Genomic DNA, 72,089 nt, shown 5'->3' on the forward strand with positions numbered 1-72,089 from the left:
ACGAGATTGTGAATTACATCTACAGAGTCCTCAACAAGCCCCCTAATTCTGTAGCTAGTACATGATAAAGTGGAGTTTCTAGAACATCTTGAAAACGATATCTCTTATATCTTGTGGACTAAGGCTGCTTATGCTGAGGGGCAGAGAGAAGTGATCAGCCATGGTTTAAGAAGGTTCAGGTCATAGTCGTTAGTTGGGTGGCATTAAGCAAGTTACTTACGAATAGTATGTTTTGGAAGACTCTGTGTGCAGTGAGTGAAAGTGTTTTCCTGCATCGTCTAGTTTATTTGATCTCTCTGGGTCTCTGCTTTCTTGTAGGTAAAATGGGGACAGTAGAACCTACCTCAGAGGGTATTTGCAAGGATAAAATGAGAAAATGACCCTAGCAGGGCATCATAACCTATACAGTATAGACCAAATACAAGGCATTATTTTCATAATTATGAATGTATTACAGAAGCACCAAGGTTAGTATTTAGCATACATTTTTACTTTCTGTTTCTTCTGCTGGAACAATGCCATTTAAAATGAACACTATAGAAAAAAGATAGACATGACTCATGAATCATATGCTCTTTGGAACCTTAATCTGTTGCTTTCTTCATTTATCTCACGAAGGAAATGAACCAAAGAAGGAAAAAGTCAAGGTAAGAGTGAGAGGAGACAAAAAGTTACTCTAAGAAGTGACCAGCTAATTTCTAGAAAGCTTCTTATCAGCAAATAGCATGGTCAAATCGTTCGGTGTGTTTTAAAGTGTCTGTGTGATGATCGGAGTATGATTCATAATCTTTCTCTGGATTTTCCTCCCCTGAATTTCTACGCTCTCAAGGAGTAAGAAGTACTTTGTAAAAACCTGGAAGCTTTGTTCTGGGCAGGAGAAAATGGGTCTACTGAAAAACAAGCCAACCTCATTCTGGGCCTTGGAGCTCGACAGTGTCATTTACAGAGTGACACAGTCACGCTGTAAATGACCAGAGACATTCCAGAGTTCATGGCTGTTGTGTAACAACAACACTTCAAGGGTGGCTACAGGGCAGGAGGCCCACAGGCGGGGCCCTCTCGGTGGTGCGTGCGGCGGTGGATGTGCGGGAACCACTCCCCCTGGAATGTGGCCTTGCTCAAAGGCCGGCCTTCCTCCCCATCCCCACCACCAAGCGCTGGGGGCAGGAACTGGACCGACTGGAGGGACGACTCTATTTTCAGGGAATGACAAATTGATTGTGCTGATTGGGTGAGAGTTCTTACCGGCCTCCTCCTGCCCCATTTCCAAGCACAACTTGCAGGGAGGATTTGTTTAGAAGCAAACTTGTAAGAGGAAGTGTCTCGGAGCCATGAGAACCCAAACAACCTGCTACCGAAGATGACTGCAACCCAGGTTCCATTAGAAAATTGGAGGCAAAGGGCCTTCTCCTCCTCGTGTTCCGACAGCCACCACATTGCTGGAGAGGACATTCCATTCCACTGAGAGAGAGAGAGAAGGAGACAAGATGGCGGCTCTAAATTACATGTGCAATAGCCCAGGAGGCTTGTAAACATTTAAGGAGTTGATTGTTATTTTCATTCCTCACTGGTTTGGTGGTGCCAATAACAACTCCATAAACTGCTGAAGCCCCACTGGAGTGCTGAGGACATGCATTTGTGAACGTGACCCGCAGCGAGTGATGAATATTCATGGCAGAGTGAATCTGAACTGCTCCCCAAACGGGTTGGCTGGTGCATGAACTCCAGACAGGTCTTGGTATGGAAATCAAGCTTACAGATTTAACCAAAGAAGAGCACTCATAATTTAGCAGTGTGATCAAGAAATGTCACTACTCAGGGGCCGAGGGGGAGCCAGGAAAGGGGAGTTGTTCCGAGGGCATAGTCTCACCTTTGCGAGATGAGAAAGTTCTAGGGATTGGCGGTACCACAAAGTGCATATGTAGTTAATACTGCCCAACTGTGTGCTTAAAAATGGTTAAACTGATCAATTTTATGTTTTTTTTTTTTTTTTTACCACAATTAAAAAGGAAAAGAAAAGAACTGTCACCACAGACACTTCCCTAAAACAACTCAAAGCAAATATAGAGCTGTGCCCTAACCTCTCCCCTTATCCTTCCGGTCCATCAGGACAAGTACTAAGGAGACAGGTACAAGCTAGTCTCAGGCTACATGGAGGTCCCTGTGGCCACTCTTCGGGCTTCCCAAAACCACGGAGTTCTCGAAGTGAATACCCTTTCCTGTGTCTAACGATCTCTTCCTCCACTGCCCCAAGATGATCAGGGGCATTAAAGATAGGCTTTGCTGCTAAGGCTTGGAGAGCCCGGCCGGGGTGGGTACCTTGTGCAGGCCAGAGAGGAAACCTTAACAATCTCCCCTGTCTCCCCCCTCCCCACCACCCTCCTGCCTGGCCCCCAACACCTTCTACCCCTACATGCACCATCAAAAGGGACTTTCCCTCTCTAACCACCAGGGTCTCCAGTGGTGAGCAAAGAAGATGACAAAAGACGTGATGTGGTTTCTACTCAGTTAGAAGCACAGGAAAAACTTTCAAACACCCCTTAGAAGGGAGAAAAACCCAAGTACGGAAGGAAGTCTGTGCACCTCGGGCACAGGCTTTACCCTGCCACTGCCGGTGCGGCCTCTTTGTCCTTCAGAGCTAGATGCCTCTCTCGTGCAGCAAACCCCCACGAGCCCCGTGGGCCTCAGCAGGACCCCCAGAGAGCCGGGGCTGCAGGTCGCTCCCTGCAGATGCCCGTCTCCACTCTACCCCTTTCAAACTCTCGTTTCTCTGATGTGAACAAGAGTTGGACCTGAGTTTGAGAGATGCTTCTCTCATTTGTAAGGTACATAGCTAGTTTTAAAAGATGCCTTCCTTCCTTCCTTCCTTCCTTTTCTTTCTTTCTTTTTTTTTTTCAGTCAATCCTCTTAAGAGCATATAATTCTTCAGGCTATAGAGGAACCATAATATATTACGCTCCTACACTGAAGCTGGAGGGAGGGCTGAGACAGCTGTGAGCCATCGAAGCCAGGCTGAACGCTTTGCCTCAGATAATGCAATTTTCAGTCTGGAATCCACGTGTAGGTCAGAGCGAGAGAAGACAAGAACTACCGATTTGAAGCAATGTGACTATAAATCTTGTAGGGTTTCTGTTGGTTGCAAAAGCTGCGCAACAGGTGGGCCTACTGCAGCTCTTCAGAGAGTTCCTGGAGGGATTGCGCCTTCTGGGATGACATCGCCTGGGAACATCAAGGGGGAGCAGGCTGCTCTTTTCAACTTTCCTCTCTGCCTTTGGGAACGTTGGTTAACTATGTATGGGCGATATTTAAAACACAGAACATACCTTTGTAAACTCAGAAGCAACAAGGTTGTTCTTGTTTTTTTTTAATGTGCACTTGAAGCAGAAAATATGTTCATTTGTATGTTTCCTCTCTTGTAGAAAACACATTCTCCGTATTTGGAAGTGGGATGAGCTTAAAGGCACTTTATCCCAAAGAGCATCTGAATTTTTGCAATTGCCCGATGTCTTCTATCCGAGGATCACTGTGCCCTTCCGCTGCACTCGCCACGTCTCTCTGAGGTATGCTCCGATAGAGAGTGGGGTCAGCTCAGTGCCTCAGTTTCCTCTTTGCAACACTGGTGACCTGAGGCTGACACAGAACTGTTGAAGTCTGACACCTACCCTTCTGGGAACACACAAGGAAATGCCAACTCCATCTGGCACTTTGCAGGGGAAATAGCCACCCCCAGGGTGATGAGGACCATCCAGTGAGGGGGCACCTGGAAGGAGCTTGGTTTCAGAGACTGAGTGGTTGTATGGAGTTCGAAGTGGGGTGGATGCAGCGGAACAGTGGGCCGTTGTCGGCACAGGTTCCTAAAGCCCCTCTCCCCTCCTTTCTTTCCTCAAATGTCTGCAGAACTTGTTAAGAGTCAAGCTCCGGACAAGGCAGAAGACGGTAATTCAATGCTACCAAGCTCTGCTGTTTGGGCAAGCCGGCCCTGAGTCCAAGCACCGTGAGGGAGTCCTGTGGGCCCTGCCCAGCTTGCAGTAGCAGCACTGACTCATCTGCTAACGTAGGCAGCAGAGTCAGGAAGCTGGGATTTGGTTTCCAGGTCCAGTAGGAACCTGTCAGGCAGCTTGGGTGTCTCTGCTGACCTTCCATGCTTTGACATTCCCATTTCCAGGACGGAGAGACTTAAAGGCCAACCCTACCTACCGCCTTCGTGGAAAAAACTCGAACGAGGAAAGAAGGTTGCCTTCAAGCCTCTGCTAGCATGAGGCCAGTTGCCTTTTGCAGCAACAGCAGGAGCGAACACCAAGATCTATGTGGGGCTTTGAGGAAAACCTCAGCCCCATTGGCCAGATGCACAGAATTGCTGTCTTACTTTGGTTATTAAAAATGAAACAGATTCATTAAGGTTGGACCTCATTCTCTGATTGTGCAGCCGGCTGTGTGCATGGGCTAGAGGCTCCACGGGTCACTTGGGTCAAACGTTCCCCCGGGCTGGCTTCCCTCAGCCCCCAGAACACCGGCAGGCCACCTGCCTCCCCGGAGTCCGCCAGACACGAGGGTGTGCTCAGGTGGGGCGAGCGCCCCCCATACAGCACCCCCACTCAGATCATCTTGGAATTGGTGACCGCGCCCCCATTCCCCACCTCCTTCCTGTTGGAGCAGAGCATCAAAGGTTGGCTGCATGCAGGTGGCTCTGACGTAGAAGCGTGTTCTACACTCGGAATGAGATGGAGGGGTGTCCGTGCAGCTTTGGAAATGGCTTGTACCAACTGTACCAGCCATTCCTCATGCTGCTGGATCTGTCTTCTGGTGGGGGCCCCATCCCTGCCCTTCTTGGGCTCTCTTCCAGGAAGGAGGCTCCGAGGGTGGGGTCGCACTGGGACAACTGGTGATGAGGACATCCTTCCTCAAGGATGCAGAGGGAGGAGGCAGCGCTGTTCTGATGGCCCTTCATTTGCTAGCCTTGAGCCCACGTGTGTTGCCGAGAAGGGTGTTCTGTCCGATCTTGACGCACACAGAAGACACTTGTGGGAGGGCCACCGTGTCCCTGTGGGAACACACCACCAGGAATGACAAGGCACCAAGAACGAAATCACGTTCTGATTTTCAGAAAAGGGCAGCGGCAGACTGAGGCCTCGGGCCTCACGAGCATCCTGGCTTCTCCTTCCCTCAGAAGAGGTGCTCACCTGCCCCAGCCCCCCCCCCTCCGCCCCCCCTCGGCTCGCCTGCGTCCTAGATGTCCTCTGGAGGATACCGCCTGCCCGGGAGCATCAGCAGGTTGGGGAGATGACCACGTTGCGTTTTCTGGGTTCAGGGCGGTGAGGTGGCCCACGGGCGCCTGTGAAGAGGGTAATCACAACGAAACTGACACTCAAGTAGAAAGCGGGGTCCACCCACAGGAGCTGCCCTGCCCCAACTGCTGCATCGGGGCTCAGCTCCCGGGCGCCGCTTAGGTCAGCCGCTGCCTTCCACGAGCTCGTGATTCAGTAATAACTGGAAGCACAAGTGCTTTTTCACTCACTCGTTTTTAACGGTTTATTCATAAAGCAATTTTTCACTTTTCACTTATTTTCAGCCCCTTTCACATCTATCTACTCATGGTTTCTGTCTTGGTGTAACCTTTCCCTCTCTCCTCCTCCTTCTCTCTGCTTCATTTTTCTTTATTCCCTTTTTTAAACCTGAACCGTTATAACAGTCTTGAGGCCTCCATGGCTCTGCTAACCAAAAGGTTTCCTTTTCAACGTCTTCCTGGGTTCTCTTTATTGGGTTCTTATTCTCTTTTTTAGCTACCAGTGTTTTTGTCCCCCTTGCCTTCTCATGGCAACAAATTTAAATCTTTCCCAGTCTTCTTAGAACACGTATGCCTTTGGTTTAAAAAAAAAAAAAAAAGGATGAAAACGAAAAAACAAAACCCCACTAAACTAAACATCCTAGAATTCATGGTACTTTACTCTAGCAGAGGTTTGCTCTAAGCACAACCCATTATTTCCATTAAAAGAATCTTGATTCCTTTCAGATGAGCATATTAATTCCTGGGGAAAGTTCATGGTTCTCACAAATTAGCAGGACCTTTGTGAGCCCAATCTTTTTGCCAAAAGAAGCCACAATAGTGGTTTCCATACAAGCCTGCCCCTCATTTCCATTTCCTAGGACATCTGCTCTCTAAATTACAAATATCTGCCTATAGCAACAATCAGAGTTCCAAGGAAAACAAACCAAAAGGAAATAAGAGAAAACGATGGAATCTTAGCATACAAAGAGATATAATATTTCCGAAAGAGGGGAAGATGCCCCGGGACCGACTCCTTCATTTTGTGGGTCAGTAAACTGAGGCCCAGGGAAGTCAGGAGTCTGTTGAGAGCACACAGTCAACCAGGCGCTGACCCTGGGCTAGAACTCAGTGTCTCCGGCCCCAGTTCTGTCCACCAGAGTGGGCACTCATAATCTCAGTGTGGGTCTATTTTTAAATTCTGGCCTGGGGAACCATGGAAGGAGGAGTTAAATCATCCCATTAATGATTCTTTGTTGGTTGGTCTCACAGCGAGTCACTACCAGGTTATTTGTACTAACCTGGGGGGCAAGAAGGGGTTACATGGAAGGGGGGGAAGGGTGTGCCCACCCTCCTTTGCCTGCCTGGGTGAAAAATAGTACTCAAGTGGAGCCGAACTGTGCTGATGGGAGGAGTGGGGAGAGGCTGGTCCCTGCTCTTCCCAAGGAGTCACTGCACTGCAGGGCTGCTGGCCTGGAGGTTGCTTTGCAGAGTGCCAGGTGCCAGATGACAATGGGACTGCTTCTCATTCTCCCTCCCCTTTTAGAATCCCTGAGAAGAACTCAACTGTGGAATGTATTTTCAAGTATTTTACAAAATAGACAGCACTTTTCCTTTCACGGTATCATGGACTCATTCTCCGGATTAGACAAGCTCTTCAGATCTGCCTTCTATAGATCTCTATATAGTTATATATGTATAGTAACGTGTGTGTGTGTGTGTGTGTGTGTGTATACAGTTTCCTAGGAGGCCTCAAGGACGTTAAGGCAACTCAAGTTTTCTACCAAAACCTTGTATCCATCTTGTCCCCAGTCGTTCAATCATTTCTAAGGTCAATAGAAATCTTTGAATTATAGAGCTAGGAAGGGCTTGCGAGAGCAACTTGCACATCCTGCACTTCCAAACAAGCTGACTTCTCTCTGAGTCCTCCCAGGAAGAAGATTCTACTCCCTCCCTCCCATGGAAAGGAAGCTTTGTGATACCAACCCTAATGGAAAGCGTTAGTCTCTGATTTAAACCCAAGTCCCCTCTGCTGTGGTTTAATAGATTTCCTTTGCTCTGCTCCTCACCTGCAATGGAGAACTGCTGGTTGCTTTCATCCACAGGTGAGTTCTTCACATACCTCAAGATGGGAAGGTTTGCCACAATTCCATGAAAACAACCACCTTTCATTAATACACTGAAGAATTTCTTATGAAAATTAACCATTGGGGCGCCTGGGTGGCTCAGTTGGTTAAGCAACTGCCTTTGGCTCAGGTCATAATCCCGGAGTCCTGGGATCGAGTCCCGCATCAGGCTCCCTGCTTGGTAGGGAGTCTGCTTCTCCCTCTCACCCTACCGCCTCTTGTGTTCTCTCTCTCTCTCTGTCTCAAAAAAAAAAAGAAAATTAACCATTGGCACTTACCTGTTGTGTCCACTTTCTTAATGGGGGCAGGAGAAAACTACAAGGTGACTACATTCACATTTATACTAAATAAAAGTTTCTATCTTAAATTTGGAGAGAGGGAAACGTACATGTGGACGACTCCGGTTCATTACTTGTCAAACCTGGAAGGGAGAGCAAACTGGGAGAGAGCTTGTTAGTTTACGGTATTTTGTGAAACTGGGCATGGAGAATATTTGCATAAATCAGGTTAAAAATAACTTTCTGGAATCTTGCTGTGGTTTTTTTCTGCCTACATGCCTAAATTACATAATTAAGGCTGTATTGAGATTAAAATCACTTCTCATTTAAGGAGCCGCTGTCAGCAGCGCTTTGAGCAAATGGACCGGGGGGCTCTGAGGACTTGAAGTTTGGAAAAGGAAGTGATGGGAGAATTATCTGTGAGTCCTGAAATGTTTCTTGCAGCTGCTGCACACCCAGAAGTGGACTCCAGAGAGGTGGCCAGTGCTCAGAATGATCTGATTTCTTCTGGCCCGAAGTTGATAATGAAATGGACATGTTATGGACAAAGTTCTCATGGTCTCCTGAAGGAAGTGGAAGTGTCTTCCGGATTGGTTCAAGGATCACGTTCTATGTAACTTCTCTCCTGTTCATTCATTTTTTTTTTAAGCTGCCATTCTCTGTGGTACACCCTTCCTTTCTAGACCAGATTATCCTTGAGGCCTGGTTTTACATCAGAAATCCTCCACCATGTGCCTCTAATTACTTTCATTTCTCTGCTCTGGCCTTTGCTCATTATCTCCTTTTAGAGAAGGCTTCACACACACACACAGAGGAATGAGCTCACTTATACAAACTTACAGGTCCTAAATGGATTTGCTGTCCCCCAAGGGAAGAAATAATCTAGAAATGTGCCCATAAACTCCCATAGCACCACACATTCTGTATATTCCCTTATGGTGGGGAATTGAATGTATTATTTCAGAACAGAGCTTTTATTTTAAGGTTAAGACTCAGATGACTTCTTCAGTCTTGCCTTGCCCTGAAAACAGCTGCATGAAGCCTTGATCCAACTGTGTGGATGTCAGCTGGGTGGACTTGAGCTCCTAGTGAATATTATCTTTTCATGTAATGTTTCATTAAACAGCTAAGTCCACAAGAGTTCCCAAGATACATAACTCTCAAGAAAAAAAAGGCATGCTTTGCCAAGTAAAGAACTATGATTTATGGTAGTAACTGTTACACTTTGAATCTTATTGGGCTTTGTTTTGAAAAATTATTACCACAATGGTTCTGTAGAATTTAGTAGTGAAACCAGCACCATTTGGCACGTTTATGACAATAGGGTTCTGGTTTTCTTAACTCCACAGTTACATGTTGGCAGCATTTCAAATTCTTGGCACAGATGTTTAAGTGAATATAAAGAAGAAACATGAAAAAAAAAAAAAACATCGGGCAGTTTCGAGTATCCAAATGTAAGAAGGAGCAGTATTCCTAACATGCGGCTAGCATGGACATGGAACCATGAACTTGGTAATAGATGACATGGCAAGCATGAACACTATTTGCAAGGGACTTCTGGATTTTTTCACTGAGGACACTAACAGTTTTCTAAAAGCATCTCCTATTCATATCTACCAAATGAGACTCAAATTTATTTGTGCCTGGAGACAGGTTAGTTTCTGGAGCCTCCATGGACAAATAGACCCTTTCCCACCACATGACAGTTGGGACTGCATGGCCATACCAACATGTCTCTGGGTTTCATCCTAACAATGCCCAGATTCTGGTAAAACAACAGCTGTCTTGAAATTCATTTTAAATGAACAAGTGGCAGATCTACTTTCTGAGCTAAGATGTAAAGGGAAAAAAATACCGTGGGATGTAGGGCAAGAAGACTATGCAGAGGCACAAAAAGAACTTATTCCCTGTGGCATGCTCAGTGCTAGCTACTGAGGCAAAAACGTTGTCCTCACTGGGCAAAGTGTTGTTCCTCAACCCAGTTTTCCTCCGGGCCCCTTACCCGAGTCAGTTGTGTCTACACACACACACACACATGCAAAACACGTACACGCTGTCATGAGGCTAGGAAGGCTAGGGATCCAAGTCTTCCTTACCTCCTCACCACCCCATCCCCATCAACAAAGTAAAACAGACAATCAAAATTCATTACTAATGTTTGAAATGCTTTTCTCACTATAGCTCATAATTGAAAAATCTTAAACTGTTCGCTTATGAGAGAAAACAGATCAACACTTCAGATCACTCACAAGTGTGGTCCCCGATGGAGGTGGGGGATGAGGGGCGCATGGCTGCTGGGGAGGGTGGGCGGAGCAGGAGAGAGGCAAACACTGTCATGTTCAAAAGTGTTCCCTAACGGCACGGTGAAGATGTCGCTTCACTGGCCCTTCACTGAAGACATCAGACAAGCATTGGTAAAGCATGAACATTTATATTTAATTTACATTTTGACAATTTGCACATAAATAACAATGTAAACCAGTACGTAAACATAAGATAGTTTGTTGTTCTAGCAAAGTAAAAAGCCAATAACTTTGGTCAGTTTTAACTTTGATTAGAGGAAAAAAATAAAACCACTGTTGATTGTGGGCTCAACATTCACATGTAAGAGGCCTATGAGGGAAAGTCAAATGGTAAAGAGAATCAAGAAGTCTCAAGCCACGCGGGTCTTGGTAAAAATTCCCACAAATAAGAAAGCACAAAAGGGAAAAGAGAACAAATGAGCAGAACCGAAAGTATTTGGTGTCAATGTCAGTGTGCGATGCTTTGGTTTACCTACAATTAAGGACTGTGTTGGTCCAGCACTGATCCATAAAAAATTGTCAGTTTTGCCACTTAGAGGAACAGATCAGTAAGGCTCTGAGGTTTCCCTGGATTCTCCTAAGTTCGTCCTTTGCTGTTGGTTGACAGTAGTTGCCATCAGTAAAAGGCTGAATATAGAAACCAGACTGATTAGTGATGCATCAGTTAGTGAGGAAGGAAGGAGAGGAAGAGAGAGAAAAGTTAACAGTGGTAAAGGGAGTAATGGGACTTTATTTCCGTGACTTGGGTGTGACCACATAATCATAATGTGGCAAAACAAAAATAAAGCCATCTTAGACTGCCCTTACTGGTGAAAGACGGTGAGTATCTCTCCCCCTGGTTGTTATGCAGTCCCCATCTTTGCACCAAGGTTTTGGGGTCCCTTTCAATAGCAAGGAAGTGCCCAAGCTCACCAATGTCTATGATAGTGAGGTCATCAAGTGTTAAGCAAAGCCTCAGAAAGGATTTGTTTTCTCTTTTTGCCCTTAGGAAAAGTAGGTTCTTTTACATGGTTTGGCTCACAATTTAAGTGGTTATAAATATATTATATATACACATGGTATAGTGGTATAAATAGATTTATAAATATACATCATTCTTTGCTACACCTTGAATGCTGACATGTAATCTTTGGGCTTAGCGGAGTGAAAGACAGAACGGCACACATTCTGTCTCTCTGGAGCGCACTTGGTTTCTCCTCTAGAGTAGCAAATCATTAGATAAGACATCACTTCCTGTACTACTGGACACACTCAATGAGGTAATTGTTGTTGAACAGCTTTGCAATGCCCTTTCATCTTTAATTAAATTAACCATAAAATGTAAAAACACAAATACTGAGGAAAATCTGAGTTTTACAGAACAAAATACAATTGATGTGTTGGGGATAAGAATGTGCATTGCCTGCTTTTACCCTAAGACAACAAGAATACCCGTTTTTCGGTTTTTTTGTTTTTAAAGTGTGGCCTGAGCCTATCTACCTCAAATCCTTCCCGGTAGAGCACCATGTTTGTGCAATCTTGACATAACAACAAAAAAACCCCCCAATAACAAAAACAACACCCAGACTCAAGCCCCCAAACCTCACACATACTAAAACCACCTGTGCTTTGGGAACATTTCGCGGTGGTTTTAAACATGGCATTTTTGTCTTATTCACATTTTCAGATAATACATTGGGATGCAAAGGTCACGTGACCACTCTGAATGGTCATGTGACTTTGGGGGTGGGGTAACCCTGCTCTTTGGAGAGGAAGACAGGTTGGCAAAGCCTTCTTGTCTCCTTTCTGGTAAATCCATGGCTAGGGGGAAAAGAATCTGAACTATCTACACAAACATACAAGATTCCCTTTCTTATTTCTTCTACTGAAGTTATTATTGGGTAATTCTGCACACATTCCCCAGCAAGTTATACAATGCTGTTCAAATGACAGATCTTATGAGTTAACACATCAACTGTCTAACTTTGGCAATACCAAACCTCATTTTCAAACCATTATTGTAGAGGGAGGTCAACTGAAGTAATGTATTTGTTTACTAAATCGTAGGGACTCAAACAGATGTGCAGAAATTATCTACAAAGAATGGCCACAAGACAAAAATATAACATTTATAACTCAAATTACAAGGAATTTTTCCAGTCATTGTAAACTTTTTTAATTATTGCTTTTTGAATGATAAATTGTATAATAAATTATGAAGGATTATCACTGAAAAAATAATTATGGCTAGGCAATAGTCTTAGCAATGGGAAGGCTATGCAAACATATCCACACAAATATTCAAAATACACAGGTTCAAATATATAGATGGGGGTGTAAATAAGTATATATAATATGTATATATATTGTCTTTGCTTCATTTATGCCCTGAGATTTCAGTAACTTTGGAGTTCCTTCTTTAATTCCAGAGAGGTGAGGGGAAACCATCTGCTGTCAGGAGAGCTTTGCAGAACTGGAATTATGTACAAGCATTTGCTATAGGCACCCTGACTTGCCAAGTCATAAGTTAAGAAACAAAACAAAACACTTTTTGTTTTCTGAAAATCTTAAGGATCCATTGGTTCAACTGTTTCCTGTTTGACCTTTACAGGCCCCAGAGGTAGTGGGTTGCTGTGAGCCAACTTCATGAGGGATGGGTCTGATGACTCGTAAAGGCTACACCCTGAGAGGAGTCCATTCCCCATGTTTCTATGCAAAGACACTTTCAGGCCAGTTTCTTCCTTCTCTTTTCTGACCACAGCCAGAATTTCTTTCTCCACCACAGAGGTCACATCAATGTTGTCCTCCATGTCCTCGAGCCGGTCGGCGTTGTCGCTGATGTCAAACTTCTCGATTTCTTCGTTGATCCGGGTCAGATCCTCCAAAGGCATCCCCGTGGCTGGGGCCACGGGACAGTTCCCCTTTAGGTGGACCTTGAGGCTGCAGAGATGGATGTAGCTCTTGTGGCAATGGGCACACTTGTGGGGCCGCTCCCGGGTGTGTAGGCGCTTGTGGAGTTTCAGGTGCACAAACTGGGTGAACTTGGCAGGGCACACCTTGCACTGGTAAGGTTTCTCTCCAGAGTGGAGTCGCAGGTGGGTCTTGAGATTGCTGGTGCTGCTAAATCGCTTGTGGCAAACCTACAGGTGGGGAAGCGGGCAGAGACGGGAGGCGGGAAGACCAGAAGATTAAGAGTTGCCAGTGGGAAGGGCAAGCTTACATACCGACGCCCAGCAACCTGTGAGGCGAGAAGCCTCCCCGTGGCACCTCTGGTGTGGCATTAAGCAAACAGGCAAATGTGGGCACGGCCCGCGCGGAGGTGTTTACTACCCCCTGCCATTTTCCACCCACTGGAAGCCGGCCGTGTCATCATCTGGGCTCATCAGCAGATACAGGCTTATCAGCCCGTGGCCGGGCAGAATTCTTGTGTCGGTTTAATCTATGGGCTACAGGACACAGGGAGACCGCCCCTGAGACATTCTCTACAAAGGTTAAAATTTCTACCGGAAAACACTGCCCACCTGGCATTCATGTGGCTTCTCTCCCGTGTGTACCAGGTAGTGTTTCTGCAGGTGGGCGAGCTGAGTGAAGCCCTTGTTGCAAGTCTGGCATTTGAAAGGCCGTTCTCCGCTGTGCACTCTGAGGTGGACCTGGAAAGAAGCCACGTGCGTTAGCCCTGCTCTCGGTCGGTGGGGAGACCTCACATTTCTGCTCAAGGACTCAGGCATTTACGATGCGGACATCTTAAGAAAACCATCAAGTTAAATCTTAAACCGAACAAACGGAGCCCCAATATTTTCAGAACGCTTCGTTTCGTCTGCGCCAAAGGAACAGAAGTCACAGGCCCGCAGGACTTTAAACTGATCTTCTAGCCCAAACCCCACATTTTCATTATTCTGAAGAAACTCAGCAGAGAAGTAATGAGTCCGAAGTCACAGAGCCAGAAATGCAAAAGCAAAGGAACCCCGCCACCCCCAATCCACTACTCCCGGCCCGAGTCTCACACTGTCGCAAAAGCGCCTCGTGAGCTGCGCAGAGCGAGCGACACGCAGGCGCGCACGCGCACAGCGCGGCGGTGGCCGGGCCCGCCGGGAGGCCTACCTTCAGATTTGAGAGCTGGCCGAACGTCTTGGCGCAAACGTTGCATTCATACTTAATCTTGCCATTCTGCTTCTTCAGAGGGTAGGGCAGTGTCTTGTAGCCGGTCATATTTCTTTTGTTTTTAATGAGATTCATGGCTTCGTCACTGCCGGGGGCCGCCAGCGCCGCTGAGGTAGCTTTGGGCTGCACCACGTGCTCCGCCGAGGCGGCCGTGCCGGCCGTGGGCGACCCGCTGGTGGGGCTGCTCGCCCTGTCCTTCATGCTGGCGGCCGCCCCGGGGAGGGAGAAGGCACTGTGCGGCGCCGGGACGAGCACCTCGCGCGCGTGGTCGGGCTGCAGCGGCCTGCGGGCCCCGTCCGAGGGCAGCGAGCTGGGCAGGGAGGCCGGGCTGAGCAGGGGGTGCGGCAAGCCGCCGCCGCCCAGGAGGCTGCCGTAGACGGGGTACAGCCTGGGGAAGAGGCTCAAGTTGCCCACGCCGCCCATGTTGCCCACGGCGCCCAGGCCGTTGCAATTCACGCCGTAGGGGGGCAGAAGGAACTTGGGGTAGTGGGCGTTGTAGGAGGGGATGAAGGCCGGGGGCAGGTGCGGGGCCGGCGCGTAGCCCGGGTAGGAGCCCAAGCCTTCCGGGCCGTAGGGGGCGTTCAAGTAGGCGTACGAGTCCCGGTGGTCTGGAGGGCAGGACGCCAGGGGCGACACCGTGTTCCCAGGGCTGCTGTGCGGGCTGCAGCTTTTGAGGCTTTGGTCGGGGCTGCTTCTCGCCGAGGGGCTCGGGGTCGTGGAGGACGGGATGGGGGAATGAGTGATGTAGGTCGGCCTCTCCATCCCATAGGCTTTCAAAAAGTCCTCCGGCAGAGGGGCCCGGATGGGGTAAACAACCCGAGGGTAGAAGGGCATTTCGGGGCTCCCGTTTTTTCGGAAGTCGTCTGCCTCCTTTTCTGACGCGAAGGGTGAAATGTTGGAACGGTAGCAGTCCTTTCCTTTGGAGGGGTTGGAGTCCAATTTCAGGATTTCTTTCACGCTGTACTCTCTCTTTGGGACGTTCTTGGGGCACAGTTCATTTTTCTCAGTGCTGGGCTGCTTTGGATGGCCCTGGGTTTGTGCTGAAATAAAGAAAGGACGGTTACTCAAAGGGTTATAGAGAACTGAAGTGAAATTGCCAAAGCTGCTCTCTCCTTGAGAAAACCTGAGCGCCAGCTGGCCACAAGCGAGACACACCTGGCTTCTCAACGCCCTCTCCTTCTAGAAGGCTCGGGGCCACTCGCTCAAACGCACCGCTCCATTTCCTTCTGGGCAAAACAGGAACGGTGACAACATCTCGAATCAAGAGCACCGTCTGGATTATTTTGTTTCTACCAGTAAAAATCGTATGATGGAAAAGTGCTGTTCAAGCCACAACGGAAGAGCTTCCATTAAAATGGGGTGGAAATAATCCTGGGGTGGGGGTGTCAGAGGTTAATAAAAGTCATTCTGATGTTCACAGTGTACGGAAAGGAAATCAGCACACCCTGAGAACTAGATGTGAAAGATTAAGTCTCATTTCAAGTAACAAACAGTCATCAGTTTTCGCCTCGATTCTTGTTTAATACGAATTTGATAAAACCCTGTTCAAACTGCCTATGCAAAGTAGATTAGCAACATGGATGCCACCCCTTCCCCTTGAGTTGCTGACAACACAAGAATGGCACCAAGGCTCTGTCTGGTCTAACCAGGCTCCCAGCAATGCTGTCCCCTGGAATCACAAGGCGTGACATACTCATCTCTGCCAAACCACAACAGGCACTTCCCAAGCCAGTTCAATTACTTAGAGCACCAAAGAAAACAGGCAGCTAAGATGAAAGCATTTATTCTATATTATTACTCCGTAAATACACTATTTAGGAAGAGCAGCAATGAGGACAGTTCCAGGCTCTCCAGGCCATCAGCAGCCCTGCCCCTCCAAACACACGGGACAAACGACGCCTTTGGGAAAACACCAGTCAGAGCAGGGAACACCAAAAAGTCCCCGCTCAGCCTTCCCTGGAAATCAAAAGTAAAACATAACGCTGCTTCGCTGGAGCTCTGGTTATCAGAGGGCAATCATTCCAACTGAACAGCTGCCCCACAAGGAGGAGTAGGTTGAAGGCATGAGCCAGCCATGTGTGCAGATGCCTTGGGAGGCAGGGGAGCTCTTGGCCTCCGCATCGGAAGGGGACAGGTTTGCGGGACCATGCTGAAGCCTCTGTAAAAGTATCATTTGTCATCTCAACAAAAAAAAAGTTTCCATTTGATTTCACTGAGAAAGCACTCCAGGCTTGATACCTGATAGGTCTAGAAATGAACTCTGTGGAAGTCCAGATTCTGAACCCTTCAAATCCATTCTCTGGACTGACAGGCTTGAGGGATTCGATTCCAGTTTGAGAGGCCCTCGGAGAATGTTATCTCCTGCTAGCTGTTATCAGTTACTCCCGGGTGAGCCAGCAGCCCCAGAATAAACACAGCCAAGACACTATCAGGGAAGATGCTGATGGGGGCAGTGATGGAAAGCTTGTTGAGGGAGAGGGATTTCTGAAGCCACTAAACCAAAATAAATAAGCCCTTATCGGGCCAATATCAGTCTTTCAGTGAGGCCCAGCAGGCAGGAAGTTCAAATTGTCACTTTTGTTTTTTAAAGCTGAAATGGTAAAGGAAGAGAGACAACTAAGTTGGGAAACTGATAGGCAAGGCATCTCACAGCCACAGGAAGGAATTTTATGGAGGTGAAAAAGAACAATCTGGAGGCACCCGTGTAGGCCCACATTTAAAAAAAGATGGCACCCTCATAAAACGTACAGAAACTTCACCATTTTCATGTGGCCAGTTACACCTCAGTCTCAGAATTTTTCCAGTGGCTTCAATACTCTCTTGGTTCTAAAGTTCAACAGATTAAGCCCATAAACAAGAAGTGCACGTCCATCAGTAGCACTGTCCCTCCTGTTTAGTCAGGTGTTCTCACTAGGTACCTTAATAATTCGGTTATTAAACTGAAAACAAAGCTAATGACTGGGCCAACAAACAGGAAAGTCAGAATCTGTAATTTTCCATGCAAAAGACTTAGCACAGGGCCCAGCATATAGTAAATACACAATCAACGTTTGGTATCTCTTATGCCTCCATAGAAATAAATTTCTATCTTCCTCCAAAACAATATCCAGAGGGAAACGTTAGCTCCCTAAGATGTTCAAAGGTGGAAGTCATGGAATCTATGTGAAGGTACATTTTAAAAAATCATCCTTCAGCAGCTGAGTAATCAGTAGAGCTGGTGTCATTTCTGACTCTCCCACTCAGCAGCAGCTTGAGTTAACATGAAGAAGAAAATCAAGATCTGTTTTTGTTCTTAAATCTTAAATGGCTGTAGGCGGACGGAGTCATTTCAAGAGTGAACTGCTTCTGAAGGCTCTGAATGGCTTAATTATGCCGACTCACATTTTCGATCTATAATAAGAACCCCCAAGACTACAAGAAAGAACCTAGAAGTTCTGCAGTAGGCAAAACAAAGTCTGTTTTCAACTGAAACTGAGAAAGCAGATTAACATTTAGAAGTCTATAATTTGGTCAACTGTTTTCTAGATGGGTTGGTTAGATACATAGGAAAAAAATACCAAAAACCTGGGAGGGGTAAGAGTTAAATTTAATAGTTTCTACTCCTTTTCTTTTGTTTCTTAAAAAAACACCAATTTGTGATTTCTGGCTACTTATTATTTTTTAACCTCGGTTTAATTCGAATCTCTTCTCAAAATTCTACCAGTTGAACCATCACTGCCATTTAACGTCCTCACGGAGATTCTGGCACAAACCTCTGTTGTGCTCGAAGCATGGAAACCCAACACAACTCATTTGAAGACACAATCTACCTATTAGGCCTGATGAAAGAGTGGAAATTTTCCTGATCAGAGGCTCAATCATCAGTTACCACACCTAAGACAACTGGTTTCACAATCGGCAGCAGGAGTGTTGGCTTAATGTGACTGGTTATTTGTTCACTCTCCTTCTTTACTATGAATACTGGAGAAGGAAAGGGTCCCTGAAAATGTTAAGCCACCATTTAGAAAAAATTCTGCATAAATAAAAAGGGATATTTGTGGGAACAAAAGTGTCATTTCACAGTATACATGGAAGTTGCTCTGAACACAGAGAATAAGCACTTGACTCTTAAATATTGTGCAAAGCCTTCGGGGAATAAAAATGTAGGGCCTTTGAAACCACACCAGGTGAAGGATGTAGGTGAAAAAGCTTCTTCGGGGTTGGTGCAAAGTCACTGGGGTGGGTCACTCCAAATGGAGTTACTGTTTGGAAAAAAAACCCAAAAAACAAAACAACCAAGGTCTTTCTCTGAATCCACGAATGATGAAGCTCAAGGAATGTAAGGAGACCTTGCCATGCTGAGAAAGTCAAGAGGAAGCAGCACATCTTCCTGTGAGAGGCTCTGCTAGAATATAAGCTGTTTTTTACCACTCGGCCCTGCGCGGTGGGCCTGGCACGTGCAGATGCCGAAACAGCTGGAGGGCTCCTGGGATGCTCAGCGCATACCACAGACTCTTGGGAGCTCAGAAGAGATATGAGGGAAAAGAACTGACACCTTTGGTCAGGACCTGATTCACCCCTCATGCTCATGTTGGAAGCCAGCTTGTTTCCAATTATTCCAAGACCTCTTCCTAAAGCTCACGGGTGCACTAAGAGCCTGTGTGTGTGTGTGAGAGAGAGAGGACCACGAATGCAAACTTGAAAGGTGATCCTGAGAGGGAGATTCATAAGCTTTTATAGTCCCAGCTTTTCAGAAAACTGCAAATATAGTATCGAGATCGTAGGGAGATCAAGTAAACTAGACAGTGTGGGATAAGCACCAACTAGCTACGGAGTTGGCTTATCCTGACCAGGACAGGTAATGGGTTTGTTAATTGGTCCTAAAGTTGAAGTCAAAATTCTAATTTATGTTAAAATTAACATTCATTCCAAATGTTTCAAAGGTGGAAATGTGAACTAAAACAATTGAGCCTTCAGATAAAGCAAAGAGGACTGCATTATCAACAATTGGTAAATCTGGGTAAAAGGTATCTGGGAATTCTTTGTACTATTTTTGCAACTCTTCCTTAAGTTTAAATCATATCAAAACAAAAAGTTACAAAAATTTCAGAATTTAGGGGCGTCTGGGTGGCTCAGTCGTTAAGCGTCTGCCTTCGGCTCAGGTCATGGTCCCAGGGTCCTGGGATGGAGCCCCGCATCGGGCTCCCTGCTCTGCGGGAAGCCTGCTTCTCCCTCTCCCACTCCCCCTGCTTGTGTCCCCTCTCTCACTGTGTCTCTCTCTGTCAAATAAATAAAATCTTTAAAAAAAAAAAAAAAAAAATTTCAGAATTTAGACGCCAAGACCTTTACACCACAAGGATCTAATGTTAAAAACTTCCTTAAAACATAGTAGTCTAACTGAGAACACACAACCATAATTACAACAGATTGGAGTTTTATGGTCATTCTTAAATTGATCATAGAGATCACTTGAGAACAACTAAAATGAGGTAGCCCTTTGCAGAGGGGTTATGACAATAATTTCAACCAAATAAAAAAGTATAAGCTATTTAAGGAACTGAGAATTTGTTACAATAAAGTGATACATAGCTACTGTAATAGTGGTCAGGAGGTTAGATAATTAGGTTTTTGCCTTAAGGAAGCTAGGATATAAAATCTTTAGTTATCCACTTAAAATAATATTTTAAAAATTATAGCTGTGAGTTTTTCTAAAAACAATCTGATAAGTTTCACATCAGACCATATGTTGACAACCAAATATGCATCTCCACAATATTCCAACACACATTGTAAGCACCAACAAATCACCACAAACAAGGGCTATACCTTGCATACTAGGCATGTCAGGACCAATCCCTTTTATACTCTCTACCTGCCCCCTTTTGGAAAGATTAGAATTGGACATATATTTCTTCCAGTAACTTTCTGAATTAAACATTCAAAATAGCTTTTAATATTTTACATGATCAAGTTTCATAATGGGCAACAGGGACTAAAATAATTTTTTTTCCCTTTTCCTCGTCCCTTGTTTAAAGTCACCTACTTGGCCCAAGAAATGAAGCCATATAATTAAACAACATGTTATTAGCTCTTAGGGGCAGAACTGACATTACTGGCATTTTTTATTGATTTATTTATTTTGTTCTATAATCCACTTACTGAGATTCATCATTGTCAGCTCTCCAGGATAAGGGTAGTGAAGCCTCTCTGCAAAGTCCCGACAATACCACACAAGAAGCTCCTGGTTGTCAGGGATGGGCTTAATGGTGTAGAAGTAGATGTTCATCCCGTTCTGACACGCAGCCAGGTTTTGCTCCCGGGCAGAGTGCGCCGGATTCACATAGCGCATCCAGTTGCTTTTCTCCTCATTAAAGCCATCGATGAAGTGGAGAAGCTCCCCTCTGGAATAGATCTGTCCAAATGAAAAGACAGACGTGTAAAAGAAAGTCAGCCCCAAAGCAATGGAAAGCTACCCCAGCACCTCTAAGAATAAACACGGCAAGGACCGTGTGTGATTTCTCATTCCCTGTTGCCCACTTCGAAAAAGAAAGAAATCGGTTTAGCCAGAGTAGTCTTGAATCAGCAGAAAATCAGGACAGAAACAGGTTAAGGCGCACTTTGTCAGTTACCTTTTCCATTTCAGTTTTATCATCTTTTCGTGTTTGGGGGAAAATGACAGAAGAATGAAACACCACATTTCATTTAAGGAGCTGCCTCGGACGGATCAAACCACCAGAGAGTATTACTTTTGCTACAGCCGTGAACGGCAAATGGGCGAAGCTACTAACTTTAGTTCCGATTATGCTGACTTTGAATGCTTTGAGTCACTGGGTAGAAGACCAAGCCAACCGAATACGTCAAACTGAGTCTCAACTTTTTCTATGGCCTCTGTACTTGCCGTTTCCTACACCCCCGCCCAAGGCTTAAACTATGCAAACATCCTCCACCCCCAAGCCTCCAAGTCCAGAAGTAACACTTGTTCATATGAATACTTGGAACCCTGCCTTTTTGTGGAAACACTGGGTGGGGCAAAGGTGAACTTCACCTGCCATAACAAAGTGAATACCGGGACAGAAGCCAGGATTTGACAGTCGACTAAGAAGTCACTTTTCCTCTTGATAAACATGTTCAGCCTTGCACTTCTCTTTCAAGCCGAAGGAGGGGAGAGGGAACCCTCTTATCTGCAAGGTGGTTGGCTAAAACACCAACTGACAGAGCCATAGGCATGTGTTTTTCGAAAAAGAACAGGAAGAAACTGTGCTCTTCTTTAAAGGCAACGCATAATCCTCACAGTAATACTACTTCTGGTTAACAGATGCACTCAGGCTATGTTCCGTAAAAAGGCAGAGGTAAGAATAGGAAAAATTAAAACATACATTCTTGCTGAAACTACTTTATAACACTCCTCATCCTTCCACAGAAAGTTTCTCTCTCTCCCTCTTTTTAAGGTGTACCACTTTTTCTTCAGACTTAAGAAATTTCTTTATCCCTCTATAATCAATACCTGGTTATCTGCAACTCGTAGTCTTCAAGTAGGAAGGCACTGGTCATAGCAGAAATTTTGCTCTAACCGGACAGGAGCTTATGGCTTTGTTCCTAGTCACATACTGACTATGATAGTCTATAAATCGTGTCTGTATTTCACTCACACGTTATCAGAAACAAAAAGGAACTCTGTCCCTTTAACACGGGCAGTAAACACCAGAATCACTTTCTTTTAAGAGTAACTTCCTGTAAATTGTGGAGGGGGAAATACATGTGGCTTCATCAAAGCAGCTTGTGAGAGCTTTTGCGGTGTGTTTTGTTAAGAGAAAATGGAACAAGGCTGGGTGAATTCTGCTATCAAGAGGGGTTTTCAAGTTTGTTTACTCTGATGTGCAAACTTCCAGGAACATGGGGTTCCATCGTTCTGCACTCTTCGCTGGGCGGAGACTGCTTTCTAAAGCTACGGGTGTGGGATTCCAGTCAGCCTTCCATGGACTACAATTTACTGTACGCTCATTTAAAAACAGAAACGTCTGTGCCATGAAGTCATTTGTACACACACACGAAAATAAAATAATGCGTACGTCAAATGAACACTGCTCCTTCTCACCTCACTACACTGCCATATATTATCAGGAAGATTAAAAAATGTGCTGACTCATAGTACAGTTACAAGAAATGTCACTGGTTTCTCAACTTGAACATCCCTACTCTTCTTTGACTGTGTAATTTGCATGAAACTTTTTCTTTCCTTACAACAGATGTTCATATTCCTGCCAGCAAAATCAGGATACTTTTAACAACATGTGGGGAGTTTTCTCCTACAATATCCTTTGTATGTGAAAGACTGATTCAAATAAATCCTCCCAAGGAAAGCATTTCAGTTACTTGGGGTGAATCTTTAATGAACCAGGGAACTGGGACAGAGATAGGAGGTTCTTAAGTATTTCTTGCCTTTTTAAAAAATGAGCATGCATTAATAAGTCTCATGCTGGATCGTGTTAATTCAGACTTTTGACTCCAAGAATGACACACTTCTGTGGCTCACTTCTGAGAAGACTTTATTGGCAATAAAGGCAAAAATGCACTTACTGACATTTTGCCCATTATAAGTCACAAAGTAAATATATCTTAAGTATGTGTAATTATTAAATAAAAATTGTGAGCCTACAATTCTTAGTGAACAATTCTTAGTGCACTCTCTTGATTGGAAAATAGTAAAATAAAGTTCTAAAAACACAAAACTCCCTGGATTAAAAAAAAAAAATATCCTGTTTCTATGGAACAGCTTCTGAACGATCCCCAAATAGAAGTCTTTTATAAAGATACTTCTCCAAAAGATATAAGCATGATGGGTAAAAACTGGCCAAAATAAGTATAATCCAGTTTTTGTTGTTACCATGCAGCTGTTTCTTAAAAGAATTCAAATAATGGTTCCCCGGTAGTCATGTACATTTTATGCAAGTATGTATAAAAAAATTACTTTTAAATTTAGTAAGCATGTCCTTATTTCCTAATTGAGAAAAGTGAATATCCCAGAGAGATCTGTGGGAAGATGGAAAGCAGTCTAATTTTTGTCTCTGTTCCCTTCTAATTCGGGGTCTTTTACTCAAAAGCTCCGTCTAAGTAGTTCATCTTTGCAGCCCTTCCTAATCCTAATATTCCAAAGGAAATTGTATGGGCCAGACTTTTATGCTCTCACGATTGTAAGCACTTCCCTTATGCTACGGGAGTAAAGTACAAACTGTCAAAGCCGACAGTTTTATGATGCAGACGTAAGACCAGTCCCAGTCATCTCCATTACCCCAGTGTCATCTTCTACCCATCCTTCCTTAACGGCATTTATTTTCACACTAATTCATTTACGATTACTCTTCCATTCAATTAAAGTTAACTCAGCAAGAAATCAAGAAGGGGTGAAATCTAAGGCTTGGTGACTCATTACTACTTCCTTGCAGAGAAATGCAAATGAACCTACCCTTGAAGCAAGCAGCAAACTGCTTCCTTTCATCACAAAGCTCTAATGAATTGCAAAAATTAAGATTCACATACAGTCCATATCTCCATCCCTAATCACCTACAGGCTGTATTTCTAGAGCCAAACAATTAACCAGTTTCAATCACACTTGCTTAACAACTCCCTGTATCCACAGGGGCCCTGAAGAGTTGTGGTAAGCCCCAGTACAGGTTGAAAAAGGAAGTGACCCAGCAATTGTGGCTCCATTTTTTTCCTTAATTCTTAAGGAGTCTGAAAAATTTTTCCCTACTTACCCGCCAGAAATATTTCCTGTTGGCGTTCTTGGGAACAGTATCATTGGTGTAGATTTCACCTATTAGAGGTCCAAAACGTGTTCCCTTTGGTATGTATTCTTTACTCACCACTCCAATAACCTAAAGGGGATAAAACATGAAATAATTACTTCAACTGTAAAATATTAACCGATGATTTTATTGAATCGAATTGTCAAGTGGTAATACAACCAACAATGACAAAACTATGATACGGAGAGCAGATATCAATGGTGCCAACATAATTTTAACAACAAAGTTCATCTTAGGGGGAAATCATCTTTTAAGCTCCCAGATCATAAGCAAATACCCAACCAAGCATTAAAACAGTCTAAAGGATTATTCTCTGGTGACTTTTTCATTTTTATTATTACTTTTCATACTAGAAGAACAGAGAGGGTAACCATTCTGTTTTATCTGATTTTAGAATCAGATACTGCAGAATTAGACGGTCAAGATTAAACTATTTCAGCCTGCTCCTAGTTTCTTGTTTCTCCTTCTCCATCAAACCATAAACATAGCATGCTTGAGGGGAATAAAATAGTTTTAACCTCAAAAACCAAAATAGTGCTCTTTGGTTGTTCCACAAAGACCTAAGGAACCAGAAGCAAAACACACTATATTTTTTTTCATTCCAGATGAGGTTTTTTTTTTTTTTTCATAGCTTGTAAGTTCTCTTTAATAGAAGAAAGATCTTTCAAGTAACTTTGTTCTGCCCTAGCATCTTCTATTCAACAGTGGTCAAAAGTTGTCCTTTGAAATGGAATTTATACTGAGGAGAGCTGTGGGTTCTAAGATCTGAGGAAATGACCTTCTCAGACTGGATGTATCACACTAGGGCCTTGCTGAAGAAACATGTTAACTATGCCAGTTCCTCCTTGATCGTAAATTTCTTTAAGGGAGTGAAAAAAAATCACCAACCAGGAATCAGGAAGCAATTCATCACTATTCAAAAGAACTCCTCTGTAAGTAGTCCTCTGCAACATTTCCCAGTTAGTTTTGTGTTGCTTTTTATTCACTTTCCCATTTTTTTTTTTTTTTGTCCAAAACCGCCTACAAATTACTTATTGAATACCTTACTGAAATGGACCAAGAGGGGAGGTAAAAGAGATATTTACTTCCAGGTTTTACTAAGCCGGATGGCTCCTGAGTAATTGTGTACCTGCCGTGGTAGGTCCAAATATATGTATCAGTCAATATGTACAGTGGAATCTCAGATTTTGGTTGTGATATACATTGATATGTCAATAAATCTCATCAAGAACTTAAAACCTGTTTAAATGGATATGGAATAAGCACATCTCCATGGTTGTAACAGCCTAATCTTTCTTATGTACATTTCTTATCAGCCAATTATTTTTTTTTTAACAATTTAGTATTCAATATACAAGCCACTGGAGCATACCCAGACTGGAAAGACAGGAAAAAAAAAAGGAAGGAAGGAAGGAAGGAAAGAAAGAAAAAAAAAGAAAGAAGGAAAAGAAAAGAAAGAAAATTTCCTACACCTAACACAAGTTGAAACAAGGTTGTGAGCTAAAGTGTTATTTTTGGTACTTTATGAATTTCTGGCAGAGAGCTGAAAAAAGCAGATGTTCATCTCATCCTCCTCCTCTGCCTTCATTTACATCTATGTGCCCTTTCAATACAGTTCATCGTTACTGGTATTTGTTGGCAATAAAGCTACTGGGGACAGGAGTAGCTCAGAGCAGTCTTGAGATAAAACTGCGTACTAAAGCTTAAGTAGACTTACTTATGCAGAGACTCATTATTTACGATGCATTATTGAACCTAATTAATTTGAAAAATTCATGGAATTGACTTCTATGACACGCAAATCATTTGGCATTCACATTCGAGTGATTATTCCATAATATTAAAATGACAAACAGGAAAAACAAATAATGTCATTTGTTGGTGAGCCAATAATTAGCAGTTGATATTTTCAACATATCCACTTTAAAGCAGTAATTTAAAGAAAGGTACTCAACTGGTTCATCAACTTTGTTTTAAATTATAGTCTCTTGCAGACAGTGTCTTGGGAGTCAGAGCCTGATTACCAACCAGTAGCATTACATTGAGGTTGGGTTTTCTTTTCCTTCCAAATTGCTCTTTTTTTAAACCAGTGGGCCTCTTGGTTCTCATCTATCAATCTTACACTAAGAAAACACAAAATTTCTTATGGCCAAAAAGAAATCAACTGGAATCTTATTTCTACAAAAGAATTTGCAGAAGACATAACCATCCAGCACCTATTTGAGAACAACTATAAGCAAGTCACCGAGGAAGCTATAGGACAGTACTTGCCATCTATAACCTTACAAATGCAATTAAGCAAGCAAGACAGGAGAACAATTAAAAAGAGGAGGGTCTGTGGTGGAAGAGAAGTCTATGAAAATCCTCAAGCCCCAAACAAATGTAAGAACCTACACTTACTGTGGTGAGCATTTTGTAATTAAAAAAAAAAAAAAAAAAACCAATATTAGATTATCTTTACGAGTGGGACAGAACCCTATTATTTAAGTTCCATTATACACAGAGCTATCGGGAACACATAAACTCACACAAGTGGATACACAGAGACACAAAATAATAGAATTTCAAGGTTGGAAGGAATTGTATAGCTTAAATACCATCACTATCCATTCCCAGCCTAGCACTTTAGTACAGGATAAGTACCTTCATCTCAAACCCATGTCTGAGACATTATTCAAAGAGGACATACAAGCTGCAATTCTAAGATTACAGCACTCGGCTAGGTAACTGTGGAAGGGGAACAGGAACCAAGGTTGTTTTTAATGGGAAGTGGAAGACCAAGTCCTATTCTCCCTCTTGCCCCAGAAAGATCCAGATGTGAACCTTAGCCAACAACAGTCTATCCCTGGAGCAAACACATGAGACAGAGGAATCTGGTGTGTGCCTCGGATTTCACAGTGCTAAAAAAACTAATTAAGAATGTGTTCACCTAAGCTCAAGAAGGAAACTTCACAGGAACTGACCAGGGTCCTAAAGAATTATTACTAGGGGCAGACTGCTGTCTGTGTGCCTCCCATAATCCTATCTGGGAGAAGACCCTGGTCTCCACACTTGCTTGCCTCCTCTCCCGCTGCCCCACAAGCTCTTCCACGCAGTGCCTTCTGTTGGGAGCGAGCCCTTCCACCACTTGGGCAGATCTGTCTCTGTCAGTGGCCTCAGTTACAGCACACACCCTGATGCCTAAGGCTTCTAGACAAAAAAAGGGCTTGTTTTTCACTGTATAAAAATGGGAGATTTCACAACTTAGGATGGGGGGGTTGCTGAATTTAAGTCTGATATCAAGGAGAATATGAACTTGGGTTTTTTTTTTTAAAACAATTCCTCCTTTAGGGAATCTACAAACACACACACATAGCTGTGGGCTTTAAGCAGAAACATTATTCAGATTTAAATGTGGTATGAGCATCCTCACCCCAAATTACATTAAGATGACTTTAATTACTAGCTATCTCTTCCCCTCCCCGAATCCACCCCCCCATAAAAATGACTTATTCGATTAAAATTCTATTTTGAATACAAGGATATTTGCATTGAAATGACTAGAACTCTGTAGTGGACTAAGACTTCAGCTTGTAATTCACTTCATTTTTTAAAAAAGGGAGTGGGATGGATGGAGATGTTTTTGGAAGATTTCCTCCTTAATTATCTTTATATTAAAGGAAACATGGTAATGCCTTGGTACATTGTCTCACAAATAAAAGGTAGTAGGAAGAAGAAGAAATTGCATGTTATGGAGAGATACTTTTTACAGATGGCTTGAGTTAATAATGGACTTCAATCAAAATAGACATTTGGTGAGTCCCCATCATCGGTCTGATGTTTATCACCACATGACTCTCGGAGGTCAGACTTAGAGCCACCATGCCTCTTGAATATAAGCAAACTTGGTACAGGCTACTGCTTCTAAAATATAACTGTTTAAATTGATCTGTCTGTATTCATGTATTCACAAAAGATTATTTCAGGAAGACAAGGGGAAAATCCCCCCTAAAAGAATAACCCATCAGTTAAAAAAAGTTTTAAAAGTTTTGAATAGTATGTCTATATTTGGTTTGAGTTCTGGAAATAGGAAGTAAGAACAGGCTCATTAAAGGTGCAGAATGATTCTAAACCAAATCTAAAAATGAGGGTCAAGAACAGAAATTTGGTTCGTATGTTTTGTTTTTAAACCAAAAGAAAAAAAAAGGTGCTGACACATAGCACAAATTCATAATGAAAAATGGTCTTGTTAAAAAAAAAAATCCCCAAGTATGTCAGCACAACAGTACACCATGGAACATCTTCTGTTACTTAAATGAAAACATATAAAGAAGGGCAAGATCAACCAGTGAGATAAAAACCCCTTATAGAAAGGCTTTTTTCCCCTCTTTCCATGGCCGGTGGGACTGAAAGAACTAACTGAATAATGTCAATGTAAACATTTCATCCATCCTGAAGGTTTCCATTCGAGAACTGGCTTTCAGGTATCACATCCTCAATGGCTCAATTCCATGCGCCTCTTTCATCCCCGTAAGGGAGCTGTCCTTTCCCAAAGTGCAGAAAGGAAGGAGAAAGAAACAGAAAAATAGGTACAAATTCCAGAGTCAGTGTAAGACAGCATTACATTCGAGTTGGCTTCCTGGTTGCTTTTACGATTAGGAACTGGAGATGTGTTATTCAAGTGTTTCAGTTAAATAAAATATGGGAAAATAGAACAGGAGGACCCTGATCTCTTATTAGGTTAGTTTTGAAGGACCCTCTTTAGGGTTACAAGAACATACTGAAATAGGAAGTTCTACGTTCAGAGGGAAAAAAAAAAAAAACCAAACAAGCTTAATAAAGGATGGGTCTGCAAGATGTAAAGACGATAAATAAAACCACAGTGACACCAAGAGGGGCCAGTGTAGCATAATCAAGAAGCACTGGCTGGGGAAGTCAGAAGAACTTTGCTCCTAGTCCTGGCTCAGGCTTCTCACTACACATCTTGGGTAAGTGACTATCTTTCTAAACCTTGGACTAATGATCTGAGAGCATTCCTTTATTTAGGTATGATTTTAAGTAGAATGATGGAAATTGAAAAACAAGCTAAGAGCTGAACAGAGAATAAGAACATTATAGAATGAAAAGGCAAAGATGACCCACAGAATAGAGGTCTTTATTTCAGTCCACTGGGCAGGACAGTGCAACACGCACAAATGAACCCTGGGAACAGACCACTATTTTGGTCAAATATGATATGGAAAAAAACACACGACACCTTCTAAAGCCACAGCTAGAACCTTAAATAGCCAAACAAATCCTACATTGATTCCACAGGCCACGTATCATGAAGCTTTCTATTGGAAAGAGTATTACTCTCAGAAAGAGGTATAATTAAGGCCGACCTCTGGGGTTAAATTTTTGGTTAACGTTCATGTACAACTACAATTTAAATTTTGGTTTTTATAAAATCTGCCTCTATTCTTCCAGCAGGGGGAAAAAAAGGGGGTAAGCTTAATGAAACTCAAAGCAGAGCTGCTCTATTTAATTTTAGACAGCTGTGTCTCCCCCTCACCAAAAACACTGAACTCAGACACACAAATAGAAAAGAGACAAAGTATTTCCCAACAACAGGCTCCCCCGACTCCTTCAAATACTGTTCCTTAGGGAAGGAGGAAAAGTGATCTGACATGGCTCTAATAAATAGTCCCAGCATCAAGTCATGGATTCCTACAGCAAGGAATCACTTCTTTCTGAAGGCAGCGACAGAAAGGATGGTGACCTGTGGTAGTCCTGGTGGTGGGAAGTCTGTTGAGGGGTCAGTTCCCTCAACTCAGCTCCGCTGCAGAGACCAGTAGGAACCACTGCAGTAGCTGAATTCTCAAAACAAGAGGTGGTTCTGCAAGTTATTTCACAGCTAAACATCACGCCTAGCTATAATCATTATATAAAAGGGTAAACACAAGTCCTTTGCTCATTCCAAGTTTGGGTTTCCAGCCCCTTTGAAACAACAAAGAGTGTACCCACTTCAGAGGCCAATAAGGAATCAGCCTGCCAGCCTAGCCAGAGCAAAGGAGCTGCGGCAGATAAACAGTGGTTAGCTCTGAAGTCATCCGGACGGAGGACACTTTTACACGAACCTCTTCTTGGTTTATACCATCACTTCAGTTCATAAACATGCCAAGGTTTTGAGAACAATCTTAGAAACCCAGCTAATAAAGCTGGCTCATTAAAAGAATAAAGCCATCTAATGACCAAAAGGAGACAAAGGAAACATGAAAAACTTTTTTTCTAAGAAAGTTTTCTCCCTCAAAAGCTATGGTACACCTGGAGGACCAGGGTCAGCAAGTCCAGGGTGGACAGTGGCTTTCTCGAAGGTTGTTGACAATTTCGCCCACCTTGTGCTGCCGTTGCGCTTTGCCAAGATGTGTCAACTTGCCAAAAGATTTAACTGTTTGCTAATTAGTATGGAACAGTGGAGGGCTGGAGGAAATGAGAAGGACAGACTTAGGAAAAGAGAAAGCAATGAAAGAAGTGAATTAAGTAAATCAATTATTTACTGATACTTACAGATTCTCACAGAAATACGAGGCCGCAAGGGCAAGTGGTAGGGAGATTGGGCGTCAGGTGCCAATCTTCTTCAGCAAGAAACCAGAGGCTTACCTCTTTGCTGTTTGTGGCATATTTGAAAAGCAGATTCCTTGGTAGGGATGCCTCTGCCTGAACTGAAGTCCCTCCATCGGCGCTGCAATCCCAGGGGTGGTCGTTCACAATATATGTACACTTCTCTTCGAACTCAGCCTCTGTCCACAGAGTCATATCTGCGTCCTCCATGTCCATTTTCATGGTCCCGTCAGTCAACCCTTGAAACCTCACAGCGCTGGAGCTACACTTCGGGGCAGCCTGGAAGGGAAGGGAAAAGGCCTTGAATCCCCATTGTCCTGTGGCTCGTCCGAGAGGCTATGACTAATACAGTAGTCTCAGGACTTTAAAAGCAGATGCAGAGTGCTTGGTACAGTTGAGTAAGAGCCAAAAAGCTGTATAAAGAAGACTGCCTTGAAGAAGCAAGGTTTTAAAATGCTACTCTTACTTAGTTCTTAAAAAAGGAAGACAGACAAGACTGTGGCAAACTCACTGGGGGGGAAAGGGAAGAAAAAGAAAGAAAGAAAGAAAAGAAGCACCTCCGAACAATCCCTGGCTTTACCTCTCACAGCAGAAGAATGCTGTGGGCGCTCAGTCCTATGTCCCAGAACTCCTGGGGTCATGGCCGCCAGACCCTCAGCGCTGTGGAAAAGCTGCCTCAGAAAAGTGTCACAAACAAGGAGAGGAAGAGGAAGGAGCTCTGTCTGCCTCTGAATGAAGCTAAAAATGGAAAGCGCGTGTGGGGCAGGAGCGGAACCCAGCCGGCCTTTTCCAAATGGGGAAGACTGAACTTTCCCACCAGCTCCCAACGCAAAACAACTTTCAAAACAACTCGCCGCCCCCCCCACCCCCCCACCCCCCGCTCTGCTGCGCGCTCCCTTTCATCCTCTCCCATGGAAGACTGAAAGGGTTGCATCCTGCCAGCATCACTGAGCTGCAGCTTTTCAGAAATGGTCTGGGAGCACAGGAAAAAGTGGAGGAAAAATGGGCGAAGGGGGAAAACTCCTGGCAGTTTCCTTTGACTGGTGGGCATCTCACACCAAATTGAAAAAGCAAAAACAAAGCATAAAACTGTTCAATAGCATTCCCTGGAGAGAATTCCTTTAGGAGCCCTCAGCTACAAATAGCACTTTCCATTTAAATCTGAAAGTGTACGAATTCCCAGAAGTCACTGATGTGCTTCAGTTTACTGTAACTAAAGTTATAACAAATATAGAAGACTCAGAGGACAGGCTCTTGCTTCCACTTGTAAACTGATAAGGATATTCCCGCAAATCCCCCCCCCCCACTCAGAAAAGTGCTTTCCAAAGAGAAAAAAGGGTAAACAACTTCTGCAATGCTTTTCCCTGCAATGTTTGATCAAAAGTAGGAACATGGGTAGCATTTCCATGTAAGAACGTGTCCTCCGTAGAATGTAAACACAACTCTCCGTGGAAAGTCCTTCAAAGTGGCTTTCACATTCTTCTCTTTCTTCCCTAAATACGATGCTCTTTTAAAAAGAAGTCAGATGCAAAGTTGTCTTTCCTGAGTGACGATTTAGACAAACTTGCTTGTTTTTATTTAGTTCCAACATGTACAGTCATGATGCCAAATAAATGTTAAAATAAAGCAAAATTTACAAAATTAAGCCAACCCGGAGAAGTCACTTTGACGGGGGTGGGCAGGAGCCACTACCGAAATTTCAATGAATCGACAATTACGCCTCGAACTGAAAGGGTTAATGATTCATAAGGAAAAAGTCTTACAAATGTTTGACAGTTCTAAGAGCGCTAAAGCAGAAGCTGTTCTGGTTTCTACTGCGACTACGCCAACAACAACAACAACAATTTCTGATCAATTTCAGAATTAAAAACAAGATCAAGTTCCTTACCAAGGTCGTACCCACACGCTTTTCCAAGCAAATATCCAACATTTGAGATAAGTGTCGCTCATCTCTATCTACACAGTCCACATTTCCTCCGCGTCCCCTCGCGGGCTGAGGACTGACGCGCACCTCGGCCGTCCCTCCTGTTCTACGGCCGCCCCGGCGCCCGCGTCCCGGCTCTCCGCGGCGGACAGGTGCTGCGCGCTGCTCTGCCTCTCCGCAGCACTGGAGGGCTGAGTGTCACCGCAGCACTTTCAGTCTGTGTTAACCAGACCGGAGGCTCCTTTCCCCTCCCTGCTGCAGATTTCCCATTCGTCTGATTCACTCCCACCAGCTGCTGAAGGGGGCGTGGCCACACCTGGACTCGCCGGAGCCGCGCAGAGAGCTCAGCCCAGGGCTTTCCCCCAGATCGCGAGCCGCCCAGAGCTTCATCTCTTCGCATGTGAATTTCAACATCTATTTGGAATCTTCTTACTTCCCTTTGAAAACACTTAACCTCAACGTTTACTCGGGCTGTATTGTATTCTAAATACTCAGCCCGCCCTCCTTCCCGCCGAGGCTTTCGAAGGGGGCGCACATTCCTTAAATTAAGGGAAACCTAAAAATTACCTAAAAATCTTGTAGTTCCTCGGCTCAATCCACACTTTAAAGAATATACAAAATGTACCTGAAAAGAGCGTGCGAAATTATTTTTGCACTTCATGTAATAAAATGTAGCTGTCTAATCTTCCAGCTATAGCCCGTGAAATGCACATCCCCCTACCCCCCAAACTTGTCTGCTTCCATGTCTCCTGCTAACTGAAATACATTCAGATTTGGTAGAACTAGCTTCCCTCTTTCAACCATTTAATAAATAGGGAAATAGGGAAAAGTTATAATCCTACAGATTAAAAGTCTTTGCCTTTGCTCCCCTCCCCAAACCCACAGCCAGACTTCCGAGGAGGAGCGTGTAAGCAAAGTGTAGAACATTCATCGTTTCACAGTTAAAGAGAATGTTGAACTGATCACTGCAAGTGGAGGGCAGACGGAGGCAGTAATTAGTGGGGCTCGTTCTACGCCCTGTCCGGCTTTTCCTCCAGCCCCAGTCAGTCCTCTGTTGAAGGAAGGACATCCTGTGATGATGGCATACAATGTCCTGTTTGTTTATTATTAAGAGAGTGGACCTTGCATTCCTGCTTCTCATTACAAAACAAACCAGATGCTTTACTTCCTTCAATGGTCTTGTGCCTTCAGCAAGGAATCCTCTAATTCAGAGAAACAATGATGCAAAGGGTCCATTTATAGCAGGCACCCCATTACAATTACTGTTTAGATCACTGAAACAAAGTCTCCCACTTTTCCTGCTTGCCTCATAGAGGTGGTTGTTTTTGAAATCGTCTCTCCTTCAACCTTAGGCTGCAATGTCTTTTCTAACATTTTAAATACACGTGTGCATACACACCCACGTCCCAACACACACACACCCACATACACACACCCAGTCCCGACCTAAACCTAATGATACCAACTTAGTCATACAATGAAGTGGACATTTGAGTATTTGTTTACAGGAAGAAACAAAACAAAGCAAAACAAAAGCCCAACTCGATCATAGAAATAGGTCTGTTTATCTTTAGCATTTCTTTTCTCTCTTTTAGGAAACTTGTCTAGAATTTTTTTTCTCTCTTTTAGGAAACCTTTCTAGAATTTTTTGGGGTGGGTGGGAGGCAAAGACTATTTGCCAGGAAGTGGTTTTTGCGTATAAAGTCCTTCCACAATCTCTGTAGTACAGAACAATTACATTCCCACTAGGGGACATAAGTAACACACACTCCCCCCGCTTGGCTGCGGGGCGGCTGTTATTCCATGTTACGCCAGAGGGGACGCTAGCAGCAAGAGGAAACAGGACTTTGAATCGGCAGATGTGCTAAGATGTGCTAAACGGAATGAACAATTCCTAAGAGTTCTCAGAAAGCTCCAAAATGATAATTAAACAGGAGAAATCCAGCCTTCTCGAGAGGGTTTATTAACTGATGCTGAGTCAGCGCCACGATGGACAGACAAACAATGTAGTCATACTGAAGGCCGGCCTGCTGTTGCAGCGGTCTCGCCTGCAGAGGTTAACGAGTATTTCACTTCCCTTTTAGAATCAAACTCTGTTCTTGGGCCACATACACCATGCAAGTGCTGGTGAGTCAACCATGGTGGAGTAAGGGAATAGGCAAGAAGTTGGATATTTGAGGTGGGAAGAGGCTATTTTAAGCCAAATATTTACTTTAATGACTGGAAGATGCCAGTGAATCAACTCGCTGTTAATTAATATCAGCCTGCACTCACCTTCAGAGGTGGTGAAATGGGCTTGAGTCTAGGGGAGGAGGCAAACTTCAAATACCAGTGTGGGGCTTAGCTAGGCAACCCTAAAATTAGTTCCAGGTGTTCCAGCTGAGCTGGAGAAGGCCACGAGTGGAACTTTAAGGAAAGTCAGTTTTGAAACACAGTGTTAGACTAGAAAATCCTTCAAATGTTTCCTTCTTGTCTAAAATAGTACCCCAACGTCCCCCCATCAAACCATTTCTATTGCAATGATCACAGTCAAGGATAGGCAATAATATAATTAAAACTCAAAGATGCAAAAAAAAATAAAATAAAATAAGAAGGAATACAGGAAGCATGTCCCATCAGAACAAGCATGCTCCTATAGTCATATTTAGATATGGTCCAGCACAAAAATGTTAAGTGGGGAGGAGAGGGGTGATCCCTGAGCTTCATCTACCCCTTCTAGAAGTCCAAGTACCACATTTGGAATACTGACTAAGGCAGGGAGATGTTGGTATTGGTACAGCTGTGCAGACAGAGCTATCTAAGGCTGCCACGGGCTGGAATCTTAAGTCTTAAAATGTTTGTTTATAAATAATAATTTGATGCATTTCCCTCCCTGTTAGAACACCAAAACAAAACAAAACAACCTCAGTTACTTTTATTAATCAACATTTGTTGTCAGGCAGATTTCTCTCATTAAGAGTGTTCACATGGACACCTGGGTGGCTCAGTCGGTTAAGCATCTGCCTTTGGCTCAGGTTATGATCCCAGGGTCCTGGGATGGAGCCCCAGTTGGGCTGCTTGCTCAGCGGGAAGCCTGCTTCTCCCTCTCCCTCTGCCCCTCCCCCCTGCTCTTGTGCGTGCTCTCTCTCTCTCTCAAATAAATGAATAAAATCTGAAAAAAAAAAAAAAAATGTTCACAGTGGCAGCCAATCATAAATGATCCAGATAGCTCTGCTCCCAGAAACCCCCATCTATTCCCTTTGATGGTGTCATCACAAGGGCTCAACAAGCCTGTGTTATTCACTCTGAGCTACTGGGCTTGGCCTAGTCCTGGGGGGGTGGGGGCGGTTTAGGAATTACAATGTAGGTGGCTAGAGGACTGTATGGGGAAGAAGATATGGTAGAATGAAGGGAAACTGAGTACCAAATATGGAGATTTGACTCCACTTGGCGGGTTGGGGGGGGTGGGTTTCTTCCTAAAGAAAGTAAAAAAATGGGATGAAATGTGCCCAAGATGAAACATGTTTTCATTTTCTAATTCAACTCCTGCTATACCCAAACAAGGTCAATGACAGACTAACCACATCAAGAGAACACCCCCCCACCCTCTTCTCCCCACTCCCTACCCACCCACCCACCCTCACCCCCCACACCCATTTCCCACTTCCTGTAAGTTAGGCATCTTCATGCTGGTAAACATTTGGGGACCAACTGCAAGCCTGAGCTCTAAAAGAGGGGCGCCACGGCTTTGAAGCCCTCCCACATGTCTCAAAGCCACGCTGAGAACTAGAGGGACACTTGGTTTTTAAACTCTAACAGCCTTTTCAACTCAGTTCACTGGGCTCAGCTTTCTGGCTGCCTTCCCTTTGTAAAGCCGGACAAGAAGAGCTAGTGTGTGTATGAGTGAGAGAGAATGTGTGTATGACACATGCTATGTTACAGTGCCGCGTGTGTGTGTGTCATGGGTACGATATGTGTGTGATATGTTTCAATGATGTGTTGCATCAATTTAAAAATAGCACAAGCCTTCCTTCTTATGACAGGGCTCGCCGCCCCAGCTCTTTGGACAAACATACTCAAGGCCTAAACCTTGGGCCGGGGATCCTGGGAGGCTGTGGATGTTTTGAAATGAGGTCAGTGTTTTGACTGCCTAAATAAGGGAAACAAAAATTAAGTAAATTAAAGAACCAAAGTCAAGCTCCTGGCCCTCAGTAGAAATAAAAATCTGGTAAGTGCCATCTAGAGGACCTTATAAAACCCACATAATGTCTGAGGTCTCAGTATTTACAAAACCACCTGTGTATCATCACACCCAAGTGTCTCTTTCGCACTGCTTTCAGACAGACGGTTGTGTTCTTATCACATCATTCATCTATTTTTAAATTATTCATTGAGTTTGACATCCACCAACTTAATAAATAAGCAATTATAATCTTTTCCATATGATGTGTGGAAACCAATGTAGGTTTCTAACATTAGTTTTTATTCCTAATTATGTTTTTATTTTAGGGAATATTCAGACAAGAAAGGGACTTAAACTTCTGGAAAGGCTGCAAGGAAGGTCATTGGAAAAGGAAGATCCTCTCTGAACCCAGAAAACATTTCAAAATCTTATATTTGGTGGGGAAAGGGAATAAAATGAAGCTAACGGAAGGCAAAAGATGAAGTGTAAAGTAAGGGAGGGTGTACAATCTGCAACTCAGCTTTCTCTAACCTCTTCTCTTTGCTTAGGGAAAAGGAAGAGTAGCTTCCACACAAGAGAAGGAAGACCACAGACCACTGTTTGCTTCTCTCACCTTACTGTGGGTGGAGGTGCCACACTGAAAGGGAGGGCCCACGGTGGAAATAAAAAGAAAAGTTGTAGATAGGAATGGTTTTCTAGAGGAAGAGGAAGGCGGGGGGAGTGAGGTGAAGGGACCGCAGGGGCGAGGCCGGGAGCGCCAGCGTGGGCACGGCAGTCCCCAGGGAAGAAGAAAAGTGTCCCCTGCTTAGGCCTGCCACAGTGTGCTTCCCTGAAGCCACGCAATGTTAAACCAAGGGTCGAGGCAGAATGACTTCTTCTTAAAAATGGGACTGACAATTTCTGCTCATCCTTTCTAAGGAAACATTCAAGATTGGAGAGGCTTGATTTTTATGTTCCAGGATGAGGTGTGAGAGAAGAGAGAGAATTATAAAGGTTAATAGTGGAATCATTTGAACTCCCAACCGCAGAGAGAAAAGGGGGAGGGGGGAAGGTAGGAAGGACCCTTGTAATTCGTTTATAGAAAGAGGCCCCCCCCCCCCACTCCAGTTCTGCTCCAAAGGGAATTTAGTATGCGGCCTGAGTTGAGGACCACAGATCCAGCCGACACCTCATTTCCTGCTGAGGAAACCGAGGGCCAGAGGTCAGGAAGCAGAAAAGGCCACCTCTCCTAGCCCTCCTTCTGATGCTTGGATCTTACGTCTAACTGTGAGCCTGGTAGATGCCAGCCCACGGACATGGCCCACTGCTCAGGAGGGGGGCAAAACCAGACTTGGCTCTCTGGATTCCCAGCCAGGTGGCCAGAGTTCTATAGTGAATCCTCAAATATTATTGGGCACCTCCTGGGCCCAAGGTACAGTTGGCCAAGAAAGTGGGGGTGGGGGTGGGAGGAAGGGATGCACCTACTGTAGAAACTTTTCAGTGTTTAACTGGTGGTGACATTAATACAATTAAACCAACCTCATTCTGTGTGTGGGTTTGGAGGATGGTTGGCTTGATCCCATAAATGCCTTTTTCTCCATCTTTAATAGGCACTTTATCTTTTGAAAAACTCTCTAATGTTGACTCAGAATAAGCCAGGAAACCTCTAGTAACCAGAAGATAGTACGGAGATTCTAAAGCTACCATCCCTGGTTTATCTGGTCTCCACTTACGGCCTATTGTTTCCTGTAAGCACACACAGGAAGCTGGAGCAGAGGGGTTTAAGGTTCAATAGGTATCTTCCCCCTTAAGGTGTGCCCCTGGGGACAGAAGGGCAACACTGCATTACCCTAGAATAGGACCAATCACAGAGAAAGCAACAGCTCGGGTGTTTTTCAGGCTGGCTTTCCTACAGTTCCTTTTAAAAGAACAGGCACTGTCTTTAGGAGAGATAATCCCACAATGGAGGTCCATTAAAAGTATTAGGATGTAGACGGCCACCATGATCCTCGGGAGGAGAGCTCTGTCCCGACAATAGACAATTAAAGCTGATAAATCCAAGCTACTTGTTGCTGTTCTAATTCCTCCTAATTGTATGCTACTTGTCCCCGGCTCCTGCATTCAGGGATGAAGCACGCTACTCTAATCTCCAAAATACCTGACCTACTTCCTACAGGATCTTTTCAGCACTCTTTTCTTCCCATCTGGACCCCTTTTCCTCTTCTATTTTCCTCCCCCCCTCTTCCTTAGAGCCTGAGGGGAGGAGAAGGAAGGGTGTTGGCAGGGAGGGGGAGTGGAACAGAAGGCTGCATCCAACGCATTAACTAACTCTGGGGCCTCAGACAGTTTACTAATCGGTAACAGCTAATCATGCTCACGGGCACACCAGTGACGAAACCGCACTTGGCATTAGGCTCAACAAGTGGCAAGGGGCACACTTTGGATCCAACTGTTGTTAGATCACTGTTAGCTGCCAAATCTGCGTGTGCTTATGCGTGCGGAGTGTATGCCTCAGTGATTCTATTTGTAGCCGCCTCACTAATTATGCTGCCACCACCAGCTACTCAGAGCAAGGCATTCATTCTCCCAAAGCATATAATTCTATCTAAACAACAGAGCTCTAAATGCCAGTTTGGTGCCTGCCTGCATGTGTGTGCTCTCCTTGCAGAATCTTTCCAGAATCTAAAAAAGGAGGAAAATTGTCTTTGCAAGTCAATTTTGGCCTCCGGGGTATACTTTTTAATGTTCAAAAATCTTTATAGAGCCACCTCTCCAAACCCTTCCCCGCTCAGTAGCCTAAAGGGTCTGTAGCAATCTATCCTTAAAAACAATACGGCTTTGGAATTAACAGTATTTCCAACAATCAACAATAAGGTGTTGTTGGTTGTTTTTAAAAGAAATCCTTATATTGCAGATACACATCCTGAAATATTTATGGATGAAATTACACGTTTTCTGGGATTTGCTTCAAAATCATGAGGGGTGAAGTTGCGGTAGAAATGAAAACCCATTGCTTTGATAATTGAGTTGATAATTGTTGAACTGGGTCATAAGGGTGCATTATACGACTGTCTTTAGTATTAAAAATTTTTTTTTGTAATAAAAAGGTTAAAAAATAAAATTCTAAGTTCTGCCTGACCCACTCAAGTTTCTCATGCTGTTTAACTCAAGTTTACCACCTTTCATTAGTGTGAATAAGTGTTAAATTGAGAAGCACGCGTATATAACGAAGAAGGCACCGAGCTCCTGTTCTGCCCCTGTCAAAAGAAGCAAACTCCAGGATCACAATCATTTTGGGGGACATGGTTTTTCAGTGCTGGGCAGATATAGGGCGTCCCCAGTACCGTACCTTCAGCGTCAGAGGTATGACAACAGCCACCACATAGGTTTGATTTTGCCCCAGTCTCATAAAATTGAAAACTGTCTCATCTGTTGCAATTTTACAGTGACTGTACCAGGCAATGGGCTGAAACCATATGTGTCACAGGAGGTACACCTCCTCACAGACATCTGAATCGGTCCCTGAATAAAGCACCCTCCGCTAGACAGAGGGAGTAGGAAGGGAATATTGCAGAGAGCTCGCTTTTTCTCCGCAGTAGTCAGAGCCAGCTGCCGGCAGCACCCAGCAGGGCTGCTCAGCTGATTAACTGTGTCAAACCCAAACCATTTGTCAGCTCCAAAGAGAGGGGGAAAGGCTGAAAGATGGACTCAGGAAGCAGATTTATCTGGCACAATACATTAACTAGTATAAATACCAGTGGAAAAAAGTAAACACATTTACCCGCAAGAAAGGACCAATCACAGGTCCCTCACTGCTTAACTCAATGTTCAAAACCCAAGGCTTTTCACTCATCAGACAAGTGACACTGATTCATCTTGGTGTTCTGCCCTGGATATATTTAAACAAATCAAAAGTTTTATTTCTCTACTGACTTCTATTTCATTAACGACTAGTTTACACTAACATAAAAACTTTCTGTGGGACGAAAGAAAAATTTTCAAGAGATGCTGTTCTTCCGTTTCTTAGGAGAGAAGGTTTTCCAAAATGCCATTAGGAATGAAAACACAGTGTGAGAAATTCTTCTTCGAATCGTTATGCGTATGAAGCTTACACATTCATTCATATGATTTTGGACCTTCTTTGAAACATTTTTAATTTCCGAAGTCCCAACCAGCAAAGACCAGCATGATGGTCAATATACAATACTGGGTAATTGAAGTTCATGCTTTGCTAAGAGATGCTGGAAGATGGTCACAGTGCTAGGCATGGCCGCGGGCACCTGGCTTCCAGTCCAGGCTGGGTCTCCAGGCTCTATTTCCTGGTGTGTCCCCCTTTCCTCTCATGTTCTACTAGAGAACCCGTGCACCCCAGTGAGGATCTGTCTCTGCAGTCTGCTACTTAGTGGAACTGTGAACAATTCCAGGCATCTTTGAAAACTCAGCACTCAGTGCAGTGCCTGGCTTGTATTAGATGGTTGATTAATGTGCGATGAAAGAACAGATTAAAAATAGTTCTTCGGTCCCACCTGTGAATGAGGCATTACGTAGGCTCTGGAGATACTTTCTCTTTTCTTAGAGAAAATGTATACTACTGCTCAACACTTGTTCAGAGAACTTAAAAAAAAAAATGTTCCCAGGTAGAAGCCACAGTCCTAAAAACGTGCATATTTATGTGGGAAGGGAGGAACCTACCTCTAACAATTGCACTTGAAAATCAGTTCACGCACAAAAACAAACATAACAGTTTTCCGAGTGGAAGTGATTTACATAGTTCTTGTGGAGTCTGCTTTTGTCCACTCTCCTCGATGTGCACATCCCAGTACTGGACCTCTTCCTAAAATTTTCCCTTGCCGGTCTTTGGGCCTTCCTCCCCTACACAGCCACTCCACCCCACAGTAATTAAATTTAACAAGAGCAATTAACAAAACAAACTCCATGCTGCTTAGTGGGCTGATAATTCTGATTGCAAAATTGTTTTAGGATGTGCAAAGCAGTTGAAAACAAAGATAAATAAGTTATGCAACCATTTGCATATAATCCATGTGTGGATAGGAGACACAGTTCCACGTCTTAAGTAATGCCGTCTAAAATTACCATTACATTTCAGCTACATTTTACTAAGCAGGAGGCCTTCTTCATATGATATTGATTTAGATCTAAAGAATCTAATTTGGATTATTTTCCCAGTGTTAGAGTTTTAAATGATTGAGACAAATGCCTCATTTTTTCTACTAATAAATAAATAGAATTTCAGTGTTTTTCAAATGGAAGATCGATGTAAATGTAATACCAACCAATTTCCTGAATACCTTTTACAAAAATACTATGATTTCAAGTCTAATTTTGACATAGGCACTATTACCGTAGATTTTTTTCTGTACGCTAAAAAAATGTAGCACAATTCCAAGGCTTTGCTTATTCTTCTGCCACATAAAATTTCAAGCATATATTTGGAATTTTATATACTTTAATTTTACCTGTAGTGATTTTTATGACAGTCTTATACCAACTCCCTGGACTTGGGGAATAAGAACATGGTGATGAAGGAAAAATAAGTTTCCTGCAACTATACCTGAAAAGGAAAAGCCTACATGCAATAAAAAAAGTATGATCTCCTTTCCATTTCTGATGAGCATCTGACAGTAGTAAGATTCTCAGTGTGTTAAAACTGCAATAATACCACAGGAAAACAAACATTTCTGAGAGAAAAGACTTAGAGCCAGGGACATGCAGTGGTTAATAAAGGCTATATATAAGCTTGCCACTGTTACTTAGTATTATGTCTTTATTCTGAATGACATTGATCACTGGAAATAAAAATCCAATTGTCTCAAAATGTATAGAGCTGGGTGAAGAGCCAGAGTGAAAACCATGGCTAGAATATTATTTTAGCTTCTAGAAATCTAATATAGTCTAGGAAATGAGAAGTTCTGAAAATTGTTTGCTTTAGAAATGAGCCACTGAGGGATTCCTTTAAATAGCAAACTGTCTTTGCTTTAAAAAATATGGCTCAGGGGCGCCTGGGTGGCTCAGTCATTAGGTGTCTGCCTTCGGCTCGGGTCATGATCCCAGGGTCCTGGGATCGAACCCCGCATCGGGCTCCCTGCTCAGCGGGAGGCCTGCTTCTCTCTCTCCCATTTACCCTGCTTGTGTTCTCTCTCTGGCTGTCTCTCCCTGTCAAATAAATAAATAAAATCTTTAAAAAAAAAAAAAAAATATGGCTCAATTTATAAAAATTTGATTTTGGAAGAAATTTCTTTGTTGATATATTAAGAGATATTGATACAAACCAAGTTCTGTTCTGATCAAAATTAGCTTGTTAAGGTCAAAATTACCTTTCTTTTGTTTGTTAGTTTTTCTTTCCAATTTGGTCAATAGTACAGTTGATGCTTTCTTTTTTTTTTTAATTTTTTAAGGATTTTATTTATTTATTTGAGAAAAAGAGAAAGAGAGTGAGAGCACGAGTTGGAGGGATGAGTACAAGGAGAGGGAGAAGCAGGCTCCCCACCGAGCAGGCAGCCAGATGTGGGGCTCCATCCCAGGACCCTGAGATCATGACCTGAGCTGAAGGCAGGTGCTTAACCGACTGAGCCACCCAGGTACCCCCAGTTGATGCTTTCTTAGTCAATGCAACTGGGACTAAATTTAACAAATTATACAAACAGGTAAATAAGACTTATAAAAATGGTAAATACTAATCTGAAATATTGTATTTGAAACTTACTATATATCAATGCATGTCAACTTCTCTGTCTTTGACGCAGGGCCAAGGCCTCTGAGAATGAACCTCTTCCTTCTTCAATGTCCAGTGTCTTTTCTACATAAACCCTCCCATAATAGATTGCCTTACTTAGTCCAAGTAACCTGAGTGTAAAATTCTCCTAGATTTATTTATTTCCCACCCCTCCAATATTTTATCATTTGCTCACCCACATCTATTTCAATTACAGAATTTTTCAAATACTATTTATCATCTTTCCAAAGAATTCTGCTTGGTTTTAAAGGAGTCAACTCTTAATATTTATAGTTCATTGGTTTACATAATATTTAATTACATTACATAATTACAACTAGCATCATCAAGTTCGGGAACAAACACAAACAACTTTTGCTAAGTATACAAATCAGAAAATATAAAGCAGAAATGTTCAGAAATATTAGAGAGAAACCAGCTAGAGAGACTTGGGGATATAAAGTCAGTGTGTAATACAGAGGACAAGAAGAATATAAAAACATACAGCAAGTTGGTTTAATGAGGTTAGTTAAGCATTTCTAGGTGGTCAGCTAATAACTGAATTCTTCTAATTACCCTACTTGGGTTAATAAATTGCTTTGAAGCAGCTGATAATGTAAGAACCAAGATGAGCTGTGATATTAAAATATTCAATTTTTTCTTTTTGTCCACATTTCTTCTGAACTACGAAAAATGATTTTTAATAGCTAGTAAACTTGAAATATTGACTCCATAAAATAAACATTCTGATCTAAATCGTAAAAGGATGTACTATAAAGCTATAAAACCTATTTTAATTAAGATGGTATCGTACAAAAATACGTACTTTCTTCATATGTAGAGTTACCTGAGATGTTTATTAAATTTAACAACAAATAGTTACTAAAAGAGCTCAAATCAGAAGCAAGATGTCTCTTAAGGTTCTACCTGGGAATTGAATCAATAGTGATGCCAATAAAGAAAATATTCAGCTGGTAGTTAGAAGTTCTAAAAAAACCTACATTTAAAAATAAATTTTACTGTTTTATTTTAATTCATAAGAAATCAGTGTTCATGGTAAAATTTCTATAAATAAAAAAGAAATGAATATTTCTTAAAATATCACAGCAGCTTTATTGCATTTGCTTTTAGATGCCCCCAGGAGATGATCTGATGTGCCTTGTTCATAAATCCTTAGCAGAAGGCTTTTTACCTGAGATGGTTTAAGTGGGTTTATTATTCCTTGCTACCAAGTGAACCCCAAGAAAGCAATCATTGTTAACCTTTTGGCATAGAGTCTTACTTATCATTTTTTGAGATGGAATCATATTATAAACAATGTCTTATAACCTACTTTTCCACTTACTACTGTGAACATCTTCCCATGTCTGCATCATTTTTGATTGCCATAGAGTATTCCAAAGTGCATATAGTTTACCATGTTTTATTTAATCAGTGATCAAACACACATTATTACTGTATTTTTAAGCTATTATGCAGAATGTTGTGAGCAGCCGGCAATTTGAGTATGAAATTCAGGAGCTTCAGTCCATGGAAAGTTAAACAAGCCCTAGAAATCTTACCTAATTTCTTAATCTTCTAAGGGAAGAAACTGACTCCCAGACAGAAAAAGTAATTTTCTTTTGGTCATCTAGTTACTAGTATAGGCTCAGGACACCTTATCTGTAATCCCCAAATCCAAAAAGCCCTGAAAAGTAAGTTATTTCACTTTTTATTCCCACTACCAAGCAACAACCCTCAGCACTAAGATGCTACAATAGCCTTCTAATTGCTCTGTTTCCAGTTCCACTCCTTTGCAATTTTCATCAACACCACTGCCACCAGAACTATAACTCTGGGTCACGGCCTTCCCATAGTCCTTCCCTCCCCCCAGAACCTTGCATGGCTCCCATTGCTGCCCACCAGAGACTGTCTACGTCTTTGCCTCAATGAGTGTCCTTTGTGCTGTGTTTTGCTGCAGACACAATAATGTTTGAGGAAGAACACCTCACTGAGTGTATTATGCATCAGTATTACCTCCCTAAAATTCGAAAAATTCTGAATTCCAAGTCACATGGGGCCCTGAAGGACGTAGACAAGGGAGTGGGGTGTGCATCAGGGTCAATCCTAGAGCCAAGGCTCTTTCCTCAGATGGCCACTGCACCTGCGATCCCATGGACATGACTGATTATGGCCCAAACACGTATCTTCATTGAAGTCAGTTACTCAGTTTTAGTACTTTCTCTTCTTACACAAACTTCAAAATGACAAATAATTTTTAAACAATCATGATACTAAGCCACTTATGATCTAGGCAAAACAAGAAGTTAAAATAATAGTTCCTGGGGCGCCTGGGTGGCTCAGTCGTTAAGCGTGTGCCTTCGGCTCAGGTCATGATCCCAGAGTCCTGGGATCGAGCCCGCATCGGGCACCCTGCTCCGCGGGAAGCCTGCTTCTCCCTCTCCCACTCCCCCTGCTTGTGTTCCTTCTCTCACTTTGTCTCTCTCTGTCAAATAAATAAATAAAATTGATTTTATTTATTTATTTGATAGAGCGAGAGAGCACAAGCAGGGGGAACAGTAGAGGGAGAGGGAGAAGCAGGCTCCCTGCCGAGCAGGAGCCCGATGCGGGGCTCGATCCCAGGACCCTGGGATCATGACCTGAGCCGAAGGCACACGCTTAATGACTGAGCCACCCAGGTGCCCCAATAAATAAAATCTTTAAAAAATAATAATAATAGTTCCTTATCACGGTTCAGCTGACGAAAATACAAGGACAATAGAACAGCTTAATCACTGTTGAGACTGAAGAAATGACATGATATGCTATGATATTAGATTGCCCTTCACACACGCAGTCAAAAGAAAACGGGAAGACCTGGTGGGTTCAGAACGGATACGTGCACACAGGCACACAAATTCATTTATCACTGCTATTTTAGATGTCTGCTCCTCTTGGCTGGCTCCTGGTGAGGACAACAGCCAGCAGCCCGTTCTCATCTTCTCTACCACACACTTTAGCATCCCCGGCCCACCAGAGTCAAATCTGTACACGAAACAGGCCACGTCTTCCGGGGAAGCTCAAAGGCCTGCTGGCAGAAGGTTCCCTTCAAAGCATCCCCTGGAAGTCTGTGTGGGTTGAGGAGTATTGAAACCATCCCTCTTCCAGGGAAGAGCTAAACCCACCCCACCATGTTTCTGTTCTCATTCACCCAGGGCTCGCGACATAAATGGTTAGAAGGTTGTCCTGCCGCTCCCCCACGCAAACCACACCACAGACACAGAAGAAGCCCCACACACATCTGCGCAGAGGCTCCCAGATGGGACACACTGAACTTTGATTATCTGGTCTTGACTTTTATGAGGGCTGAGTTGCAGAGAAAAGACTGACGGTGTGACTAACTAATTGCGGGAAAGAAGAAGGAAGCGATGTCTCCCTCTCCTTCTCCTTCCCCCTTCTCTTCCTGCCTGCACTGAACCAACATGCAAATTCCAGACACAGGGGAGGAGAGTTGTGTTTGGGGAATGTGAAATCCCTGAATTGCAGATGAGACATACCCAACTGTGTGAGGTGCTTCAGTGCAGAGAAGACATAGAAGGCCACAATTCCCAGAACTACCTCATTTATAATTTGAAATCCCATATGTTACTCCCCAAAGTATACCTGCAGAGTAAGTTCCAGGTTAAATTAGTTGTAGCTACCTTTTGGAACGTGAATTTACTCCTCATTTGTCTCCTCTCTTCCTATCCCCAAAGAAGTAGCTAAGAAGTATGAAGGAGAGCTTCCCCTCACAGGGGGTAAAGATCAATGCCTAGGACTTAGTGTGCACATAATGCAAAAGCCCAGGCAGGGCACTGGCAAATGGAACATGATCCCCCAAAGCCTTCAGTGGTCCCCAAACATTTCTGTATACTAGAATGGTTGGGGGAGTTTTAAAATATTTTGATGCCCAGGTAGCACCTAATACCAATTAAAGCAGAATGCTGGTGTGGGAGCGGGCATGCTAATTTTTAAAAGATCCTTGGGTGATTCCAGTTGTACTGCCAAGTTTGGAACCAGCTGCTTTACTTAATCAGAGGCCTGCCCATCTTTTAGATTATATCTATACTTACAGTACTGTGTTCCCCAATCCTCTCCTGGCAAAGAAAATGTACTATGGTTGGTTGTGGAACATTCACAGGAACATCATCTTAACGTACGGCTTGGGTTGATCACTGGGTAATAGACAATCTGTCTCTAAGAGTAGCCAAGAACTGGGTCAGTGAGGTCAAGGACATGAGTTCTGTACTCACAGGGGTCACTTAGGCTGGCTTGGGTCTATGACCACAGATTGTGTCCCTAATTCCAGTTGTGGATGAATATGGTGGCTGGGAAAGGAAACTACCACCAAGAGTGTTGATGGGTAGAAAATCAATTCAGAATTCTACATCCTACTGAAAGTGGGTCAGGACTATCATCTTTGTGTATTAATTTTCTGTTGGCTCTTTATATTATTGCTCTTATCAGACTGGATTCTGATCATTCTCTGAATTAGAACATGAATGAATGGTCATATCAAGATGCATTCTTAATGTAGACAGATCAAACCTATCATTATAAATCGTGATTATTTAAAGAAATGGTCTGGAGATTGTTGGAAGAATAAATATTTGAAAACAGCAAAAGCTACTCTTTGGGGTATCACATGGTGCTTAGCACATAGCCAGGTCCCAAATATGTTTATGAAATGAACTAAGGATAGAAGCACTATGCCATGGGGCAATTTTTCAAATATTAGTGATGCCACCAATATTTACATAGAGGAAAATATTAAAATATGGAAACTCTTGAAATTTTAAGCTAAATCTAAATGTCCAGATATTTACAAACTATACTGTGTTGCTATATCTTTTCTGGAAAGAACTTTATCAATATATACCAAGAGACTTAAAGATTCATAACTTTTGATCAGATTATTACACTTGTGGGAATACATTGACAAAAAAATCATTTGAGCAAGGTTACATAAACATATGAATTGTAGTATTATGTACAATTTATGACAAAATAAAAAATATTCTGAATATTCAAATTGACTCAAATTGCTGAATAGACTATTATATGGCCACATGATATGAGTATTTAGGGGCCAATACAAGTTTTTAAATAAGTGTGATAGGAGAGAATGCCCGTGATATACCACTGGATGAAAACAGCAGGATGCAAAACTGCTATGACATGATTTCATTTGTGTTCTTTTTACAACTACTAAAAATGCCCTGTCTTTAATATAAAAGAAAAACTCTAAAACAATTAGAAGGGATATCTGAATGTTGATTCCCAATTATATTCCTCTAATTAGTCTTAATGAAGTCAACAGTTTGGTCATAAATTACAATTAATTATAATCCTCATCTGACACACACCCACTGGTCCATATGTTGGGCCTCTTAGTCAACCAAATGTGACAGCCTTTGAAAATTGATTTAGCTAAAAAACATGCAATAGACACAAAATGACAGACACCCAGGAAATCTGAAAAGATAATCGTTAAAAACAAATTGAGGGGAGGTGAGATGGAAGAATTGCATTAAATCTGTTTTCCCATTTTTCTCCTTCCTTCAAGCATAAATTAATCCAATCACAGCCCATAAATAGCTTAGAGAAAATTTTAAGGTGAAAAAACATACACAGGGCTTTAGAAGCCAATTCCTTCTTTCCCGTTCTGCTCGCTAAGGCAACCCTTTCCACTGAAGTCAGACAACCCGTTAAGAGTGCAGCACACAAGAGTGCATTTTTTTTATCCAGCAGAAATATTTAGCTTGGCTGTCTGCCAGGGAATGCTGGAAGAACGGACTGAATTAGGGGATTTACCTTCCACGTGTTTGGCACGCGTCATTTAGAGTATCTGAGAAGCTGGTCTCTCTTTCCTCCAGGGTACCAGAGCAGTGGAGAGGGGCTGCCAGACTAAGGAAGAGTAATGTCACTGTGTACATCATTAAGAGACATGTGATCTGAATTTACAAATTGGGCATTTTACTCAGGTTCCAGTTTGCTTTCTTTCCATGAGTGATACAGTTACAAAAGGGCACTCTAGCTATCTATCACTACCAGAAGAAAAACCCTATAATATTTTCCCTAAATTCTAAAGATGATTCCATTTTTCCCCCCTCTTAACACCACTTTGGAGCTGCCTAAGTCTATATGCAATTTCAGATAACCTTGATTAAAAAGAAACTCTGCATCATAAGGCAGTTTTAGCATCTTCTTTTATGCATTAGGAAGAGCTGTTATTTTGTTTATTTTAAACATACGCTATTGAAAGTTTTATATAATCGAGTCCCTGGATTTGTGTATGTTTTAAGTTTTTTCATTGGTTGAACCCTATGCTAAGCTACTAACCACCTCGTAGACTCTAGATGCTGGAAGAGCCCCTATAGATCATCTTCTCCTCCATTTTATGAGAGAGGCTAAGAGACCCACCAGAGGTGGCAGCTGGTGGAGGCAAAACTGGTGCCAGGTCTGAAGTCTTTACCTCCACGTGCCTGTGGGATTTCTGCAACCCCACCTGCCAGCCCATCAGGCACCAAGATCAGTAAGTGATGGAAAGTCACTTGCTGTTGAGGAAGGCACTGTCTATGCTGACAAAACCATGGCCAAAGATGGGGATATACTACAGCCTCCAAATGGAGAAAGTTCATCAAGAACAAATTCCTAAAGAAACTGCCTATTTTCACCCGAACACAAACTAGAGAAGATAATGTCAGTTTCTTTTTGAGGGAAAAGAACATGCCTGTTTGTCTTCTCTTTGCAGGTGGTGACATGAGGCTGTCATCATATCTAGCTAGAGTTGGAAAGGTTACCCCAAGACTGCACTATGTTTCCAGGCCAGGATATCCATCTCTTGGCCCAAACCCCCAGCTTGGTACAGCGTGTTCAATAACAGCATTCAATTATATGACTATGGATGGGAGAGAAAAACTTCAGTCATGCTTTAAAGCAATGCATGAGTTGAAGTGGGAGAGGATTCTATAAACGCAAACTTAAATGACTTTGCATTTAGGGGCGCCTGGGTGGCACAGGTAAGCAGCTGACTCTTGATTTTGGCTCAGGTCATGATCTCAGGGTCATGAGATCAAGCTCCGCACTGGGCTCCGCATTTGGCATGGAGCCAACTTAAGATTCTCTCTCTCTCCCTCTCCCTGTCTCCCACTGCCCCCCCCCGCCCCGTCCGGCGCTCTCCCCATCACTTATTCAACCCATCCCTCGCCCACCTCCCCTCTGGTAACCATCAGTTTGTTCTCTATAGTTAAGAGAAATTTGCCATTTTAACCATTTTTAACTAAACAGTTCAGTGGCATTAATTGCATTCACCCTGTTGTACGACCATCACCAGTATCTAGTTCCACAATGTTTTCATCACTTGAGACAAACTCTGTACATTCTAAACAGTAACTTCCCATTCTCCTCTCTACTGCCCTCCCCCAGCCTCTGATAACCTCTATTCTACTTTCTGTCTTTATGAATTTTCCCATTCTAGGTTCCTATATGAGTGGATAACACAAAATTTATCCTCCTGTGTCTGGCTTATTTCATTTACCATAATGTCTTCAGGGCTCATCCACATGTAATATGTGTCAGAACTTCATTCTTTTCATGGCTAATATTCCATTGTACAGATGGACCACATTTTGTTTACTCATCTGCCATACCCATCTATCCATATACCATCTGTATATGACATTTTGTTTATTCATCTGTTGATGGACACTTGAGTTGTTTCTACCTTTGGACCGTGGTGAGTAACGCTGCTCTGAACATTGACATACAAGGATCTGTTTTGAGTCCTTGTTTGCAATTCTTGTGGGTATATATCTAGGAATAGAATTGCTGAGTTATACGGTAATTCTCTGTCTAGCTTTTTGAGGAAGAAAACTCACATACATTTTAATACAGAAATTACACTTGTAGGAGTTTATTCTAAGGAGGTAATTGTGGATACCCCCAGAGAACTATCTACTAGGTTATTGATCATAAGCACTGTTTCTAATATTGAAAAATTGGAAACAAACCAAATGATTAGTGATATAGAATAGGTTAAATGTATAATTTATACAAACAAGTTGTATGAGGTTGTTCATGTTAGTGGTTAAAAGAATTGGCTCCAAAGTCATCCTGTCTCTACTATTTACATGCTGTCTGACTTTAGGCAACTTAACTACCTTCTCTACTTCTCAAATTCTTCATCAGCAAAATGGAGATAATAATTGCACTAAATTCATTGGGAGATTATAAGACTAAGTCAGTTAATACACATGAAACATCAAAAAAGGGCCTGGCACATAGAATGTGCTTTAAAAATGTCCACATGTATGGTTAGAATACTTTACAATAAGCATGTCCTTATTTTATAATAAATAAGAGTGTTGCAGAAGATATGTTAAAATGGAGAAAATATCTGGATTTATAGCTGACATTACTATAATGATTTTTAGTGAAAATGTGTGTGTGTATCTCCAGAAAAAAAAAGATTAGAAATATATACGCAAAATATTAATAATCAATTGTAACTAGGGGGTAGAAATATTATGCACTTTTTTCTTTTCTGCATTTTTCAAATATTTAAGAATCAATATTACTTTTATAATCAGAAAAGAAGTTAAAAATTAGATAGGAGAGGAGCAGAAAAATGCTATTTTTTTGAACACCTATCACATTTTTAATTTGGATTCCTAAAATCAGAGCTATTCTGTTGTTGTCATCAGAAATTCTGGATTCTAAAATGCAACCTGCTTTGAGGGACAATGATGAAGCAGAAAATTCTCCTTCATAAAACTGCCTATTTGGTTAAAATTTTATTTAAAATCTTTTTTAAAATCTGGTAATCATCTTTGATGGTAAAGTTCTAAGACTACTTAACTAAGCCCTCCTCCCAGTTCCCTCCCACCTTCGACATGATCAGCTAGCTCCTGTCCAACAGTGTGATGAATTAAATGTATGACAGATATGACAGGTGAGGAGTGCATGGAGGGGCTTAACCAGCAGGGATAAGATAAAGCCCCCATTTACGAACAAAGCCCCCACCAAAGCTTGCCCATTAACGACCATGAACAGAATCTCTTCATTTGTCCCATTTGGAAGGAGCAAGTGGAAACCACAGACAATGTGTGGTTACACAGGGTGGCGTTTCTCCAAGGGTCTCTCAGCTAACTAATTGAAAATCCTTGATTTTCTGCTAAATACGCCTGAAAGACAGAGTCAGCTTTCCACGGGTATGAGCAAGGCTGCCTTTCAATGCTATAGTAATACAATAGACTTAAATTTACAGCTGGACTAAGTGGAATTACTGTATATAAACCATAATATCTATCCGCAGGGATCCAGCTAAGCCCTAGAGAGACAAGTCCAGCAGGGCAAATCCAAGGAATTTTGGAAGTCAATCCATTAGGATTATCAAGCGGCCCCTGATTTTGGAAGTCATGGGCTCAATCTATGGAAGCAATGAAGTCTCAATCTTCTTTTATCCTAACCTCTTATCTGAAGGTCTATTGACCCGGTTTTTATTTAAAATAAACTGATAAACTACAGATGACATTATAATTATATTCTACAATATTGACATGGCATTACTGGGCAGGCAGCCTAATCACATATGAACTTCAGTGTAGTCATTAAAAACATACTTTTGAAAACTATTTGCATAGCAAAAGTGTAGCCCTCTTAACACATAACCACAATAACCTGAACATGCTGCTGATGATACATGATGCTCACAATGCACATGAGAAAAACTGGACTGCTGGTTATGATCTCCTCCCTCAAGGCTTTCAGCCACCTTTCATTTCAGCATAACAACACAAGGCTTTGTAAAAGGAGCGAAATTATAGGACGCTCTTCGAAAACGTACTGTCTTTGCGGTCTAGCTCTTGTAGATTGCTTTGTGTGGGGACAGGTCTATACACAGTAGATACTCAAAAACTACTCATTGAATAAATGACATATAAGTTTAACAAAAAAATTTCTAAAGCTATAGACATCCTCGTGGCACTCTGGAGATAAGAATAAACTGGATGGGAGTCCTTGACAATTCCTGCAGTCTGGGCAAGTTTAGTCACATTAACAGCAGCTATGGCTGGCAGAGGTCCTGCTAAAGATGAGTTTAAAAAAAAAAAAAATAGCAGGGAGTGTCTTCTCTCTTCTACAGGTGAGGAAACAGCAATTCAGTGAAGCAACTGCCCCAAGAGCAGTTCAGTGACTGGGCTGAGAACCTACCCAAACCTGGGAGGCACCGAAGGCTCTTTCCCTCTGCTGTCCCTCTCACTGCACCCCAGTGGACAGTTTCTGGACCAGTGCAAGCTTTTATTTTGAATCTGTGAGAACTCTGGCTAAGTGAGCATTCTTTCCTCCTCACTAAGGAGAACCAGCTCTGGGGACATCTGAAATAGCAGGCCCCAACTTACGCGTACACTGCCAGGAAAACTGGACAGAGGGTTTTCCTGCACACAGAGGTCAGGGTCCCCTGGTGCCACCTGCCCGTGCTCAGACGACAAGGGCTCGCTCTTGCACCGCTTTCTTCTTCCAGTTTCACACAGGAGGACAGTGACTCAGATGTTCCTCAAAACAGCAGATTCAAATCATTTGTTAAGTACTCCTCAGCTCTCTGTACTTGGACCCATTGTAAAACCATCCGCCTGTATTTCAACAGCCAGTGACACCTTCCCTGCTAGTGAAGCATCTCACCAGCAACCGGGGGGAGTGATCGCGAGCGGAGTCCTGTGAATTGGCCTGGGTTTCGTCCGTCTACGGCTCAACACCTCCAGAGGACACTGTGCAGAAGAGCCAGAGACACTGAGGCAAGCCTCCTTTGGGCCTTATCTGCATGACAATACTTAACTTTCACCACCCTGGCTGGCCTTGCAGAAGAAATAGTCACACTCAATTACCGTCTCTTTCTCCTAGACAACTACTGTTTAATCCTACCCCCAGCTGATGTTAACTGCTGGAAAACACAGTGCTATTTTTAGACAGGACAGTGATTTCTCCCTTTCATCTGAGAGAAATGTACTTCCTCCTCTTGCAGTCGGGTCCATCCCTGCTGGATTTGGGGTAAAATTTTAAAATGAGGGCATTACTACCCTTTGCCAAGTGAGTTCTCTGAGACAGTTTTAAATACAAAGCCCCCTCTACACCGTGCTCTGTTAAAATGTAGAAGTAAACATAGTATACACTAAATCCCCACCAGCCACACTCTTGACACAAGGACAGAAGATAATTCACTTTAAATAAGACTAGCCCACGAGAGGGAAATTAACCAAAATAACAAAAAAGCTTTTTGATACATTTCTGTTTCCCACTCTCCTCTTCTCAGCTTATCCTCACTCCATCTTTTAAATCTCAGACTAACAAACGATTTGATCAAGAGCTTGATTCAGCATGTAGAAAACTTAAAATGGAATTTCCAGAATTGACTAATAAATATTTCTCGGTTGATCATAATGCCTTTCTTTTGTATTTTTTCTAACTTTTAGAAAATATTTTTCAAGGAACCAGGAATTGCTAAATTGATTCATTATCTTTATACATGAAATCATGTCTTAGAGAAAAAAATGTATCACACAGAGCAGGTAAACACACCTGATTCCTGAAAATGTATAGAAAACTCACGCCTGACATGTTAGTAATTCCTGTCCTTCCTTTAAAATGTGTCTGTTCATTTCTTGGATGTGGGGTGGGAGACATGTAGAGGCAGAATATAGATTAAGATCAGAAAAACTCTCCCAACTTTAGATCAGACTAGTTGGTGTCAAGACTACCTGCTCTGTAGCCAAGATGTGAAAATATTGGGAGTGCAAATACTTGTACAAGGCAGCTTTTGATAATCCAAGCACATTATTTCCCCTGGCAATTTTTTTGCCATTTGAAGAATGATCTGGAAAGGAGGTGTTGAGTTGGTTTACATTGACCTCAGCCTGACCTGGAGGTAGAGGTTTTAAGAGCTGAGCAGTGGCCACAGAAAGAAAGCCCCGGGAAAACATCATGAAGAAAAGACTGCATTTGCGGGGACCCAAGAGTCACCCCGCCATTCCTTTTGCAGACGGAGGGCATCCTCTTCACCCTTTAGGGGTAAGGGAATTCATCCATCTTCATTAGGCTCTTTTTTTGGGGGGGGGGGGGGGTGGAAGGAAAGGGGCCTGCCATTTCCTTTGACTCTTAAAAACAGAAGCCAGCAGTGATTATTCATTTCAACCCCAGTGCCCACCCCCAACTAAATCCTCTTAGGGAAACCAGGGGAGAATCAACATGGCCTAACACATTAGCAGCCCTTCTATTAACCAGCTGTTGTAAGGTGAGTAGCAGCAAGTCACGATTTAGTTAAAACCTGCAATTAAAAAAAAGTATATGTGTTGGGGGAGGGGAGAGGAAGTGTAGAAGGTCTGAAATCGATTCATAACCTTTTCTATACAGGAATACCTCCCATCAGAATAATTCCATATCAAGGCTGTTTCCCTCTTGGAAATGGCCAGGAGCAGCCAATATTTTTTGTATACATTGCACTACAATTACTCTGGTGAGATTCTGCTTTTCCATACTCCCATCAGCAACTCTACCAGCAGTGGTATCTGGAGCATTGGAAATGCATCTCGAGTTGTTTTGCAATATAAATCAGTGGAAAAGTCAGTTTCAAGATATGAGTTTTCAAGTGGATTAACCTCATGAAAGAAGGAGTTACACATTTTCCTTCTCTATGAGAAGAAAAATAAATTTAAAATGAACCCTACAGGACAAAGATATTGAAAATTACTCTAGGTAATTAGATGCTAAAGAATAAAAAGACATACTGCATGTTACAATGGTGTGTTCCAACATATGTAGCAAAATTTATTTTTAAGATTCTATAGTTAGCTTCAAATTTGAAATAATCAAAAACTTCCTTACCAACATCCCGAGAGAGTTATAAAAACAAGATATGTGGACAATGGGGGCTAACAGTTTTTCTGTTTTAATAGATATGTCCCACTTGCTCTCTAACCCTGTTATTTACAACTTCACCAACAGCCGTTTTCCCCCCACTCTTGCCTATCCTGGCATTTTTCAGCTATTACCTTTGCCAATCTGATAAGCAAAGTGATATGGGATGGCTAGTTTTATATCAGGATAGATCCTCTCCTGAATATATCTTGCAACTGAGCTTTAGAACCTATCCATTTCATTTCCAGGCTCCATGGACATGTCTATGTTCTAAGCCCATTCTCTAAAGTAGAAACTGATCATGGATGGGCCAGGGCTGAATTTGCTTGTTGGATATCATTATGGTGTTCCATTGCCTCTGAAATTCATGAAGGCCTCTGCCTCTAATTACGTGAAAGCTTCGAGCATATCACTCAATATCTCTGAGCCTCAATTTCCTTATTAAGACTCTCAAACTCAACAAGAAGTAGTGTGTCTTTATACCACAGTTACTTGTTGCTGACGATGGCTGAATGAAGTTGGGGAACTTAGAATCTAATTGCATAGTGGAAGACATATTTGAAATAACATTGAGCTATGGGACATAATTATCATGTCCAATGCAGATGATTTCAGTCAGAAGGAAAGCCAGGGACATTCTGGATGGGGTGGTAACTCCTGAGCCAGGTGTTTAAGGACAGGGTGGATATGAATTGCTGGAAGACATTCAGTACAGGCTAGTAGAACATTTTAACTCTTCTGACTAAATCTGGACATTGGCTAAAAACCGAAAAAAGGAACAGGGGGCATAGCATTAGGGGTTGGGGTTCTTGCTTCTTGTGACTACTTCTAGATCTTCTTCTGAAGAACAAGACATCATGCATCTACTGCACCTCTGCTCATTGCCATCATCCACAGAACTCTTGGTCTATTCCCCTTACTGACTGAAGACTTAAAAAAAAAAAAAGATTTATTTATTTATTTAGCAGAGCGAGTGAGTATGGGGGGAAGGGCAGGGGAAGAGAGAGAGAATCTCAAACAGACTATGCGCTGAGTGCAAGCCTGATGTGAAAGCTCGACCCTGAGATCATGACCTGAGCCCAAACCAAGAGTCAGACGCTTAACCAATCGTGCCACCCAGGCGCCCATGACTAAAGGCTTTTACACCTGGCTCCCTGTATTCCTCACTACTGTTACTTCTTATTACCTCTGACATCAGCTGATCTTTTCTCCCCCTTCATCTCCCACCCCTCCCACCCATTCACTGTCCACTTAATGGAATCACAAGAAGCAGCCTTCCTCAAGCCTCTGTCTCTAATCTCCTCCTCTCCAGTCTTACCATATTGACTTTATTATCCTGACTCCAAAAATTCCTCCGATCACATCAGATCTTCCAATTCAATGAGCAGTTGCCCTACTTTTTCACTCTTTCATATTTACCTGCTGTCCTGATTTCCCTTACTACCTAACTTCTAGCCTATGAGCTATCCTCTCTTGCATTATAATTTTCAATTACATGGTCCCTCTTCTGTCATACTTACCCCAATCCCCAATACTCAAGAGAGTTATCTATGTCTACAGGCTCTACTTTCTTTCATCCCAGTCTCCCCCCAATCCATGCAATCAGGCTTTTACCCCCACAACTGCACTGAAGTCACTCTTCACATTCACAATGACTTCCATCTTGCCAAATGAATGGGCAATTTTCTGTTCCCATCTTTCTTGTCTCTGAGCACCACTTGACACAATCATGCTCCCCTTGAGAAAATTCTTCACTTGACTTCTGAGCCCTATACTCTCCTGTTTTCCTCTACCTCACTGGCCACTGCTTCCAGTCTCCTTTGCTAGATCCCCATCTTCCTCCTTAAAAAGGTAGAGTGACCTGGGGTGCCTGGGTGGCTCAGTTGGTTGAGCATCTAACTCTTGATTTCAGCTCAGGTGGTGATCTCGGGGTCCTGGGATCAAGCTCTGCACTGGGCTCCCTGCTGAGTGGGGAGTCTGCTTGAGGTTTCTCTCTCTCTCTCTCCCTCTGTCACCCCCACTTGTTCTCTTTCTCTCTCTCTCAGATAAATAAATAAATCCTCCTCAGAATGAAATTAAATTACATACTTACCCATGGTATCAAAGACCTTTCATGTTTATCTCAAATCTCATCTCCTTCAACTCTTCCAGTGGTCTCCAGGCTCTAGTCACATGGGTCTTTTTGTTGTTCCTCTAACAAACAAGATCATTCTCACCTTTGAATCTGTACTGTTCCCTCACCAGACCTTATATGGATCATGTCATTACAGTCTATACTCAAATGCCATCTCCTCAGAAAGACCTTTCTTGTTGGCTTTTATCTAAAATAGCACACCATCTCATCATTCTCTATGCCCTCACCCTGTTTTAATTCCACTACCATGACCACTATGTCTTATCAGTATTTGAATTTGTATTAATTGTTTGTTTATTGATTTATCTGTCTCTCCCCCTAGAGAGAATGTAATCCCGGGGCACCTGGGTGGCTCAGCTGGTTGGGTGTCTGCCTTCAGCTCAGGTCATGATTCCAGGGTCTGGGGATCGAGCCCCATGTCAGGCTCCTTGCTCAGCGGGGAGCCTACTTCTCCCTCTGCTCCTCCCCCTGCTCATGCTCTCTCTCTCACTCTCTCTCTTTGTCAAATAAATAAATAAAATCTTAAAAAAAAAAAAAAAGAAAGAAAGAATATAATCCCCATTGGAGTTACAAAATGTCATGTCTTTTTTTTTTTTTTTTTTTATCTTTTAAACACCATATCCTTAGCACTTAGACCAATGCTTGGTACTTGTAGGTACTCAAGAAATATTTGTTAGATGAGAGAATTATTAAATGAATGAATGGGTAGAGAATGTGAATGCTATAAATTTAAATTTGGTTCATTGAGTGACTGTTGAGCACAGTGATTTCTTGAACAGGACCACTGACATGGGGGCGCCTGGGTGGCTCAGTTGGTTGGGTGGCCAAGTCTTGATTTGGGCTCAGGTCATGATCCCGGGTCCTGGGATCAGCCCCATCTTGGGCTCTGTGCTGAGCGTGGAGTCTACTTGAGGATTCTCTCTCCCTCTGCCTCTGCCCTTTCCCCCACTCACACTCTCATGTTCTCTCTCTCAAATAAATAAATAAGTAAATCTTAAAAAAAAAAAAGAAAGAAAGAAACACTGACATGAAGCTGGAGCTAAAGAAATATACCAGCTACTTGTGTGAGAAAACTAAACTGGAAGCAAATAGAGGCCAGCATCACTTGCTCTGAGGCTGTCCAAGAGGCAGCTGAGAGTTGAAAAGAACTTTTGCCAAATATTGGTGCAGGTTGGTATGTAATGTAAGGAGGGGCCAAGGAGAGGATGAGTCACAAAACACTTCAAGAATGTAAATCTAGGACGCCTGGGTGGCTCATTTGGTTAAGCGTCTGCCTTCAGCTCAGGTCATGATCCCAGGGTCCTGGGATCGAGTCCCACATCGGGCTCCCTGCTCAGTGGGGAGTCTGCTTCTCCCTCTGCCTGCCACTCCCCCTGCTTGTGCTATCTCTCTCTCTCTCTCTCTGACAAATAAATGAATAAAATCTTAAAAAAAAAAAAAAAAGAATGTAAATCTATACAGCCAAGAGTTGCCCCTTGTCCAAATGGCAAAGTCAGGAGGAACTGGCATGGGGCAAGAGAGGAAGACTATAAATTAATTTGCATCATGTTCTACCTACTTTTTTTTTTAAGATTTTATTTATTTATTTGAGAGAGAGAGGGCATGAGCCCGGGGGGTGGGGGGGCGCAGAGGGAGAAGCAGGCTCTCCGCTGAGCAGGGAGCCCGATGTGGGACCCTGGGATCATGATCTGAGCCCAATGCAGACGCTTAACCAACTGAGCCACCCAGATGCCCTGTTCTACCTACTTTTAAGAGCAAGCGACTGCCTTTGGCTCAGGTCATGATCCCAGGGTCCTGGGATCGAGTCCCACATCGGGCTCCCTGCTCTGCTCTCTCCCACTGCCCCTGCCTGTGTTCCCTCTCCCACTCCCCCTGCTTGTGTTCCCTCTCTCGCTGTGTCTCTCTCTGTCAAATAAATAAATAAATAATCTTTAAAAAAAAAAGAGCAATAGTTAAACTATGAATTTCAGAATATACCTCTCCTTATTGTCTGAATTATCTACATTTAAATATTTTAAAAGAACATAAGTGATCTAAGACCCATTTTCTTAGAGTTAGAAAGGTACAGAAATGAAAACTGAGTTTTGTATAGAGCGACCAAATGATTATTATATCCAGTATCATTTTAAAAGATGATTTATAGTTCTGGTACGAATCCTGTCACCCCAAATTACTTTAAATGGCTCTTTTGATATGTTTCCCTTTGAAATACAGTGAATTTGGCATATATATGAAAAGCTGATTTATTTTTTATAAAGTCAATATTATGCAATAAACCAGTAAATTATCCTACAAATTCAGGAGAACACACACACACACACACACTACTCCTAACAACTTATACACTATACAGTATGAATCCCAAACCAACAACTGAAAAACTAAGGACCACTGCCTCCTCTCAAGGTCTACAAGAAAAAGCTACATTTATGTAAATATATATGGCAGGTGTATGAGGCAAAAAGCTTCTTTTCACCTTTCTGTACAAATATAACACTAACAAGAGTGCTTGAACATGCTTTTCTCTAAACCACTCATAAAAATTCTTGAGGTTCTTAACCTTACTGGAAAAGAAAACCTCAGATGACTATAAAGTAAATACACAGCATATTCTCAATATCATGGCCATCTTCAAGCAATTTCTCACACTTATAATGCATTTATTTTTATATAAAGCAGATGCATGTCTTTCGGGCAAACCATGCCTTTTATTCTTATGTTGTGAAAGTCCCTTCTAATTAAAACAGGAAATACAAATTTCCTTGTCTAGTTCTAAGGGTAAGTCCTACTTAGCACAAGCAGCTGTCTGCAATTTCTGATGAACCCTTTCTGACTATTCTGAACGTGCACTGCTGAATTCTTATTTTGTGGGCACTTTTGAATCCCCATTCCAAAAATGAAAGGCACACCCAGTGTCCTTGCATTCCCACCCTTCAGGGTCTTGCCTACTTTGGGCACCTTCACAAACTAAATTACAAATGAGCAGTGTTGCAGCTTCAAAACCTTATTCCGAACTGAGAAAACTGAATATGTTCTGGAGGAGGGGTTAAGTAAAAAGTGAAAAATGAGAAGACATTTCAAAGGAAAAGCTAGGAATCGAATGGCTAGAATGTAAGTAAATTCCTTTTAAAAGATCATTTTTCTTTAAATGCTTTACATTATAGCTCAAATTGCAATTAAGAAGACTCTGGTCCCACCCATCTAATTAAAAAGCACAAGTAGTTCCTTTACTGACCACAACAAAGGGAAAATAGACTCAAACCCACTTCCTTTGCAGCAGCTTCTCTTGCTGCTTCTGAAGGGTTTGTGTGCGGCTGATAAAATGGGCTACGGGGTCTGAGGGACTAAAAGCCCAAGCCAGTTTATACACATCAGAGTGGATTCAGTACAGTATCTGGTGAGTGAGACAGTTTTTCCACTCTTGTCAAGCCTAGATTAATATTTCTACTAATTGCATTTTAGGAATGGCCAATTAGTTGAAGTCAGATCACCTGCACAGGAAAGGTGGTGGGAAGATGGGGAGACCAGAAACTGCCCTTACCCTTGTAGGGGGTCAGTGGGTCCCAGTCCAGACCCCCTGTGCTTCTTCCATTTCAGCACTGAGGACTCATAGGACATCAGTTAGGAAGGCCAGTTCCCTAAATCCTGCTGGGCTGCAACAACAAAGAGTTGGTGATGGAAGTTTGCGCTTAACTAATGAAATAAAACTGCTTTGTAGCTTCATCTGTTAAGAATTATGATATAGAAATTCTTGACTTCAAAGGGTTTTCTTTCAATCTTGAGTACCTCAATTTCTACCTTTATATCAGAAACAATGTCTTTTTACCTTGAGTGAAAAATTTGATGTTTGTTCTTGAGAATGAAACTGTCTCCCAATTCCCTTCCCATATAGACAGTTTTAATATTATTTGGCCTCTCAGTCAAAAGAGTCTTATTACTGCCAAATTTGCAAATTCAGCAAAGTGATGGTTGGGTCTTGAAATAACAACAGGCACACTGGCAACTAAAGTGTCAATAATGACTATGAACACTTCAAAAATCTGGTCAGGGGGCGCCTGAGTGGCTCAGTGGATCGAGCCACCGACTCTTGGTTTCAGCTCAGATCGTGATCTTAAGAGTTGTGGGAAAGGGACGCCTGGGTGGCTCAGTCATTAAGCGTCTGCCTTCGGCTCAGGTCATGAACCCAGGGTCCTGGGATTGAGCCCCGCATCGGGCTCCCTGCTCAGCAGGAAGCCTGCTTCTCCCTCTCCCACTACCCCTGCTTATGTTCCCTCTCTCGCTGTCTCTCTGTCAAATGAATAAATAAAATCTTAAAAAAAAAAAAAAGAGTTGTGGGATGGAGCCTCGAGTTGGGCTCTGTGCTCAGTGCGGAGTCTGCTGGAGATTCTTTCTCCCTCTCCCTCTGCCCCTCCCCGCTCATGGGCTCTCTCTCTCTCTCCCTCCCTCAAATGAATAAATAAAATATTTAAAAAATAATCTAGTCAGGATCCAGGAATTGCACCCATGATTCTCCATAAACATGGCAAGGAAGTTAGTTAATAAACACCAACTAACTTTTTTCAACTGCGGCAATAAATCGTTCAATTGGTGAAATGTCCACAAGTTCTGCTCAAAACACCTTATGGATTGTTTAATTAGCAAACTCTTGCAACACTCAACAAATAGATATTGGCAAGTTAGAGAGACACAAGGTCCCTGAAGTATTAACTGTGCTGATAATCTAATCTGCAGACTTTTCAAAGGGACACATACTCCATTTTTTTTTTTTAAGATTTCAGACCCTTCAATGACAAACATTTTCCATTTTAAATGTTCTAACAAGTAAATAAAACATAAGATGTGCACAGACAACTAGTTATAATAGTGAACCAGGTTGTTAATCACACACTGAGCCCCAACTAGATTATTAAAATGTCCTATGTATAGAATAATGCCGGACATGTACGCATCTTCCTGGAATAATGAGAGCATTTTTTACATACATTTAAAACGAAATCAAAGAAAAAAATATTCTTCCAAAAACTAAGTCTTCTTTTTGTTTCACCAAACTGCAAAATAGGGTATTATCAGATAAACATTTAAGGTCCCCCGTCCAGTCTCCTACCAGCCAAAGTATAGGAAGGTTCACTTGGCAGTGATTTTTACCTGTTGAACAATCTTGGGTCATAACTCTGTGGCATGTTTTGAACCAAGAAGTGCTGAGTGGGAAGGGTCATCCTTTGCAACAACCTCTCCTGCAAAGTTACCAACACTCAGGGGAGGGGAACATTTTGGCTATGGTGAAGCGAGTCCTAACCCATTAATTGCAGGGAAACTCATGGTGGAGCCAAGCTTAGAGGGAATGGTTTCCTTCCTTGGCTCAGATAATCCAGGACAGACCACACTAAGAAGTGCTGGTTAGTTGATGAAACCCAAGTCATAAATCCATTAGCAGTGAGGATCATTTCAATACATTTGTTTCAAGGGTAATACCCAAGTGCCAGTATTCATGGTAGTGATATCTTAAATAAAATGGTGTGTATGAAAATGTCAAAACCTATCCTTTACTATGAATTAAAAATATATCTCCCCTTCATCAAAGGGTCAGTAAGTGGGGCATTTTTACTTATAAAAGAATAAAAAAAAAAGAATACATATGCAGTATTCCCATAAAGATAAATGAAATGTGTATCTTTTCTTGGCATAGAAAAGTTTGAAAAGCATTAAATCAAGCTTCTCTCTCCTTTCTCCTTAACAAGTACCGCTAGGATTCATTACCATCACCATAAAATAATTGATTAAGCTGCATGTAGCTATTCTTAGTTCTACCTGAAGAAGTTAAAACACACACAGTCCTTATCTTCTTAAAGCTTATATATTAATCTGACACTGATCCTCTTAGGCTGAAATGCTTAAGTCTTTCATATATTAATTTGTAAAGCACAAAAGAAAACATAACATTTATTGTTTAGTTGAAGAGCGATGCTTTTTATCCATGAAAAGGTCTTTTAAATACTTGACTTATTCTTGAAAGAAAACCAAATACCACCAAAGACACGCTCCCCCACCATCCCAAAACACACACAATTCACAGTTAGTTTCAAGTGACAGACAGATACAGATAGACGGGAACAAGTAGCCATTTGATTTTCAATTTAGAGATAGAAGTATAGCCAGGCATACACACAAACGATTTAAAAATACTTGTAAGAAGAAAGAGGCAAATCATTTACTAGAAGTCCAAAGGCATTTAAAAACCCTTCTGTAAAATATCAGTTTGTACCTTCCTTCAGTTTTCTTTATCCATAACTATGTGAAACCTTTTAGATGATCTTGTTCTCTATTTGTCTGCTACAATCAAGTAATGACAGCTACCTCGGGACACCATTAGTCTTTGGGTCAGCCGCTTCATCCAGCAGTAGGCAGACTGATGCTGCAAGCAGATGACCTATGATCCAAGCATTTAGTCTCCATGAAAAAAAGAGACCAACCCAATGATTGTGCTCTGCAGTGAAACCCCAAAGGGGCTTTTATTCTGGAAGTTGTTACAAGTAGTTCATAACCTTTGTACTCTAGACACTCATTCAAACTACCTCACCACTCTGTAAACCAGGGGCTAAGGATGCTCAAAGGCATGAACTTTCTACCCAGAGTATTGTAAACATTTGGGGGAGGCACAGAGCTACTGCTAAAATAAACCATAAAAAAGGACATTAGCCACGACACTTTTATTCAAGGAGCCTCTCTCAGTTCAGGGAACTCAGTTTACTTCAACCCTTTTACTCAAGAGCTAGGTTCCACTGAGGACAAGCAAGCACTTTAGATTACTGGCATTTTAAAGTTTTGTCAGCATCCTTAGGTGCTAATAAAAAGTATAGTTAAAAGAGCTAAAAGACTCAGGATGCAATAGAATAGTATATTTATGTATTTATAGTCTGGGTCTCAACGGTTTTTTCTATCCTTTTAATTGTAAACGAAACCTATAAAAACATATAAAGGGGAGAATATTATTCAAAAGAGATTACTTATTACTTAGTATTTCTTCTTCATTCTAATTTGGATGTTTTAATTTCATTTTTGATTGAGTTTTAGCTTTCATTAAGAGATCTTCTATCAGGTTCAAAGATATTTTGATTACAAATTCAAATTAAATGATTTGATCCTACACTGCAAAAAGCTTTTTCTTCTTTGGGGAGAGAAGGAGAGTAGAGAAGAAGGAGGTCACCAATGCCAAGCTCACTGACTATCCTCCCAAAACTGGTATAAATAAAGTCATCAGGGGAAGCAGGGAGTGAAATTGAGTTAACTGAATAAAATAAAAGACTAAATTTATTCTAAAACTCATATTTAACTAAAGTAAAATTTTACCCTAAAAACTACTTTAAATTAAAAAGTAAAACTGTAGGAAATAATAATATAATTTTTAGGTTTTAATAACCTCTAGATGATGACTATGGGTTTTTTAAGTTATATAATGAAGACACACATAGTTAAGAAGTGTCTGGGGGCAAATCTGCCATCCCACTAAATGCATCATCAACTGCCAACAAGGAGACAGTCTGTCTTCCAACAAAGGATCCAAAATAACTGAATTTAATACGCTGGACATTTTATTATGCCACAGTGTGATGAGGTAAATTACATATTATTTAAATCAAGCTGATAATTATTTTTAGAATTGTTAGTTAAATGCAAAGCATATAAAAGTGTAACAGATATAAAAGGCATCTGTTAACTAGAAATTCAAGAAGACCATGCCTTTAACACAAATGATGTGGAAAATTTCCCATAGAGTAAAAAATATTGCCAAAATACTCATTTCACTTCAACGAATAAATGAGTACGTCTTAATCATGATAACCTCCAAGTCACTGGACCAAATTTTTACAGGTTTCCTTTGGTATATCTTATAATAAAAATGCCTTTGAACAATATTTATCATAGCTGATTTTTTAGATGTGGTAAAATACACATAAAATTTAGCATTCTAATCATTTTTTAAGAGTTCAGTTAAGTGGCATGAAATACATTCACATTGTTGTGCAACTATCACCATCCACTTCCAGAAATTTTTCATCATCCTCAAACTCATTAAACAGCTCCTCATTCCTTCCTACCCCCTAGTCCTTGGTAACTTCCCTTCTGTTTACTGTTTCTTTAAATTGGACTATTTCAGGTTCCACATATGAGTGGAATCATATAATATTTATCCTTTGGTGTCTGGCTTATTTCACTGAGCATAAGGTTAATTCTTTTTTTAAAAAATGAGGAAATCTTACTTATCCAATTTATATATGAAAAAAGAAAACAAACATGTTACCTGGAAAATATAAAGGCAACACCATTCTGAAGATACAGCATAACCACCATTGGCTACCCACTCACCTTTTCAAAAATAATTTTTGCCTTTTATAAAGAAAATTCAAGTTTCAGCATCATTTCCCCTTGAAGGGCTCAGACTTCAGAATCTTCCTGGACAAGCCATGTTGTGATCTACTTCTCTCGCCTGGAAAAGAAAGTTATGCCAGCTATCCTAAGCAACCCTTTGCTGCACCACACACCTGTTCAGACAACGGGTCAGTTAAACAAGCAAAATAACAGCTGAGAAAGCCAGGTCAGCTACCCTATGATCTGAAAGACATTTGCAGAACCAGTCCTCCTTCTCTGGCTTCTTTATGTGAAAATAGCAGTTGAAGTAACATGATTCCTTCCCTTCCTGTTTGAAGAGACAGTGAAAGCCCTCCCGCCGAGAGTCCACTCTCTTAAGTCTGGGGAAGAGGCCTCCTCAATCCTCCAGCTTAGTCCATAAGCCTGGGTCTACAGGGGAAAGAAGATCCATTCCACTGTGGTTATGTTTGTTTAAGGAGCCAGGTCCAACTCAAAGAGTTAACGATTAACAAGAGCCATAATACATGTCACATTTTCTTGTTGCCATGCTTTTTACTCCTAGGCATAATTAAGGAGACGTTTTGCTTTCTGAGCTTTCTTAAGCTTCTCTTGAGTTGGGCTCAAAGAATCTGAACGCAAAAAATACACAAACTAAATGGATAACATTATGGACTTATGACAGGTGAAATCTGACTTTCCTAGGAAGAATTTTTTTTTGAAACTGATACACTACAGTTACAGCAGCAAAACAACCAATCAGGTGTAAAGATTTTATGAGCATACTTCTTCCAAATATGTTTTATAAAATTTTCTCCAAGTACAACTTATTATTAGATTATAAGTAAAAAAGTACATAAAAGGACATGACTTTTTAAAATGTTCTCCTTTACTTGTAACTTCTGAATAGTGTTTTTCTTAATCCCTTAGGTGTGAGTATATTGGTTTGCTTTATTTTACCTCAAGGAAGAAAAAAGAAAGGATGAATGACCAAAATATCCACCTAAGTACTAGCTCATACAAAACATGTTTTTGAAGGTATAACTCTAAGACATCTAGTGCACAAAATTAACAAAGTCTATCAGAGCCTTTTGTTGAGAGGGAAATTTTGTCTTGGTAGGTGAAATGGATGAAGGCAGAAAACCTAGCAGGCCTAGAAACGTGACAGCTCAAGAATATACATTATTATGAAATAATCTCATCTGTTTTTGCAATCAATCAACCAGACAATCAATCAATAAAGCTTAAAAAGAACCTTAACACCTTAAATCCTAAAGTACTATAAATAACCCTGGATAAAAACAAAATCCCTATGTGCAATAACTCTCTTTTAAGCTTTCATTTTAATTTTAGTCAAGCTTTTCTGGTGCTCTCTTAAGATCACACAATTTTTGAATGCTCTGTGGAACCTTAGAGATAATGTAGAATAGTGTAACAGTATCCAAACGGCTTTTTTTTTTTTTTTTTTAGTGGAACTACCACTAATTATCTTTCTTTTCTTCCACTAAACCTACTGAAATCTTAAGTAATCTGCACAAATAAAATAGATAAAAGAAAAAAGCTGGTTGGGAGGTAACCTGGGGATCCAAGGCCCATGCTTGAGAACCACTGTCTGTCAGTCCAATCCCCTCATTTTACAGAAGTGGAAACAGAGGTCCAATAAAGTCGGGTGACTTCTCCAAATTCATATTGCACCAGCCTCGGAGTTGAGACTAGTATGCAAGCTCCTTACTCAGTGCCTACATCACTCTCTACCAAATCTTAATGTTTTGGAATTTCAAATAATTTATTATTTTGCACTTGTAGGAGAACTGAAGAAGCGGCACAAAGCTTAGTGGAAGGCAGGAATGTGTGTTTGAAATTCCTGATCACCTAAATTTGGGTTCTTAGGCCAAAGAGACGAGAAATAAAGAAAAACGGAGAAACAGGGAAAGGAAGAACCAAACTGAAATCAAGGGTAAAAGAAGCCACTCATCATTCTTTCCTATATTCATTCATTCAGTGAAGTTACTACAGACATGGCGCCAAGTACTGAGAAAGATGCCAAGATAAATTAGGACATTGTTTCTGAGCACAAGGTTCCAGTTTGGCATAGTATGTGCATGTGCACGCAGTTCTAGGCAGGCTGTGATAGATGCCACGAAACTGACCCAGGAGAGGCAAAGAGGAGGAGGGGAAAGAGCAATCAGGGCAGGGTGCTGGAGAAGGTGTCATCTGAGCTGAGCCGCCAAGCATATGGTGGGGGATGGCAGCACCAAGGAAGGATCCCAGCAGCCGCAGCTGGGTGAACAAAGGTGGAAAGAAAGCAGTTCTCTCTCCCATCCACACTGGCTAAAACGAAGGACTCTTACACAGTTGTGAGAAGTATGTCTGGAAAAGTTACTTTGAGCAGAACTTTGAAGCTGACCCTACTCTGTGGTGTGGTGAAGAGAAAGGGGTTTGGGGTAGGGAGAAGAGAGGTAGCCAGGAGACAAAGTAGAGACCAAGGCTTCAGACTGGGGTACAGGACTGGGCAGTGAGGGATAGGAAGGGTCTATTTACTAAAGGGATGAATGGAAAACACATCCTTACAGAAATTAAGATGCATAAGATCAGCTCAGCCATCCAAGGGCTGTTGGTAAAAGGAAGCTATAGATTTCAACATTTGTTGACAAGCTTTATAAAAACTATAAAAACTGTGGAAGTGGCAGAATCAGCTTTCAGGGGTGCACCTAGTTTGCTTCCTAAGGTCAGTTTCTTTACAACGTAACTCCCCCTTCTCCATACTTCGCTGCCTCCAAAAGTGCTGACATAAAGTTGGAAAGCCTTCCCCTCATATTTAGAGTAAAGCGCTTGAAAATACTAAGGAATGGAAAAGGTTAATTCTGAAGCAAGAGAAAAGTAACACCAAGGAAAGAGAAAAGTCTTCCCCTACCTTGCTGGCCTTCAATATTCCATAAAACACATTTTTCTCCTGATAAGACCCTGTGCTGACCAGGCAACCGCACTTTACTGTGGGTTCACTAACTGAACTAAGCTGTCTTTTTCAAGGATATCAGTGCAACCAGAAGAGCCATAAAATTGTGAAATTTCGAGAAAAGGGGGCTAAGTCAAACAGAGGCTTGGCTTCGCCTGATCTGTCCAGGTGTGGACAGAGCTAAGCTGCTGACATCAGGATAATGCAGTGTGGTCGGTTCTGAGCGCGTGTGTCCTGCCATCCCCACTCATGCATTGCTTCTGCTAGAGATGTTGCTGTTGACAGGTGCAGTGCGCATGCCACCAGAAGTCTGGAAAAGGGAGAGGAACTTTTCCAAATTCTAGTCACTCATACGAAATAAAATATAAACAAAGGCATAACACTCATTTGCTCTTGCCATCATGTTAGAATTTCTGGCATAAGCTGTTTAAGAAGTGCCAAATCTGAAGTTTTACAGCTAAAAAAAAAGACTATCCCTCTACTTTGAATGTATTTATTAAAATGTCCCAGACTCTAAGAACTGTGTAGTTCATATAGGGGCCCCAGCATTTTAGCCCTGGAGAAGACCAAGGACCAGAGAGGTATGGGGTGTGCTCTCACTTGTCTGATCAACAGTGAAAACTGACAACTCTCCAGGTTTCTCAACTTCTGGCTCTTAATCTTTCCGTTACCATAATGGTTTTCTTATTAGTCTGTAAAATTTTAGTGAAAGGCGATGTAATTCTTATTCCTTTGGCGCAACCACTGGAGAGATTGCAGCAAAATGGACCTCTGAAGATAAGGCTGACAGGAGAGGGAACTGCAGTGGTGATCCTAATACACATTTTCCCCCTGGAAAGTCCCAATCGACTTCCTTTAACAAAGTCTTTGTATCTTAACTCTTGTGTGATCAGCTAAGCCACACACAATGAAAAGAAAATATGCAATTCTCAGTGTACCTTTTGACCTACTCTCCATGTGTCTGTCTGCCTCTCTATGGGCATTTCCACCGAAGACCTATTTCACTGCTAAAGACCATTTTAAAAATGTACTAAGCCAATAAAACCCAACTTAACAACTTCTCTTACTGCCCTCAAAAACTAACAAAATGGCATAGAATTAAATTGCTAAGCTGTGACTAAAAATGAGGGGTACACAACACCTAGTACTTACAATTAAGGAAACAAATTAAGATTCCAAATTCTTCCCTCACCTCCATCAGTTATTCTTTTTCCTTTCCTGGTATTTCTGATATAGGTGTTGGCAGAGAAACCAAAATAGATACAATACAGAAGAATTACGAAGACCCACAACACTTGGTGCTGTGTATTTATTAGTCTGTTAAAAAACCAGGAGAGATCATCTGAGTCACTTCATATGGTGATCATCCATCTCTTAAGGGAGTCTTGCTTTTCAAACTTCTTAATCGGTAAAGAAGTGAAAAATACCTATGACAATCTTATCTGAAATTTCAGAATAACTGTTATGAGGAAGAATGTCATCTTTCCTCCAAAGGAAAGAATGTATTCTCAGGGTACAATGAGAGAAGCTCAGAGAATTTCTTAACCCTGAATTTATTTGTCCTTTGTTTCTTTTTAATTCGGCTCGAAAAAGACTCTCTCCCACTGCTGATGAAATACTCACTTTTCCACTCAAGCAGCCTGGAATTCTCCCCCGCGGGCCTCTGGAAAGGCTGCCCCTGAGCAGCGCTCTCCTCAGTGCGGCGTGTGGCCAGGAAGAAGCCACTTGGTGCTCTGAGCCCAGAATGTGGATCTGCAAAAGAGGCCTGTGTCAACAGCCCTATCGGGGATGATCACATGACATGGCCTTTGTCTCCTTCCTGCCGGTGTATCAGTGGTCATGGCCAAAGACTGCGACAGGGGATTGCCAGGGGATGAAAAATGCTTCGTCTGTCTTCTAGCTGTCAAAGGAAGACAAGCAGCCTCTGCCAGCCACTGCCTTCCATCACAGCCAAGAAAGGACCTGCTTCTCCCATCTGAATGGTTCAGGACATGCCAGGAACTAGAGATGCAGGGAACTAGATCTGCAGCCAAGAACCCACGAACCTTATTCCATGGAAATGAAAGACAAGTTGCTTTGACCACCGTGGAGACCAACCACCTCCTTCCACTGAAAGCTAACCCCACCCTGGCGGTGACTGCCTCCCCTCCCCCCAGGCACCCCACTCCCTTCTACTCCGGCTTGAGTATCAGGCTAATCAGTTTGATCTGACAGATTTTAATTACATTAATTAGGGCTGTTCTAAATAGGTCTGATTAGCATCCTACCAAGGGGTGTGTGGGTGGGTGTGTGTGTGTGTCTCTGCTCTAAAGGAGCTCTACTAAAATCAGGACTAGTACTGTCTCTCCCTCTAACAATGGTGGGGTTTTTTTGTTTTGTTTTGTTTTTCTGCCTTGCTCAAGGTAAATAATCAGACAATTGGTGGAACTGGG

The 72,089-nt window shown here is 42.2% G+C and overlaps 1 protein-coding gene across 2 annotated transcripts; it reads right to left on the minus strand.

Moving 5' to 3' along the window:
* Window positions 1-10,099: 10,099 nt before the first annotated feature.
* On the minus strand, window positions 10,100-32,592 carry PRDM1 (PR/SET domain 1). Of its 2 annotated transcripts, XM_032408153.1 has the most exons (7): window positions 32,367-32,592; window positions 30,518-30,757; window positions 23,846-23,965; window positions 20,249-20,501; window positions 14,051-15,150; window positions 13,471-13,599; window positions 10,100-13,089 (listed from the first exon to the last, which is right to left on the minus strand). In XM_032408153.1, exons 1-7 carry the CDS (start codon window positions 32,406-32,408, stop codon window positions 12,517-12,519), a joined length of 2,457 nt encoding a protein of 818 aa, XP_032264044.1. In that variant the 5' UTR covers window positions 32,409-32,592; the 3' UTR covers window positions 10,100-12,516. The 2 variants fall into 2 exon arrangements, with proteins under 2 accessions (XP_032264044.1, XP_032264043.1); XM_032408152.1 differs by lacking the exons at window positions 23,846-23,965; window positions 30,518-30,757; window positions 32,367-32,592 and adding an exon at window positions 20,719-20,810.
* Between the last annotated feature and the right edge of the window lie 39,497 nt (window positions 32,593-72,089).

The sequence above is a fragment of the Phoca vitulina genome, unplaced genomic scaffold, assembly GCF_004348235.1.
Source record: "Phoca vitulina isolate PV1807 unplaced genomic scaffold, GSC_HSeal_1.0 scaffold9, whole genome shotgun sequence".
In the NCBI taxonomy this organism is placed as follows: domain Eukaryota; kingdom Metazoa; phylum Chordata; class Mammalia; order Carnivora; family Phocidae; genus Phoca; species Phoca vitulina.

What these genes read in the sequence shown, in the direction of transcription:
- PRDM1 (XM_032408153.1), bottom strand. Translation starts at nt 32,408, where the DNA reads ATGTTGGATATTTGCTTGGAAAAGCGTGTGGGTACGACCTTG. An exon ending in ACAGGAAATATTTCTGGCGG is followed by an intron (nt 20,502 to 23,845) that starts GTAAGTAGGGAA and finishes TCATTTGGACAG; the next exon opens with ATCTATTCCAGAGGGGAGCT. An exon ending in GCTGACAATGATGAATCTCA is followed by an intron (nt 15,151 to 20,248) that starts GTAAGTGGATTA and finishes TCTTTATTTCAG; the next exon opens with CACAAACCCAGGGCCATCCA.